This window comes from Aquarana catesbeiana, linkage group LG07, assembly GCF_042186555.1.
Source record: "Aquarana catesbeiana isolate 2022-GZ linkage group LG07, ASM4218655v1, whole genome shotgun sequence".
Classification (NCBI taxonomy): Eukaryota; Metazoa; Chordata; class Amphibia; order Anura; family Ranidae; genus Aquarana; species Aquarana catesbeiana.
In genome coordinates, this window is record NC_133330.1 from 320,372,790 (window position 1) to 320,444,878 (window position 72,089).

The window sequence follows — 72,089 nt, forward strand, 5'->3', positions numbered from 1 at the left end:
AGAGAGAATGCTGAGTTGCAGCCAAAGAACACCATACCTACTGTGAAGCATGGGGGTGGCAACATCATGCTTTGGGGCTGTTTCTCTGCAAAGGGAACAGGACGACTGATCCGTGTACATGAAAGAATGAATGGGGCCATGTATCGTGAGATTTTGAGTGCAAACCTCCTCCCATCAGCAAGGGCATTGAAGATGAAACGTGGCTGGGTCTTTCAGCATGACAATGATCCCAAACACACCGCCCGGGCAACGAAGGAGTGGCTTCGTGAGAAGCATTTCAAGGTCCTGGAGTGGCCTAGCCAGTCTCCAGATCTCAACCCCATAGAAAACCTTTGGAGGGAGTTGAAAGTCCGTGTTGCCCAGCGACAGCCCCAAAACATCACTGCTCTAGAGGAGATCTGCATGGAGGAATGGGCCAACATACCAGCAACAGTGTGTGACAACCTTGTGAAGACTTACAGAAAACATTTGACTTCTGTCATTGCCAACAAAGGATATATAACAAAGTACTGAGATGAACTTTTGATATTAACCAAATACTTATTTTCCACCATAATTTGCAAATAAATTCTTTCAAAAATCAGACTTGCCTGGATTTGTTTCCACATTTTGTCTCTCATAGTTAGAGGTATACCTATGATGACAATTACAGGCCTCTCTCATCTTTTTAAGTGGGAGAACTTGCACAATTGGTGGCTGACTAAATACTTTTTTGCCCCACTGTATATATATATATAAAATATAGCTGTGTCCAGCAGCAAAAACCAACCACCCCATCCCACCCCGTTATCAGACCAACACAGGGCACTGGACAAAACACTCCTCCTTATTACACCAACTCTCAGCGGCTTAGGTGTAACTGGGTGATGACACCATGGAAACTCCCCCCCAACACCTATCTCAACACCCCCCCATCGCAAGCCGGCACCCCCCTCCCACCCGTTACCACACCAGCTCGGGGCCAGGTTGGGAGGCTTAGGTGCACGGTACACCCGGGCGGCAGCTAGAGAGGAGATTACAGTATACAGCCGTGCCGCCCTGGATGAATGTATTTTGGACCATTCCTCCTTACAAAACATCTCCAGTTCAGTTAGGTTTGATGGTTGCCGATAATGGACAGCCCGCTTCAAATCACCCCACAGATGTTCTATGATATTCAGGTCTGGGGACTGGGATGGCCATTCCAGAACATTTTACTTGTTCCTCTGCATAAATGCCCAAGTAGATTTTGAGCAGTGTTTTGGGTCGTTGTCTTGTTGAAATATCCAGCTCTGGCGTAACTTCAACTTTGTGACTGATTCCTCAACATTATTCTCAAGAATCTGCTGATATTGAGTGGAATCCATGCGACCCTCAACTTTAACCACTTCAGCCCCAGAAGGTTTTACCCCCTTCCTGACCAGAGCACTTTTTACAATTCGGCACTGCGTCGCTTTAACTGCTAATTGCGCGGTCATGCAATGCTGTACCCAAACGAAATTTGCGTCCTTTTCTTCCCACAAATAGAGCTTTCTTTTGATGGTATTTGATCACCTCTGCCGTTTTTATTTTTTGCGCTATACACGGAAAAAGACCGAAAATTTTGAAAAAAAATGATATTTTCTACTTTTTGTTCTAAAAAAAATCCAATAAACTCAATTTTAGTCATACATTTAGGCCAAAATGTATTCGGCCACATGTCTTTGGTAAAAAAAATGTCAATAAGTGTATATTTATTGGTTTTCGCAAAAGTTATAGCGCCTACAAACTAGGGTACATTTTCTGGAATTTACACAGCCTTTAATTTATGACTGCCTATATCGTTTCTTGAGGTGCTAAAATGGCAGGGCAGTACAAAACCCCCACAAATGACCCCATTTTGGAAAGTAGACACCCCAGGAAAATTGCTGAGAGGCATGTTGAGCCCATTGAATATTCATTTTTTTTGTCCCAAGTGATTGAATAATGACAAAAAAAAAAAATTACAAAAAGTTGTCACTAAATGATATATTGCTCACACAGGCCATGGGCATATGTGGAATTGCACCCCAAAATACATTTAGCTGCTTCTCCTGAGTATGGGGATACCACATGTGTGGGACTTTTTGGGAGCCTAGCCGCGTACGGGGCCCCGAAAACCAATCACTGCCTTCAGGATTTCTAAGGGCGTACATTTTTGATTTTACTCCTCACTACCTATCACAGTTTTGAAGGCCATAAAATGCCCAGATGGCATAAAACCCCCCCAAATGACCCCATTTTGGAAAGTAGACACCCCAAGCTATTTGCTTTGAGGCATGTTGAGTCCATGGAATGTTTTATATTTTGACACAATTTGCGGGAAAGTGACAAATTTTTTTTTTTTTTTTTTTGCACAAAGTTGTCATTAAATGATATATTGCTCACACAGGCCATGGGCATATGTGGAATTGCACCCCAAAATACACTTAGCTACTTCTCCTGAGTACTGGGATACCACATGTGTGGGACTTTTTGGGAGCCTAGCCGCGTACGAGGCCCCGAAAACCAATCACCGCCTTCAGGATTTCTAAGGGTGTAAATTTTTGATTTCACTCTTCACTGCCTATCACAGTTTCGGAGGCCATGGAATGCCCAGGTGGCACAAACCCCCCCCAAATGACCCCATTTTGGAAAGTAGACACCCCAAGCTATTTGCTGAGAGGCATGGTGAGTATTTTGCAGCTCTCATTTGTTTTTGAAAATAAAGAAAGACGAGAAAAAAAAATTTTTTTTTTCTTTTTTCAATTTTCAAAACTTTGTGACAAAAAGTGAGGTCTGCAAAATACTCACTATACCTCTCATCAAATAGCTTGGGGTGTCTACTTTCCAGAATGGGGTCATTTGGGGGGGGTTTGTGCCACCTGGGCATTCCATGGCCTCCGAAACTGTGATAGGCAGTGAAGAGTGAAATCAAAAATTTACGGCCTTAGAAAGCCTGAAGGCGGTGCTTGGTTTTCGGGGTCCCGTACGCGGCTAGGCTCCCAAAAAGTCTCACACATGTGGTATCCCCGTACTCAGGAGAAGCAACAGAATGTATTTTGGGGTGTAATTTCACATATCCCCATGGCATGTTTGAGCAATATATCATTTAGTGACAACTTTGCGCAAAAAAAAAATAAAAAAAATAAAAAATTGTCTCTTTCCCGCAACTTGTGTCACAATATAAAATATTCCATGGACTCGACATGCCTCTCAGCAAATAGCTTGGGGTGTCTACTTTCCAAAATAGGGTCATTTGGGGGGGTTTTGAACTGTCCTGGCATTTTATGCACAACATTTAGAAGCTTATGTCACACATCACCCACTCTTCTAACTACTTGAAGACAAAGCCCTTTCTGACACTTTTTGATTACATAAAAAAATAATTTTTTTTTGCAAGAAAATTACTTTGAACCCCCAAACATTATATATTTTTTTAAAGCAAATGCCCTACAGATTAAAATGGTGGGTGTTTCATGTTTTTTTTTCACACGGTATTTGCGCAGCGATTTTTCAAACGCATTTTTTGGGGAAAAAACACACTTTTTTAAATTTTAATGCACTAAAACACACTATATTGCCCAAATGTTTGATGAAATAAAAAAGATGATCTTAGGCCGAGTACATGGATACCAAACATGACATGCTTTAAAATTGCGCACAAACATGCAGTGGCGACAAACTAAATACATTTTTAAAAGCCTTTAAAAGCCTTTACAGGTTACCACTTTAGATTTACAGAGGAGGTCTACTGCTAAAATTACTGCCCTCGATCTGACGTTCGCGGTGATACCTCACATGCATGGTGCAATTGCTGTTTACATTTGACGCCAGACCGACGCTTGCGTTCGCCTTAGCGCAAGAGCAGGGGGGACAGGGGTGCTTTTTTTTTTTCTTTATTATTATTTTTTTTTTATCTTATTTTTAAACAGTTCCTTTCATTTTTTTATCTTTTTTTTAAATCATTTTTATTGTTATCTCAGGGAATGTAAATATCCCCTATCATAGCAATAGGTAGTGACAGGTACTCTTTTTTGAAAAAATTGGGGTCTATTAGACCCTAGATTTCTCCTCTGCCCTCAAAGCATCTGACCACACCAAGATCGGTGTGATAAAATGCTTTCCCAATTTCCCAATGGCGCTGTTTACATCCGGCGAAATCTAAGTCATAAAATGCTCGTAGCTTCCGGTTTCTTAGGCCATAGAGATGTTTGGAGCCACTCTGGTCTCTGATCAGCTCTATGGTCAGCTGGCTGAATCACCGGCTGCATTTTCAGGTTCCCTGTTGAGACAGGAGAGCCAGAGAAAAACACGGAAGACGTTGGGGGGGGGGGCATTCCCTCCCACTGCTTGTAAAAGCAGTCTAGAGGCTAATTAGCCGCTAGGATTGCTTTTACATGAAAGCCGACCGCTGGCTGAAAAGAATGATACCAAGATGATACCTAAACCTGCAGGCATCATTCTGGTATAACCACTCAAAGTCGTGAATGGCGTACCTGAAGACAAAAAAATGGTTAACAATAAAGCACAGTAAACGGTAAAGTATAAAAAATTGCATACCTGAAAAGCAAACATGATAAAACATAATAACAATAAAACATTGCAGAATAGAATACAGTAAAAAAGAGCAGAACAATAGAGAGAGAATAGAGAGAGAGAGAACAATAAAACGACAACTATTTTTTTTTATTTTATATTTTTGTATGTGTGTTTTTTTTTTTTTTTTTTTTTTTTACACTTTTTTTTGTAACTAACATTTATAACGGTAACCGGTTCCAGGTTCGGGTCTCTCAAAATGCGATGGCATCTTGGGAGACCCTGTGAAAGTGTGTCCTAGTCTGTGCAATGCTGTACCCTACGCTAATACTCAACTAATGAATGGTAGCGTTCAAAACATTCACCAATGCAAAAACCAGGATTGTCAGGACAGGAGGGACAATAATAGCGGGTGTCACGCCTATATCCGCGCTTGCTGCAGACACGACATCTTTTTTGGGGGGGTTCGTTGGGTAGGGGTACTCTGGAGGACATAAAAATGCCTCTCATGCAGCCGACTGAATTTGGTTGGGGATGTGAATGGGGGAAGTACGGGCGCTGCAGAAGCGGTGGGTTCCCAATTAGGATTGGCGAATGCAGCAGGAAGGGCACTATGGGCACGACGGGCCTGTGTTTGTCTTCTTGGTGGCAGCGGGACACTACTCGTGCTTGCCACCTCACCAGATTGAACTGCACTTATGGGACTCGCCACGTCACCAAGTGTTACTGCAGTGCTGGTTTGACTACGACCGGGGTGTACTAGGCCGCTGGTGCTTGCCAGTTCACCAAAACGCTACAAAAAAACTGTTAGCAATCGCAGGGATCAGGCCTGACTCTGCGAACGCTGCAGTTATGCGTTTAGTGTTTTGTAAGTGTCAGTGATCGATCGATACTGCACTTGGGTGGGCTGGGCTGGGCCGGGTGGAGGGGCAAAACGCAGATGCTAGCAGGTATCTGGGCTGATCCCGCTAACACTGCGTTTTTGGGAACCCTAAACTGCTGGGGACGCTAGTATAGATCTGATCGGATCAGATATTGATCCGTTCAGATACTATACCACTAAGGGAGGTGTACCGTGCGTGCGTGGGTGTTAGCGGTACTGGCGCTAACCTGACGCTGCCTGGGGCTGGTGCTTGCCAGTTCACCAAAACGCTACCAAAAAAACTGTTAGCGATCGCAGGGATCAGGCCTGACTCTGCGAACGCTGCAGTTATGCGTTTAGTGTTTTGTAAGTGACAGTGATCGATCGATACTGCACTTGGGTGGGCTGGGCTGGGCCGGGCGGAGGGGAAAAACGCAGGTGCTAGCAGGTATCTGGGCTGATCCCGCTAACACTGCGTTTTTAGGAACCCTAAACTGCTGGGGATGCTAGTATAGATCTGATCGGATCAGATATTGATCTGTACAGATACTATACCACTAAGGGAGGCGTATGCTGCGTGCGTGGGTGTTAGCGGTACTGGCGCTAATCTGACGCTGCCTGGGGCGACGCATATCACCGTCGGGCGATCAGGGGGCTAAACCTTTATTCGGTAATAAACGGCGGGTGCCCTGACACTATAAAAAATAAACGAACTAACCAGCGTCACCCGTAACACTTATACGGTGATCAGTGGTGAAAGGGTTAACTAGGGGGCAATCAAGGGGTTAAAACATTTATTAGATAGTATATGGGGGTCCCTGACGCTATAAAACGCTGACAGCGAACTTAAATATTTACCTCCCTAACTAGCGTCACCAGCGACACTAATACAGCGATCAGAAAAATGATCGCTTAGTGACACTGGTGACAGGGGGTGATCAAGGGGTTAAAACTTTATTAGGGGGGGTTAGGGGGGTACCCTAGACCTAAAGGGGGGTAATACTCACTGCCCTAACACTTTAACTGTCACAAACTGACACCCTGCAGTAATCAGAAAAAAAAAAAAAAATACTGCTTGGTGTCAGTTTGTGACGGGGGGGGGGAGGTGATTGGGGGGGGATCGGGGGGCGATCGGGGGGGGTCGGGGGTGTAAAGTATGCCTGGCATGTTCTACTGTGTGTGTGTGTGTTGTGCACTTACATGTCTTCTCTCCTCGGCGCTGGGACGGAAACTGCCAAAGCCGAGGAGAGATGACATCACATCCTCTGCCTGTGTGAAACTACACACAGGCAGAGGAGGATTCCCATTGGCTGGGAGCGATCGCGAGGGGGGGGGCCACGATCGGATGGTCTCCCCCTCGCCTCCCAACGCTCCCAGTGAGATGCCGACCGCCGCTGGCACCGGGGGGGGGGTCCGATCGGACCCCCCGCCCGCGGGAGGCAGATCACGTACGGGTACGTGGTTCTGCCTGCCCGTGCCATTCTGCCGACGTATATCGGCGTTAGGCGGTCGGCAAGTGGTTAACCAGATTCCCAGTACCGGCACTGGCCACACAGCCCCACAGCATGATGGAACCTCCACCAAATTTTACTGTGGGTAGCAAGTGTTTTTCTTGGAATGCTGTGTTCTTTTGCGGCCATGCATAACGCCCCTTGTTATGACCAAATAACTCAAACTTTGTTTCATCAGTCCACAGCACCTTATTTCAAAATGAAGCTGGCTTGTTCAAATGTGCGTTTGCATACCTCAAGCGACTCCATTTGTGGTGTGTACGCAGAAAAGGCTTCTTTCGCATCACTCTCCCATACAGCTTCTCCCTGTGCAAAGTGCGCTGAATTGTTAAAGGATGCACAGTGACACCATCTGCAGCAAGTTGATGTTGTAGGTCTTTGGAAGTGGTCCGTTGGCTGTTTTTGACCGTTCTCACCATCCTTCGCCTTTGCCTCTCCAATATTTTATGTGGCCTGCCACTTCTGGCCTTAACACGAACTGTGCCTGTGGTCTTCCATTTCCTCACTATGTTCCTCACAGTGGACACTGACAGCTTATATCTCTGCGATAACTTTTTGTAGCCTTCCCCTAAACCATAATGTAGAACAATCTTTGTTTTCAGGTCATTTGAAAGTTGTTTTGAGGCCCCCGTGTTGCCACTCCTCAGAGGAGAGTCAAAGAGAACAACTTGCAATTGGCCGCCTTAAATACCTTTTCTCATGATTGGATGCACCTGTCTATGAAGTTCAAGGCTTAATGAGCTCACCAATCCAATCGTGTGTTCCAATTAATCAGTGCTAAGTAGTTACAGGTATTCAAATCAACAAAATGACAACAAAATGACAAGGGTGCCCACATTTTTTACACCTGTCTACTTTCGTTTTCATGCATATTGCGCATTTTCTGTTAATCCAATAAACCTCATTTCACTACTGAAATATTACTGTGTCCTTCAGTTATTTGATAGATCAAAATGAAATTGCTGATCCAAACACCCAGATATTTATAAATGATAATCATGGTAATTGTCAGGGGCTCCTAAACGTTTGCATACAACTGTATATCCTCACCCAGCATTCTTCTCTCTCTCCCAGCCGACTGGAAGTTGTAGTCTGCAGCAGTCTGGCTCCAATGCAAATCCTGGCTCTTTGGACCACATATCCCAAGATTCCTTGCTCTCAGCTGTGCTTTCTGCTTGCTCTGCATTCAGGAGATTCTGACACAGTGTCCAGGCTGTGCACTAGAAGGAACCAGGTGCACTGCAGCTGGTGAGAAATATATAGGAATATGGTGGCAATGGCGCTGCCTAAGGTTAGTGTATTTATTTAAAGTGACATGTGCTGTCCAATACTCAATGTGCAAATCCCATAAATAAATAAATAAACCTGCTACGTAAATGTGACGCGTGCTATGGACTGTAATGTCCTCAAATGACAAATCAAGTACTCCTAATGCTGCGTACACACGGGTGGACTTTTTGACTGGACTGGTCTGACGGACTATCCGACGGACTTTCGGCGGACTTCCAATGGACTTTCCCAATGAACGGACTTGCCTACACACAATCACACCAAAGTCCGATGGATTCGTACGTGATGACGTACACCGGACTAAAATAAGGAAGTTGATAACCAATAGCCAATAGCTGCCCTAGCGTTGGTTTTTGTCCGTCGTACTAGCATACAGATGAGCGGATTTCTCGATAGGAACTGGGTCCGACGGCGTTACGACGTAAAGATTTGAAGCATGTTTCAAATCTAAAGTCCGTCAGACTTTCGACAGAAAAAACCCGCTGAAGGTCCGATGAAGCCCACACACGGATTGTCCACCGGATTCGGTCCGTCGGACCGGTCCGGCCGAAAAGTCCGCCCTTGTGTACGCGGCGTTAGAAGGATATATATGGTGCAACCTGTGCTATAAAGTGACTTGGTGCTATTCAAATAATGCCAGTGCTAATATCATTCCATTAAGTGTCCACAAACTGAAAAGTTAGTTGATAATAGGGAATAGTATATAAAAACATATAAAAATACAAATGTAGATGAAAATAAAAATGTAAAATTAAAAATAAAAATATAAATATATGAACTGAGTGACGGTGCCTTCAAAAAAATTCTTCTAAAACTTTTAATTCCTCCTCATTAAAATTTATATCACTCAAATTGAAAATACCCGTTCCTAGTGCTCCCGCCTTCTTTTTCTTTGTGCCCCCTCGTTTCCCTCTTTTACGTTTCCTCTTTGGGCTCTTGGGGTTTTTCTTGCTTAACACTCTCCAACCAGATGGTCTGAACATTGACATTGACTTAAATTGCTTTATCACCAATTTCTAACCTCATACATACAGTCCCTTTAACAACCTATTACCTCTCAAGTAGCAAGCAGAAACTTCTAAACCTACCTATTGGTCCCTTTTAATGTACATTTCCTACCAATGGTAATTTTATAAGCTATGGTCCTGGACCATCCAAATAGTTTAAACGTACTCTAATAATTATATTTAGGTTAATTATGTATAACCAACTTCCAATTATCTCCCTTTCTCCACGTCATAACACCATGTATATTTAAATGCGCTTTCAGACAATTTTTATGACAACCTTCATAGACTGACTCAGTTTTAATTAATATTTTTAAATAATATTTTTTAACACTCTTAGGTTTAAACTTAATTTAATAAAAAAAAACAATAATGCCCCGTACACACGGTCGGACATTGATCGGACATTCCGACAACAAAATCCTAGGATTTTTTCCAACGGATGTTGGCTCAAACTTGTCTTGCATACACACGGTCACACAAAGTTGTCGGAAAATCCGATCGTTCTAAACGCGGTGACGTAAAACACGTACATCGGGACTATAAACGGGGCAGTGGCCAATAGCTTTCCTCTCTTTATTTATTCTGAGCATGCGTGGCACTTTGTCCGTCAGATTTGTGTACACACAATCGGAATTTCCGACAACGGATTTTGTTGTCGGAAAATTTTATAGCCTGCTCTCAAACTCTGTGTCGGAAATTCCGATGGAAAATGTGTGATGGAGCCCACACACGGTCAGAATTTCCGACAACAAGGTCCTATCACACATTTTCCATCGGAAAATCCGACCGTGTGTACGGGGCATATTACTTATTTCATCAAAACTGCCCATGGTCACTTATAAAGCAATATATATTGTTCAATCATTTAGATTCCTCCTTTTTAACAGTGTTTTTTAATAGTGTTTTATTAATAAAACATTTCATGGATTTAGCTTATTATAACTTATGATTTCTCTATGCAATTTGATGTATTAATGTATATAGATATTATGTACTATGTGGGCGAATATCATGTGGTGCTCCCTGGGCAGCATTTTTAACACGCACCCGGGCATGGGTGACACGGCCGAGGAATTTGCATATATAGGTGTTTTTTCCTCAAGTCAATTTGATTAAAGATTTGTTTGAGCTGTCCAAGCTGGCTTTCCTAATTGGAATTACGATTGGGGATTTAAATTGTTATATGAGAACGTAACAAACTAACTAAACATGGCCGCTGAAGGCTCATACCATGATAGAGATTAGAATGTAACAAATGTCTACAAGAAAATGGCAGACAACGTCATGCGGTACAGGTTTGCTAGGATACCACGTCTTATTTAAACCAGGAAGTGTAGCAATATGGTGCCACTCCAGTAGACGTCTTGATGACGATACGCGTAGGGCGGAGCCACAGCGTCACTTCTGGTATACGAGTGTGGAATGCAGAGGAGACAGCACTTCCTATTTTAAACTGCGCTATTGATTTTTACACACTGTAAGGGCATACTTTTAATTTATACGAGTAAGATAGTTAAAAAGTTATTGCACTATGGAGGTTTCAATTTCTTCCCACATACACTGAGTCAAAAACCGAGGAGAAGGGGCTCCAAAGAGGCTTAAGCATTTAAGGTTTTTTCCAGCTAATACAGCAGTGAAGCTGTGAAAGGCGCAACACCCCCTAGTGGGGAGAGTTCTCTGGTAAGAGCGTATATGAGAAGAGCACGGTTTGGAGCACCTATATGTATATTTACTCACCAGGCACAAGCAGAGAAGAAAGTCACTTGATTTATCGTGAAAGACTGTTTTTGATGATTTTTTTGAAGACACAGTCACTCAGTTCATATATTTCTATTTTTATTTTTCATTTTAAATTTTTATTTTCATCTACATTTGTATTTTTATATGTTTTTATAGATTATTCCCTATTATCAACTAACTTTTCAGTTTGTGGACAATTAATGGAATGATATTAGCACTGGCATTATTTGAATAGCACCAAGTCACTTTATAGCACAGGTTGCACCATATATATCCTTCTAAGGAGCACTTGATTTGTCATTTGAGGACATTATTAGTCCATAGCACACGACACGTTTACGTAGCAGGTTTATTTATTTATTTATTGCTTTGGGATTTGCACATTGAGTATTGGACAGCACTTGTCACTTTAAATAAATACACTAACCTTAGGCAGCACCATTGCCACCATATTCCTATATATTTCTCATCTTCAGACCCCACTTAGTAGGTGTCACGGTGGAGGCCGCAGCTAATAGTATCAGATCAGGAGATTATTACCTGACCTCAGCGCGGGACATTCTCTATTTGCACTGCAGCTGGTGTTACAGGATGTGCCACAATGACACAGGCAAAGTGAGCCAGCACCTGGCTACATATATACACTATATTGTCAAAAGTATTGTGACGCTTGCCTTTACACGCACATGAACTTTAATGACCTCCCAGTCTTGGTCCGTAGGGTTCAATATTGAGTTGGCCCACCCTTTGCAGCTATAACAGCTTCAACTCTTCTGGGAAGGCTGTCCACAAGGTTTAGGAGTGTGTCTATGGGAATGTTTAACCATTCTTCCAGAAGCACATTTGTGAGGTCAGGCACTGATGTGGACGAGAAGGTTTGGCTCATAGTCTCCACTCTAATTCATCCAAAAGGTGTTCTATCGGGTTGAGGTCAGGACTCTGTGTAGGCCAGTTAAGTTCCTCCACCCAAAAAGCTCATCATGTCTTTATGGACCTTGCTTTGTGCACTGGTCCAAATCATTTGGTGGAGGGGGGATTATGGTGTGGGGTTGTTTATCAGGGGTTTGGCTTGGCCCCTTAGTTCCAGTGAAGGGAACTCTTATGTTGTCAGCAAGAAATTTTGGACAATTTCATCCTCCCAACTTTGTGGGAACAGTTTGGGGATGGCCCCTTCCTGTTCCAACATGACTGCACACCAGTGCACAAAGCAAGGTCCATAAAGACATGGGGTGGAGGAACTTGACTGGCCTGCACAGAGTTCTGACCTCAACCTGATAGAACACCTTTGGGATGAATTAGAGCAGAGACTGCTAGCCAGGCCTTCTCGTCCACATCAGTGCCTGACCTCACAAATGCGCTTCTGGAAGAATGGTCAAACATTCCCATAGACACACTCCTAAACCTTGTGGACGGCCTTCCCAGAAGAGTTGAAGCTGTTATAGCTGCAAAGGGCGGGCCAACTCAATATTGAACCCTACAGACTAAGACTGGGATGTCATTAAAGTTCATGTGTATGTAAAGGTGGGAATCCCAATACTTTTGACAATATAGTGTATATTTCCTCACAAAGTGTAATCCAACACATTTCAAGGGCATCAGAATCTTACTATTCATCGGGGCTCCAGTGATGGAGAACACCAGAAATGTGGGACTTGCTACAGTTGGAGAGCTATTGGGACAATATTAATACATCTTGCTGGGGAATAAATTACAGAATCCAATTTCAGCAACTTTGGAGCTGCGTACCGACAGAGAATATACCCTCCTCTATAGACTTTCCTATTAATATGAGACTTTAATTTGAGGTGTAGATCCAGCACCTCCTTACCCATCTATTTGTCCTCCTTGCCATTGTCAATGAATAAATGGGAAATCTTCCTGCGGGGGGAACCTGTTTCAGTGACTTCTGTCTAAGAGGGGATTTTCCTTACTTGGAGGAACGTTCTATCTCTTCCTCTTGTGTCTACAGTGCAGGAGATTAAAGAAGATCTCCCAAATGGGACACAGACAACATGAACCACTTCCCGCCCGGCCTATAGCAGAATGACAGCCGCAAAGTGGTTCAGTTATCTTGACTGAGCATCATATGACGCAACCATCGGTGGTGTATTGTGTCACTCTGACACACCGCATTTCCAATCGTGGTAAAGAGCCTCTGACGGAGGCTCTTTACCACGTGATCAGCTGTGACCAATCACAGCTGATCACAGCGTGAACCAGGAAGTGCCGCTAAACGGCTTTCCTCGGTTCGCACTAACAAGGAGAGCCAATCGGTGGCTCTCCTGTCAGAGAGGAGATGTGCACTGATAATCAGCACATTGATTAGCAGCGCGGCACCCATCAGAGGTGCCCACCACAATGCCAATTAGTGCCCACCCAAATCACCATTCAGTGCCCATTAAAGTGCCAATCAGTGCCCTTCAGTAAGCCTATCAGTGCCCTTCACAGATGCCAATCAGTGCCTATCAGTAATGTTTGTCAGTACCTCTTCATCAGTGCTGCCTATCAGTGCCATCTATCAGTGCCACCAATTAGTGCCCATCAGTGCCGCCTATCAGTGCCCAACAGTGCTACATATCAGTGCCACCTATCAGTGCCCATCAGTACTGCATATCAGTGCCCATCAGTACTACATATCAGTGCCACCTATCAGTGCCCATCAGTACTGCAGATCAGTGCCGCCTATCAGTGCTGCCTATCAGTGCCCATCAGTGCTACATATAAGTGCAGCCTATCAGTGCCCATCAGTACTGCATATCAGTGCCCATCAGTACTGCATATCAGTGCCACCTATCAGTACCCATTAGTGCTACATATCAGTGCCGCCTATCAGTACCCATCAGTGCTACATATCAGTGCCGCCTATCAGTGCTGCCTATCAGTGCCCATCAGTACTGCATATCAGTGCCACCTATCAGTACCCATCAGTGCCGCCTATCAGTGCTGCCTATCAGTGCCCATCAGTGCTACATATCAGTGCCGCCTATCAGTGCCCATCAGTACTGCATATCAGTGCCGCCTATCAGTACTCATCAGTGCTACATATCAGTGCCCATCAGTACTGCATATCAATGCCACCTATCAGTGCCCATCAATTCTACATATTAGTGCCGCCTCATCAGTGCCCATCAGTGAAGGAGAAAACACATTTTTATAACAGAAACAAAGAAAAACTTATTTTTTTTTCAAAAATGTCAGTCTTATTTAGTTTGTTTAGCAAAAATAAAAAACCCCAGAGGTGATCAAATACCACCAAAAGAAAACTCTATTTGTGGGAAGAAAATGATAATAATTTGATATGTAAATTAATAATAAATGATACACTATAAACTTGCCCTCACCAATAGTGTGATCAAATAGCAGCGCTAAAAAATAACTAAAAAAATCTAAAAGAAAAAAAGTATATATATTTATATATACGTGATTACTAATTGTGATACCTAAATTAACAGCTGTTTGTTGACAGTACTAAATGTGACAGGGAGCGCCATACGAGTGAGCGGGGAAGTGGCTACGGGAGACTCCGGGGAACGGGTGAGAGTGTCACCATCCAATAGATTACCTGGGTCCGCCGTGACCACCATACGTCCAGTTAGCGTTTGAAGTGTTGTTGGTGATGACCATGATTGCTGTGCTTATTTCGCTTGATTGAAATTTGTGAAATGTGAGTTCAATGGTGGAGGAGAGTGTCATTTTTTATTAAAGTTTGTTGCGTTACTGCACTATTGGATCGCTTTTCCTTTCTTTCATGTGGAGAGAGCGTTTGCATATAAACTCTGGATTACTAAGCGGGGATTGATTGGAGGTTATCATTTTGCCCCCTACTGTGTGGGAAAAGCCTGTGAGCCGAACACGAGAGTGTAAGGCAAAAAGAGCTGGTGAGTTTACTCGCTGAAGGGGAGTGGAAGTCACAATCACAGCGGTGTGGTGGAACATATTATCACTGAAGATTATATATTTGATATTACCACCATTATTCACTACGTATCACTCAATTTTTGGACCTTATATGTTGAACATTTTTTCTTTAGATTATTACACAGATGGGTCACACTATGTCTGTTTATTAGAAACACTTATTCATTTAGTACTGTCAACAAACAGCTGTTAATTTAGGTATCACAATTAGTAATCACGTATATATATAAATATATATACTTTTTTTCTTTTAGATTTTTTTAGTTATTTTTTAGCGCTGCTATTTGATCACACTATTGGTGAGGGCAAGTTTATAGTGTATCATTTATTATTAATTTACATGACTTTGTATTATTAAGTGGCTGCTTAGAGTGAGGGGCTAGTCCCATGAGCACAGTGTTTGGCACATAGAAGGGGGCGGATTACCTGTGTACCATATCAGTAATAAATAATTTGATATGGGTACAGTGTAGCATGACCGCGCAATTGTCATTCAAAGTGTGACAGCGCTGAAAGCTGAAAATTGTCCTGGGCAGGAAGGGGGGAAGCGCCCGGTATTGAAGTGGTTAAAAAAACAAAGCAGGAGATTTGACCATTTTATACTCCATTTAAAGTGGTATTAAACCCAAAAGCAAATATGTAAAAAAAAAAATTGCAGTTTACCAATAAGATGTGGTGGCTGCATTCGTTTTCTTTTTTTTTTTAGGCTTTTTACCTCTGTTTTCACCCAGCGATCAGGTCAGTAACACATCTCCTGTATTAGAGTGCCCCCACTCTGGATGAAGGAGCACAGGCGGCATCTTTGGACAGCAGCATGGTCAGTCTTGGGGAGCGTTAAATGTACTGGCAGATTTAAATGCACTAACAAATTGAAGCTAAACTCCAGCTAATACTTTATAAGCAGTTACAGCAAACAGTTTTTTTTTCCTTTTTGGATAAAGGTTTTACATAAATAAATAAAAGCTGATCATTGTAAGCACCCCTCGGTGATAGTTAAGTTTGTGCTATCCCTGTAAACCGATACATTTTGCAGGAAAGCTTGTTCTGTTAAAAGACAAAAGACTTACTGGCTGGATCAGCAGGTGAAAAGAATGAAAGAAAGCCTAAATGATAAAACGAATGCAGCCACCACATCTAAGAATTGGTAAGCTGCAATATAATAAATGTTTGCTGTTGGAGTTTAAAGTGATACTGAACCTTTGATTTTTTTATTTTTTTTTAATAAAAAATAACAAACATGTTATACTTACCTGCTCTGTACAATGGTTTTGCACAGAGCAGCCCGATCCTCTTCTTCTGGGGTTCCCCGTTGGAGCTCCAGGCCCCTCCTCTTCATCAGGTGCCCCCACGGAAAGCCACTTTCCATGGGGGCACCCGTGCAGGCTCGCTCCCAAGTCCTGTTGCTGCGTCCATTGACACAGACTCGGCCCGCTCTCCACTCCCGTGTCACAGCTTCTGATTGACAGCAGTGGGAGCCAACGGCACCTGTTGCTATAAATCTGCCCAATGAGGATAAAGACAGCAGCTGGAGCCGCTGTGCTCATGCACCTCGCTGGATTGGGCTCAGGTAAGAAAAAGAAGGGGTCTTGGGGAGGAGCGGCAGCACAGAAAGTTTTTCACCTGAATACATAGAATGCATTTATGTGAAAAACCTTAAAGGGGTTGTTTACCCTCTCCGTTTTTCACCTTAATGCATTCTATGCATTAAGGTGAAAAACATTTTTCAATGCAGCAGCGCCCCCGAGCCCCCCTTATACTTACCTGACGGTGTCTCGTCTCCTGATTGGATAGATTGATAGCAGCACAGCCATTGGCTCCCGCTGCTGTCAATCAAATCCAATGACGTGAGGGGACGGGGCCGAGTCATACATTCAGTGGCTATGGACACTGAATGCTGGACTCGGGAGCGCGCCCGCAAGGTAACCCCCTCGGGGAAGCGATTCTCCTAGGGATTTTTCCACCGCAATATCACAGTCCCGATATAAGTCGCTGACTGCCACCATTACTAGTAAAAAATAAATAAAAAATAAATAAATAAAAATATCTTATAGTTTGTGGACGCTATAACTTTTGCGCAAACCAATCAATATAATCAATATAAGCTTATTGGGATTTCTTTTTACCAAAAATATGTAGCAGAATACATATTGGCCTAAATTGATGAATAAATTTGATTTGTTACTTTTTTTTTATTGGGTATATTTTATAACAGAAAGTAAAAAATATTGTTTTTTTTTTTTTTTTTTTTTCAATATTATCAGCTTTTTTTGTTTGTAGCGCAAAAAATTAAAACAGAAGAGGTGATCAAATACCACCAAATGAAAGCTCTATTTGTGGGAAAAACACATAGAATGCATTTAGGTGAAAAACCTTAAAGGGGTTGTAAACCTTCGCCGTTTTTCACCTTAATGCATTCTGTGAAAAACATTTTTCAATGCAGCAGCGCCCCCGAGCCCCCCCCCTTATACTTACCTGAGCCCCGAAATTTGCGCAACGGGAACGAGCACACCAGCTCCGGCCGGTGTCTCGTGTCCTGATTGGATAGATTGATAGCAGAGCAGCCATTGGCTCCTGCTGCTGTCAATCAAATTCAATGACGCGAGGGGGCGGGCCGAGTCATACATTCAGCGGCTATGGACACCGAATGCTGGACTCGGGAGCGCGCCCGCAAGGTAACCCCCTCGGGGAAGCGCTTCCCCGAGGGGGTTATCTAATGCGGGGAGGAGCCGAGATAGACGCCGAGGGACCCCAGAAGAGCAGGTTCGGGGCCACTCTGTGCAAAACAAGCTGCACAGTGGAGGTAAGTATGATATGTTTGTTATTTTAAATTAAAAAAAACAAACACTTACAATCACTTTAAGGTTTTAGGGTCCTTTCACACTGGGGCGGTTTGCAGGCGCTATTGCGCTAATAATAAGCGCCTGCAAACCGACCCAAAAGTGCCGCTGCTTTCATTCCAGTGTGAAAGCCCCAAGGGCTTTCACACTGGAGCGGTGCGTTGGCAGGACGGTAAAAAAAGTCCTGCTAGCAGCATCTTTGGAGCGGTGAAGGAGCGCAGTGTATACCGCTCCTTCACCGCTCCTGCCCATTGAAATCAATGGGACGGCGCGGCTATACTGCTGGCAAAGTGCCTCTGCAGAGGCGCTTTGCAGTGGTTTTTAACCATTTCTCGGCCGCTAGCGGGGGGTAAAACCGCCCCGCTAGCGGCCGCATACCGACGGTAAAGTGCCGCTTACAATAGCGGCGCTTTACCGCCGACGCCCGCCCCAGTGTGAAAGGGCTCTTACAAACACTTTAATACTGCTTTAGAAACTAAAAAAATAATAATAATAATTCAAAAGCCAATATAAAGGAATAGTAGTGGTAGAATAAAAAGCAGATGTGGGTTTATCTCATTTTTTTTTTTTTTGTGTAAGGGCTAGTTCACACCACATGTGTTCCATGTGCTTTCTTTCAACATCCAAGAAAGTAGGTTATATGGTTTCCAATGGCATAGTTCACACCAATGCTTGCAGTTCGTGTGTTCCAGTTCCCGAAAAAAAAAAAGAGAACGTGCTGCATTTTTCCTTCATGGAACTGTACTGGAACGCGGTAAAGCGCAATAAAAATGCACCGAAATGCACTTACACGCATCAAAACACTCCGGACCCCAGTACAGTGGAAAAAAAAAACAGGGGAAAAGAAGAGAAAAAGCATCTGGAACCCAATCTGGAAAACGCATCAGAAAGGCATCAAAAACACGCATGCAGAAACTCATCTGGAACGGATCTGGAGGACGTTTTTGTGGTGTGAACTAGCCCCAATTCTACTTTAAGGGGGCGTGGCAGGGGGTGTGTCCTATGCCTACATACCTTTGCTAATAGGTGTCCCTCGTTCCCATCTCAAAAAGTTGTATGCCTTCCTCCTCTTCTGGGATGTATGACATCATTTGCCTAGGCCAGCAACCAGAAAGTGACTGGAGGAATTAAAAAAGAAAAAAAAAAGTTGATACAACTAAATGCAAAATACGTTCCTATCTTTTTACCAATGCTAGTAAGGATGAAAAGTAGCCACTGTTGATTCAGAGAGTGAAGTTCCCCTCTAAGAACAAGGGACGCATGTGCAATAGAAGTCACAGAAGTGTTCCTATGTCTTTAGTAGTAGATTTACTGCTACAGGGCAGCTGCACTGCGCAGGATCTTGTAAATATATGTGATCCTGCACTTCCGGGTATCGGGCGCGAGGGCGTACCGGCGTGCTTCCGCTGTGATTTTACACAGCGGGTCTGTGGACCCAATCTCCACCGGCACCGGCTATTCGGTACACTGACAGAATGACAGTCTGTCTATGTAAACAAGGCAGATCGCCGTTCTACAGAAGGCATGGATCCTGTGTCTCTGCAAAGCAGAAATTCCGATCCATGCCTTCCATTAGTAAAACCCCCTCCCCCACTACACTGAATCACCAGCTAGGGATACACTTAACCCTTTGATCGCCCCTGATGTTAACCCCTTCCCAGCCAGTGTCATTAGTACAGTGACCGTGCATTTTTTTATTACCGATCACTGTACTGGTGTCACTGTTCCCTGAAAAAGCGATTTTTTTCACCGCAATATCACAGTCCCAATATAAGTTATAAAATATATATAAAAAAATAAAAACTGCAGAGGTGATCAAATACCGCCAAAAGAAAGCTCTGTTTGTGATAAAAAAAGGACATCAGTTATATTTGGGTACACCGTCGCACAACCGCGCAATTGTCAGTTAAAGCAACGCTTTCAAATTTCCTTGCTACACCCCGCACTCCTCCACAGTAAGAATACACTGAGAAGGGGGCAAGCGGACATCTTGTTACACCCACCGGAGTTTTGCATTTCACACTTATTTTTAACAGTAAACAAAGCTTATAAGGTCAAATACAGTATATAGAAATCCGACGGACTGTTTAGATGTTGAATTTTAAAAGCAGCGGCAAACCTGCTGATCTCACAGGTTTGCTAATCTGACAGAACACCTCTGCTTTTATAATTCAACATGTAAACAGTCTGATGGATTTCTATATACTGTATTTGACCCTATAAGCTTTGTTTACTGTTAAAAAAAAGTGTGAAATGCAAAACTCCGGTGGGTGTAACAAGATGTCCGCTTGCCTCCTTCTCGTAGTATCCTTACTGGGGAGAAGTGCGGGGTGTAGAAAGATGGCGGCAACGGAACGTCACTTCCGTTACAAATTCTGACGGGTCGCCAAATCTGATGAAACACCTGCATAGGTAGTTCTTTTGTAAAAATGAACTTTACTTTTAAACAAAAACCGGAAAAGGCGACACTGGCAGCGAAATTGTTAATATACAGATTTCATGCGTCTTTAAAAACATATCGCGCACGCGCAGTAGCATTCACTGAAGCTTCCATGAGTTGTTAAACGTGTCACGCATGCCCAGTAGGAGTCACTGAAGCGTTCCATAAGGGTGTAAAAATATCACGCATGCGCAGCAGGAGTCACTGAGGAAACGCCCTCGTCACGTTTCCAGTTCGGGGCCTTGCGTTCACTTAGGTGTCCTTTCGTATGCCTGTATAAGCCATACATCCTCCTGACCTGATAGGCGCTCTCTTCGTCTCGGAAGTCTGCCATTGCGACATCAGCGGGCCCGCCAGGAACAGACCGGAAGCCGGCGAGTGATTCGTGTGCGCGTCGTAGGATCAGGACTCACAGAGGGCGAATGGATTCGGGGTCCTTTATCACCGAGCCGATGGAGGCCGCCAAGATGTCTTCTAAGAATTTCCGCGTCAGTGACGGAGACTGGATCTGTCCGGACAAGAAGTGAGTGAGGCGGCGGGGTGTGGGGGAGATGGAGGGGAGAGGCCGAGGCCTGAGAGAGAGAGAGAGAGAGAGGGAGAGAGGGAGAGAGAGAGAGAGAGAGAGAGAGAGAGAGAGAGAGAGAGAGAGAGATTAGTGCTGCTGGAGGACTACAACTCCCAGCAATCACACAGGACAGCGGCCTTATTCCAGTCAGGAGTGTCAATGAATATAAAGAGGACCTGTGATCACCAATACACCCAGAGCAGACATGTCCTCGTGGGGGGTGCACATTCTGGGCCCCCCCATGTCTTCCTATGTGGGGGGGTGCACATTCCAGGCCCCCCCCCATGTCCTCACGCGGGGGTGCACATTTCAAGGCCCCCCCCGTGTTTTCCTGTGTGGGGGGGGTGCACATTCCAGGGCCCCCGTGTCTTCCTATGTAGGGGGGGTGCACATTCTGGGCCCCCATGTCCTCATGTGGGGGGGGGTGCATATTCTAGGGCCCCCATGTCCTCATGTGGGGGGGGGGTGCATATTCTAGGGCCCCCGTGTCCTCATGTGGGGGGGGGGGTGCATATTCTAGGGCCCCTGTGTCCTCATGTGGGGGGGGGTGCATATTCTAGGGCCCCCATGTCCTCATGTGGGGGGGGGGTGCATATTCTAGGGCCCCCGTGTCCTCATGTGGGGGGGGGGTGCATATTCTAGGGCCCCCGTGTCCTCATGTGGGGGGGGGTGCATATTCTAGGGCCCCCGTGTCCTCATGTGGGGGGGGTGCATATTCTAGGGCCCCCATGTCCTCATGTGGGGGGGGTGCATATTCTAGGGCCCCCATGTCCTCATGTGGGGGGGGTGCATATTCTAGGGCCCCCATGTCCTCATGTGGGGGGGGTGCATATTCTAGGGCCCCCATGTCCTCATGTGGGGGGGGTGCATATTCTAGGGCCCCCATGTCCTCATGTGGGGGGGGTGCATATTCTAGGGCCCCCATGTCCTCATGTGGGGGGGGTGCATATTCTAGGGCCCCCATGTCCTCATGTGGGGGGGGTGCATATTCTAGGGCCCCCATGTCCTCATGTGGGGGGGGTGCATATTCTAGGGCCCCCATGTCCTCATGTGGGGGGGGGTGCATATTCTAGGGCCCCCATGTCCTCATGTGGGGGGGGGTGCATATTCTAGGGCCCCCATGTCCTCATGTGGGGGGGGTGCATATTCTAGGGCCCCCATGTCCTCATGTGGGGGGGGTGCATATTCTAGGGCCCCCATGTCCTCATGTGGGGGGGGGTGCATATTCTAGGGCCCCCATGTCCTCATGTGGGGGGGGGTGCATATTCTAGGGCCCCCATGTCCTCATGTGGGGGGGGGTGCATATTCTAGGGCCCCCATGTCCTCATGTGGGGGGGGGGTGCATATTCTAGGGCCCCCATGTCCTCATGTGGGGGGGGGTGCATATTCTAGGGCCCCCATGTCCTCATGTGGGGGGGGGTGCATATTCTAGGGCCCCCATGTCCTCATGTGGGGGGGGTGCATATTCTAGGGTCCTCATGTGGGGGGGGTGCATATTCTAGGGCCCCCATGTCCTCATGTGGGGGGGGTGCATATTCTAGGGCCCCCATGTCCTCATGTGGGGGGGGTGCATATTCTAGGGCCCCCATGTCCTCATGTGGGGGGGGTGCATATTCTAGGGCCCCCATGTCCTCATGTGGGGGGGGTGCATATTCTAGGGCCCCCATGTCCTCATGTGGGGGGGGTGCATATTCTAGGGCCCCCATGTCCTCATGTGGGGGTGCACATTCCAGGCCCCACTGTGTCGTCCTGTGTTGGGGGGTGCACATTCCAGGCCCCACCGTGTCCTGTGTTGGGGGGGCTGCACATTCCAGGCCCCCCCCGTGTCGTCCTATGTGGGGGGTGCACAATCCAGGGCCCTTCATGTGGGGGTGCACATTCCAGGGCCCCCCCCGTGTCGTCCTATGTGGGGGGTGCACAATCCAGGGCCCTTCATGTGGGGGTGCACAATCCAGGGCCCTTCATGTGGGGGTGCACAATCCAGGGCCCTTCATGTGGGGGTGCACATTCCAGGGCCCCCCCATGTCGTCATGTGGGGGTGCACATTCCAGGGCCCCCCCATGTCGTTGGGTTGCACATTCCATCCCCCCTATGTCCTCATGTGGGGGGTGCACATTCCAGGCCCCCCCGTGTCGTCCTATGTTGGGGGGTGCACATTCCAGGCCCCCCCTTGTCCACCTGTCTTGCAGCCAGTCTCTGAAAACTGATCTTCAGTGCAGCGGCTTGTAGGAGTTCAAGAAGCGATATGCGATACTCCCCTGAATACCGGTGTTTTCTTTTCAGGGATGCACCAATATAGGTGCCGATAACCGAGTATTTTCACAAGTACTAGTGAACTAGCAATGCCACTGACACCCCCCCCCCCCCCCCATGTTTTGGCACCTGGGGCAGACCGCCTCCCCCCGCTCCCCCTTGGTATGCCTCTGCAAGGATCCGCCTCACATCCTGTCCTCTCTCCTCCACAGAGAAGCTGAGTGCCGATATTGTGACGTGGTGATGGGGGAGCTGTGCCTGGTCAGTAGTCACTCCATAAGACGCAGGGACATTTCCCCCCATTTTTTAGGGGGAAGAAAGTGCATCTTATTGTGTGAAAAATACAGTAGTTATGTGAAACTTGTGCTTGCTTTTTTTGCCCAGATATCCAATTCTGGGTCCAACTTGAGATAGTCTATAGGGGGGGATCATGTAAACATCCCTCGTGACAGTAATCGGTGGTGACAGGTACTCTTTATGGAGGGATCGGGGGTCTAAAAGACCCCAAGCCCCTCCTTTGCACTTCAAAGTATTCAGATCGCCCAAAACTGCGATTCTGAATACTTTTTTCATTTTTTTTATACGGTGCCATTGGCAGCCGAGTAATCCGGAAATGACATCTCTCCTGTGTTTACGGAAATAAGACTGGAAGGAAGCTGTTTCCGGCTTCCTTCCAGTCTTACTTTAGCCGACGGAAGTGCTGGGTTGCGCATCGGTTGTTACCCCTGAAGAATCGGCCGCCCGTTCTAAAAAAAACGGCAGCTGCATGCATCATCCCGGTACAACCCCTTAAAGCTGAGGCCGCATGTGTGCGTGGGGTTAATGTACAAGGTAACTCTAGGGGGAAATTCCAGTTTAAACCGGAGTGTTTTTTTAATTTTGCTTCCTGTTTTAAAAATAGTGCATAACGTTGTCTTAAAATACACAAAGTAATTATATCCCTTTTCGGAGCTGGTGATTGTAATGATTAACTTGCATGTGAAGGTCACACATTGTACACAATTTATCACATAGTTATTATGGATTGTCTGCTATGTACAGAGAGAAGTGAACATTGGCTTTGTTTCAAGACGGCTCAGGCAGAGTTATCTAGCGCAAATAATATACAATATATATATATATATAGCACACGGAGAGCATACATTACCCAGCTGTTTCTTCTTTTAGATGTGCCAATGTGAACTTTGCCAGAAGGACAAGCTGTAACCGATGCGGACGAGGTGAGATTTTGATATACTTGTTTACTCAAGTTTCCGGATATTTTCTGGTCCTGAATATTCACCGTTTTTTATGTTCTACTTAGAAAAAACAACTGATGCGAAAATGATGAAAGCTGGAGGGACAGAGATTGGGAAAACTTTGGCGGAAAAGAGTCGCGGGTTGTTCAGTGCTAATGACTGGCAATGCAAAACGTAAGCTGTTCATAAACTTGTGTGTTGTGTAGTCTTTGTAAAAAAAAAAAAAAGTATCATACATCGAGGCGTGCACTTGTATGCCTTCTCTGAACATTGACCAGGGGGGTAGAAACCTGTGCTAGCTACCTGCCTGTTAAGAGAAGGAAACTTACCCTGTTTTTGCCATCTGTGTCCCAGTGGAGAGATTTACTTTCACTTCCTGTCCCATAGCCAAACAGGAAGCGAGAGGAAATCCCTGCAAATTAAGGGAATTTCTTGGGGACCCCCAGGTCACCAGAACTAGTGTCCCCATTGGATGATTCCCCTCTACTACTTTTTTTGGGATTTTTTTTTTACTTTCTTTGATAATAGTAAACAGGACAAATAGAGAGGGAGAATCTCCCCAACAGGGACACAGACAGCAAAAAAAAAACCTGACCGATGTTCTAATTCTTCTTCCCACTATCCAAAACTAAAAAAGAGTTTTGCCTTTTAGTTACTCTTCAGGTAGAGGTGCACGGAATGGAATTTTGGTACCGGAAATGCAGGATGCAATTGGCCAAAAAAACAAAGCTGACAAGTTTTTTTTTTTTTAAATTAAAATATATATATTACACACACACACACAGTATATAATATAGTGTGTGTTTTTTGTTTGTTTTTTTTTGTTTTTTATATCGTGAATTTAAATGAATATGAATTTTATTGTTGGCCGTTATTGGCACCTTTAGCGCAAGAAAAATCCATCCCTTTTTAAATTCTATGTATCTCTTCTCACTGGCCCCTTGCGCTCCCATTGTGGTGTTAAAAATCTTGCTTACTGCATTTTTGGTCCGTTTAAAAAAAATTAAAAAAAAAAAATAAAAAAAAATGCACCTCCCCGTTGAAATGCATTAAAAATGCAGCAAGAACGCATCAATAACACACCTGTTTTGTTTTAGATGCGGTTTTTTTGAGTCACATGACCTATGAAACGCACAATAAGCACAGTAAAAACGTGGTAAAATCATGGCAAAATAGTTTTCGCCACCTTTTTCTCTTATCGGCAAAATGCACCATTTTAGACCATTATGTTTCGGTGCACCTCTAGTCTTGAGTGTGGAATTTCCCTGCTACTAACCAGTTGGCTTTTTCCTGTTGCTAGGATGGGATGTATGTAAGGGAAACACTGATACTTCCATTTTGCATAGTCCTACAGAGTGTATATAGAATCATTTATGGATCAGTCTATGCTGCAGAAAAGCCTAAACTCCTGCTACAGTCATATAGATACACACAGCAATATTCCATAAAAGTCAGCCTTTTTTTTTTTTTTTTTTTTTTTTTTTTTTTTTTTTTCCTTAAGGTTTTTAGTTGTAGAAGAAAAGAAAGACCAACAAACTCAACTCGCCGGGTGTTGGCAGGAAAAGCGCTGCCAATTTTAGCAGTGCTTTTCGGCCGCTGGCGAGGTGCTTTTAACCCTCGCTAGTGACCAAAGAAAGGGTTAAAAGCGCCCGTGTTGCGGCGCTGCCGAATCGCTTTGCTGGTGCTTCGGCAGGGCTGCCCGTTAATTTCAATGGGCAGGGCGTTTTTGGAGCAGTGTATACACCGCTCCCAACCCGCCCCAAAGATGCTGCTTGCAGGACTTTTCATAACACCCTGCAAGTGCGCACCGCCCCAGTGTGAAAAGTCATAAGGAAATGAATGGGGAGGCGGTTTTCAGGAGTTAGAGGCTATTTCTAGCGCTAAAATACCTGAAAACCGCCTCAGTGTGAAAGCAGCCTTAAAGTGGAGGGCCACCCTGAAAAAAAAAATTACCAAAAATCCTAAAAAAAAATAAAAAAAAAACATTTGAAAAAAAAAAATATTTAAACTTACCTAAACCCTTGTTGCTAGGCAGTCTTCCTAATCTGCCTCTTCCTTTTCCGCAGCGTGTTCTGCTCCTCGGTGAGTGGCCCCGTTGTCTTCTGGGAACTGTGTGTGTTCCCAGAACACCACGGGGCCATTCACAGAGCGCCGCTCGCGCGTGCGCAGTAGGAAACTGGCAGTGAAGCCGCAAGGCTCCACTGCCCGTTTCCCTTACCTAGGATGGCGGTGCTGGGACCCGAGAGCTGAGGGACGGGTTGGCCTCAGGCGGCCGACATCACGGGCAACCAGGACAGGTAAGTACTTATTTACAGTGTTTGTAGCTGCTGAATTTTATTCATTTTTTTTTTTTTTTTTTTTACCGCCGGAATGCCGCTTTAAGGCCCGTACACACGATACGTAAATCGGATGGAAAAATTCGTACAGCGAGCTGTCTGCCGATTTTCGGATTGTTGGTACGGTGCTTTCGACAGCCGATTTTTGCTTTTTCGTCAGACAAAAGCTGGATGTGCAGAGTATAAAATTTTGGTCGGATGTGAACTCTGTCCGATTTTCGTTTCATTAGTACGGTTTTCGTTTGAAAAAAATCGGAAGAGCAACACTACACCTGCTCAGAAACAAAAGAATACATACAAAACTATTCAACACATTACTTCACTTCTGACGTTGTATTCTGTCATACGAAAATTTTCGGATTGGGAGTAACCTCGTCACTTTCGACATGAGACTAGCATGCCACAAAAAAAACAGATTTTCGGTCGACCGAAAATCTAAACATGAAACGTGTACGAGGCTTTTAGAGTTTTCTGAGGGATATTATTACTCGACTACCAGCTGTCATACATCTCTTCATTATTGGTCCATTTTTCAGTTTCTGTGATTTGACTGACAGTTAATTGGTCATGCAACACTGTACCCAAATGAATTTTATATAATTTTTTTTCTTTCAAGACAGAGCTTTCTTTTGGTGATATTAAATAAAAACCTGATTTTTTACATTCCATGTAATGGGGGAAAAAAAAAAACGACGAACAAAATAAAGAAAACTGATTCCCCCCCCCTTTCTGTTAAGATTTTTTTTTTTTTTTTAATTGTATGATTTATAACACTAGACCCCAAAATCGACCTCTTTGTGGAAAGTAGACACCCCAGGGTGATCTCATTTTTTGCTTCAATTTTTCGGAAATTAGGAAACATGCTGGCGATTATTATACAGGCACTAAAGAGACAGGACGCAGATAAGGAGGGAGGTTAAAAAAGTGATACTAAACGCACACTGTTAAATTTACATTATCCCTTCTATATCTGTAAAGATGATGGCACTATAATTATTTTAATAAAAACAATTGAAATTCCTGTTTTTTTTTTTTTTTTTGATGGATATACTGCTATCACATGACCCAGATCTTTACCAGCCTGTCTGCAGGGAAACATTAACATGAGAAGCTTTTAGTCCTCTGCTGCTGGTCATATGTTTAATAAAAAATAAAAGCCTTTGGAATACAGAGTAAAAATTTAATATCAATAAACTGTTTAAAATTGGCATACAAATATAATATTTGCAATAAAATCTTTATTATTTTTTGGCAATAACATGGTGTGGGTGGATTTCTGGCAGTCACAGGCTGTGTCACGCCCTTCCAGCCCGTGTCTTAGAATAAGAGGGAGGTGAAGCCTCCATCAATCTACATGTAATATCCCACCCCCATTGTGTTTAGCTGGTTAGTGGGCATGGAGGAGGAGGGAGGGAGTGGACTGGCATTTACCACTGTGTATACGCCCACATGTGTGACAGGGAGGGCTCAGCATAGAAACTCACTGAAAACTGAGCATGTGCAGAGCTGCCGATATGCAAAATCCTTAGCTGAATTGGGGACATGGACAGAAGCGGGAGATGGTGAACAGCAGGATCAACCAGGTTTTTTACAGAAAAAGCTAAGGCTGGCCATACACGTTCGCATCTTGGCCAGTTCAGCACTATCTGTGTTGATGGGGGGGGGGGGTGATTGTGCAAGTTTCTTTCCTGCAGCCTGTGGTTGCAAAGAAGTAATTTGCACCATGTATGGCCAGCTTAACTTGGCCATTGTATTGGCTGTCTCCTCTTGCTAATATAAACATGCTCATTGTAGTGTCTTAAAAGAAACTTAATTTTTCATTGTATGAATATAATGCTGGTTCAAGCTTTGATTAATTGAAAACACTACCCCCCCCCTTTTTATTTTTTTTTATTTTTTTATTTTTTTTTCCTGCGCTAAGTATGTAACTGTTTCATAGATGTGCAAGTTACTAAAGTGTTGTTTTGTTTCTGTTCTAGATGTGGGAATGTAAATTGGGCCAGACGATCAGAGTGTAACATGTGTAATACACCAAAGTATGCCAAACTGGAAGAAAGAACAGGTATGACCTCAATGTCATTATTTGTAAATGTGTTTTGTTTTTTTTGTGTATTTAATAGATTAAAACCTTTTTGGGTGTTCATTTCATTGGCCAGAATATTAATTTGTTCTGTCCATTGAAATGAATGAAGGTTAAAGCGCTAAACGTTCCTAACGTTGACACGTTTAACAAGCTTCAAGCGTTTTTTCTGCCAAAACGCTGCTGTTCCTGGACACACTGGCAGATTTTTTTTTTTTTTTTTCTTTCCTGCCTCTAAAAGCCCCTGCCACCAAACGCTACTAAAAGTCTGTGTGTGCATGGACACATAGGCTAGCATGCAGGGGAAAAAAAAAACATCTGACATCCCAGGGAGCAGCTGCACAAACGTACAGTGTGCACACAGAATGTTTAAAAAATGCCTGTGCAGCTGTCAAAAAGAAGCAGCGCTAAAAATGCGCTTTTAGTCTTGGTTTTTGAATAGTGCTAAGATGCGTTTTTACAGTAAAAACGCTAAAAGCTTGTTACAGCATTCAGCCACGTTTTTACAGCCAAACAGCCTCTGCTCCTGGACGCACAGGCAGTCAATTTATTTTTTTTACTGCCCCTAAATGTGTTTGCCTCCAAACTCCTCAAAGTTTGTGTGCATGGACAAATAGACTACCATGGAGGGTGGTTCAGTAAGGCAGTTTAAAAAAAAAAAAAAAAAAAAAAAAGTCAGACACCCCTAAAAGCAGCTGCAAAAACGTCCTGTGTGCATGAGCCCTAAATATACTATTGTGAGTGTTTTTGTCCTATAAGATTATTACAAAAAATTGTATCCTACCAGAAATCCAGTGTTTTTCCTGTGCACTTTGCATTGTTATCAGTCCTACTTGGTTCACCCAGGGACTAAAAAACACGTCTCCCCTATGATAAAAAGGGGAGGGGGAGGAGTTCTGTAGTTCCAACACTTTCTGTTCCAGGGTGATAAAGCTGCTCCTCCATAGAATACAGTAAAGTGAGTGTAGCCACTGAAGGATGAACACCTGCCGTGGCTATGATGCTCTGCTTTGTGGCCGTGGCAAAAATTAAACCCCCTGTTACATTTGGTGGCATCACCTCAGCCGAATGCAACAAATTCCCCAGCATTTTCAGGGTTAAAACAGGCAGAGTAGAGGCAACACTGCCTCCCAGTTACTTGTCATCCATCATGGATCGCTTTTCAGAGTGGAGGCCAAGGTATGATGCAGGTGAGAACGAGCCCTTACTGCCAGGATCAGCAGGTGAAGAAATGTTTAACATTTTTGAAGTTCCTCTTTAATGTAGCATCCATTCGTTGTTTCTGATGTATAATTTGATTCTTGTACTACACCTATATCACTATGCAGGATATGGAGGAGGCTTTAATGAACGTGAAAATGTAGAATACATTGAACGAGAAGAGTCTGATGGAGAGTACGATGAGGTAAAAATTGCAGGGATCCTGTAATAGATAGTATTGCTGGCTATGTGTTTTTGTCTTCCACCTGTGTATTTTAAAGTGGTTCTTAACCCATACAACCAACTTTGAGCAATCCCCTCTGCTATAATAAACAATGCCCCCAGTGTGTTTGTTTTTTAGAAAAAAAGCCACTTTGTACCTTATCTCAGAGTGTCGATCGGCGCTCACATGGCCCGTCGCCTCTCGCCTCCTCCTGGCTGACATCAGCGGGGGTTTCCCAGCCTCGCCCGCTGAAGCTGTCGGCTTGAGAGAGGTGGCGGGTCATGTGAGTGCTGATCGGCACTCTGAGATAAGGTACAAAGTGGCTTTTTAAAAAAAAAAAAAAAAAAAAAAAACCAAATGCACTGGGGGCATTGTTTAATATAGCGGAGGGGATTGTTCAAAGGTGGTTGTATTATGAGAGCAGTAGGAGGGGAGACTTGTGGAGTGGATAGAGCTGACACGGAGGGGGGAGGACAAGGGAGAGAGGACAGCAGAGAGCAGATGACGGAGGCACGTAAACTGACTACGGTGTGAGGGCTAAGCAGCCATGATATACCGTGGTCAGTTTATATAGGGGAGGGCAGAAACTCAGGATCAGCCAGGTATTTCATGTGATAGAAGGGGCCTAATTACACAGTACAAGCACTGTGCTGTTGTTCATGCTTTAACCACTTGCCGACCAGCCATACTGTGGCAGGTTGGTTTGGCTGAGCGAATCGCCGTAGGTGTACATCGGGCTCATACACGGCGATCTGTGGAGGTGCGTGGGGGGACCAATCAGCGGGTCCGGCAGACTCTGTCCGCCGGCCGACCCGCGATCGTTCCCTGCAGTGACAGAATGGTGATCTGCCATAGTAAAGAAGGTAGATCTCCGTTCTGTCAGGCGATGACACACATCCTGTCTTTCTGCTATGTAGGAAGACGGATCTGTGTGCTGTTCCAGGCAGCCCATCCCCCATACAGTTAGGGAACACATTTAACCCCTTGATCGCCTCTGATGTTAACTCCTTACCTGCCAGTGCCATTAGTACAATGTCAGTGCATATTTTGATCTGTCTGCCGCAATGTTGCAGTCCCACTAAAAATTATAGATTACTGCCATTACTAGTAAAAAAAAAAAAAAAAAAAAAAAGATGCCATAAATCCCCTATTTTGTAGATGCCATAACTTTTGCGCAAACCAATCAATATGTGCTTATTGGTGTGGTGTGTTTTTTTTTTTTTTTTTTTTTTTTTATTGGGTGTGTTTATAAAGCAGGAAATGTATTTATTTTTTTCAAAATTGTCGGGCATTTTTTGTTTATAGCTCAAAAAATAAAAACCGCAGAGGTGATCAAATACCACCAAAAGAAAGCTGTATTTGTGGGGAAAAAAAAGGACAGTTTTATTTGCATGACCGCGCAATTGTCTGTTTAAAGCGACGCAGTGCCATATAGCAAACAATGGCCTGGTCAGGAAGTGGGTAAATCCTTCTGGGACTGAAGTGGTTAAGGGATCAGGATCCAATTTTTTTTTTTTTTTTTTTTTGTTAAACGCTTTAAAGTATAATTCTGGGATAATACTAGCTAAGCTTAAAACTGCTCCCTCCCTGTACTAACTACCCCGTAGAAGCAAGATGCATATACTTACCTATTCTCAGGGCACTCCGGTCCAGTCATGTGATAAGCCTATGGGTAAAGTCGCTGCACAGACATTTCCAGCCGTTGTGGGATCACTCTCTCTCCCCTGTAGCTGGCGCTGGGGAGATCATTTTTACTGGACGAGAGCAGCCTAAGAATAGGTAAGTATATGCATATTTATTTTACAGGATGGTTAGTATAGTTGTTAGAAGGGTAGGAGCAGTTTTGAGCTTGGTATTACCCCAGAATCTGGATTTTGCTTTATGGACATCAAACTAATAAAAAGCATTGGAACACTAAAAGACAAAAGCTTTGGCAGTAGGTTCAATTACAATGTTCTAAAGTTGGCTGTAATATGATTTCAGTTAGGCTTTGAGTCTTTTCTCTCGGCACTTTAAAGAATCATTCCATCAAAAAATGAATAGGCAGTTGATGTAGACATCACTTGATATTTTTTATACCTTTCTGGAGCTGTTAAATGTGTGTTGGATTTATAAAAATGTATATTATAGAGAAAGCAGCTGGGGAATTGGGAATACACTAAATCGCCAAAGGTTTTTGGACACCTGACCAGGACCTGCACATTCTGTTTTAAAACTACAGGCATTAATTGGAGGACCCCCCCCCCCCCTTCTCCCCCCATCCTTTGCAGCTATAACAGCCTCCACTTCTGGGCAAGACTTTCCACCAGATTTTGGAACTTGTGCTCATTCAGCCAAATGTTGGAAGCAAAGACCTGGCTATAAAACAGATCTTGCCCCCCGCACAGTTACTACTGTGTTTTTTGTTTTATATTCTTCCAAATTTAAAGAATACAACTACTAATAGGACCCTGTATAATTTTGATTGCCCTCATGGTGCCTTCTATATATTGTGGTGGTATTGTGTGTTTTTTTTTTTTTTTTTTTTTTTTTTCCCCATGTTGGTTAATCAACCTAATCAGAAATGGTTTGGAAAATTTTCTCTTTTTATTTCTCTGATTTTAGTTTGGGAGAAAAAAGAAAAAATATCGTGGAAAGCCAGGCAGCTCTAAGGCAGTCGTCATCGTTAAGGCTGAGGAGAAGGCGTCTGGAGGTGAGGAAGAGGAGGGGGATGAAGAGGAGGATGAAGAGGATGCAGATCTGTCAAAATATAAACTGGATGATGTAAGTTGCTATTCATAAACAAATCCATCAATTAATGGCTTCCATTCATAGCCATTCAGTGTGTACTATTGTGTTTATCTCTGTGATTGCATGGTACAGACAGGCCAATCAAAGTGTGTGTGTGTATAGATATAGGGATAGATGGCTGGATAGATAAATATATATTACTGTCGCCAGTCAGTGTCCCTGATCACCTCCACACCGTTATATGATTATGATGACTATGTACTGCACTAGTGACAGTATGTAAAAAAAAAAAAAATATATATATATAATATGATATAATATAATTTTTTTTTTTTTTTTCAATAAATTGTGACAAAAACTAAAACTTCAAAAGACTAGTCATGCCTCTTACGAAATACCTTGGACTGTCTACTTTCCAAAAAGGGACTCATTTGGGGGGTATTTGTACTGTTATGGCATTTACGGGCCTCAAAAAATGATAGGCCGTTGGTACATCAGGATGAATCGATTTGCAAATATATCTACACCATAAATAAATAATATACACTGATTCGGGTTATTTTCACCAGAGAAATGTAGCAGAATACATTTTGGCCGAAATTTTTGAAGAAATCTTTATTTACAAATCTTATAACAAAGAAAAACTTCTTCCCCCCCACTTTTTTTTTTTTTTTTTTTTCCCAGGATTTTTGGTCTTTTTCCTTTGGCATAAAAAACAGTGGTGATTACATACCACCAAAAAAGCTCTATTTTGTGTGGAAAAATATGGGTACAGTGTTGTATGACCCAGTGTGACCGCGCCGAAAATTGGCCTTGGCAGGAAGGGGGTGAAAGTGTCCAGTATTGAAGTGGTTAAAAAGTCCTGAAGCTTTGTTTGTTGACCTAATGTAAGCAGTGCAAGTTTTAGAGCCGGTTCACACAGTGGCGGCTTTAAAGTCGCCCGACTCTGAAGCCGCCCCATACAACGCGGCTTGCAAAACGACTTCTGTATAGAAGTCAATGCAAGCCGCTCCGAAGTCACCCCAAAGTAGTACAGGAACCTTTTTCTAAGTGGGAGCGACTTTAGTTGATCCTATGAGATTGGTTCCATTGTAGAGAATGGAGCATGATTGTCAGGCAGCCAAGTCGCCCCTGTGTGAACCGGCTCCTAAGGCTAAGGAAGGTTTGATTGCTCCAGTTATTTGCATGAATAACTTTTTATATTGTAGTGTTCACAACCCATTATAGTAACTTGTGCTGTTTTAAAGCTAAGAATGTTTCCCTTCCTCTAGGATGAAGATGACGACGATGGTGACCTTTCAAAATATAACCTTGCCAGTGACGAAGAAGATAATAGTAAAAATAAGAAATCCACCCGCAGCAGATCTAAATCTCGATCATCCCATTCCTCCTCCCACTCAAGCTCAAGGTCTAGGTCCAGGTAAACGGGTACAGGTCAAGGGTAAAGCCGGGCAAAATGTCAGTATCTAAACTTTCTTACTTCATATATACTATACTAGAGACTTGAACTGCCATGCAATATGCATTTAGAGTTTTATTGTTTTCTCTTCACAATTTTTATTTTTTATTTTTTTTTTTTTTTTTAACAGTAAGCATTTCATTTGCTTTTACTTTTAGCCATCATGATTATAATGATTATATTTTGAGATCTGAGGAAATAGACATTTTCTTATAATAATAATCAGCAAGGGCATCCTCCTAAATGTAGTCTTGCTCTCAAGAGTGCTTCTGACCTTGGCTGTAGGATGGATGGGGTGTGGTTGATTTTAAAATATAACTAGGGCCAAAATGTTAAGGATAAGTTCCCTTTTACAAAAAAAAAATGCACATTTCTTTGCAGGTAAAAAAAAAAATGCATTTAATATTTATGGGGGTTTAGGGACTTGTAAAGCATTGCCACAGTCCTGTGGACCTGTCTTCCTGTACCTCCAATACGGGTAGGAAGTTCAATGAACTACCTAGAGCGATCAGCATCGGCCTGGTAGTTCTTTGAGAAGTACAAGCCGACAGCCGCAAAGGATGTTGGTACTTGTAGTTTTCACAATTAACTTGGTAAATAAATGTCGCCAGAGCCCTACGCAGCCACTTTTATTTAAGATTGTGACTGCAAACGGGGGATTTGGGGGGTGCGGGTGCATTTGTAACCTGTTACACCCTGAATGATGGTAAACTGTTACAAAAGGTGAAGCAATCTTTTATTGTAAGAATAAACTGTCAGATATTCTTGGTGTGTGTCTGTCTCCCTGTTATAGAGATTCTCTCTCTAAAGCCTAGTACACACAGGCCGAAATGTCAGATGACATTGGCCTGCTCAATTTAAAAAATGGCTGACATTCGACCCGTGTGTATGGCAGCCGGTCCGATCAAAGCCGGCTGTTCAGCTGGCTTCTGTTGGATGTGCATGCTGGAAAACCAGAGGCTGACCAGCGCTCAGCAGGGGAGATCGCTGTTCTAATTGTTGGTACAGTAGCTCTGTCAGTTTTTTTTTTTTTTTTTTTTTTTTCAACCCAGCGGGTGTGTACTAGGCTTTTTTTGTCCCAATCGCTATTGTCAACAGGAATGAAAAGTAAGGATAAATCCAAAATTTTGAGTTGCCACCAGAACAGGAACAGAGGAGGAATCTTTCAGTAGGGACCCTTGTTTCTGTGACAATTGTCCGTTTTTACCTCACATTGGAAAGCTTTTCACTCACTACCATTTGAGTCTTCACAATTAGAAGTGAAGGAAAGTCTTTCTAATAAGACACATGGCAAAAAAATAAGTTATCTCCCCTACACTATCCAAAGTGGGAGTTGTCTAAGGACAGGTTTTGTCTTTAGATAATGCTTTCCTGGAAGTCTTTTGAAATCGACACTACCATGTACACACAGGCTTCCCTTGTCTTATTGAATAATACATTTTACTGAAAGCCACTTAATACCTGGACCTTTCCTTTTGTTTGCGAATATTGCTGCATTCCACTTTGAACATTTTATCTAAGAATTCTCTTATCAAAGTGATTTGGTTATGCAATGCTGAAATAACCATTTTGAATCAGTTTGGCCTTGTGAAGGTGTACAAAAAAAATCTTTCCCCTCTAAAATATAATAAGGTTCCAGCATTCTTTAAAACTGCTTTACCAACCAGTCTGGACATCAAAGTATAGTTTGTGACTGGTGAAGGTTAGTGAGCGAGTCGGGCAACTGTGGGAGGACAACACAAGGTGTTTATTTTATTTTTTTAAACTTTGGCTGAAACATTATAGACTCCTCTTCAGGACTCCATATGTTAACTGTAACCTGCATGGAATTTAAGTAGACTTTTTTTTTTTTTTTTTCTCAGACATCACCTTTTTTTCTTTTTAATCACTTGGGGCATTTAGTGTGACTTACTGCTGCTGACATTACATCTGTCTCTTTCTCTCACGATTGGCTGTGAGAACCGCTGTATGGGTCTGAGAAAGGGAGCCGGAGGCAGTACTAGTCAGAGCTTGGATTATGCCAATGTTTATACAGGGCAAAGATGGCTGTAGATGAATGGTGGGTAATATGGTTGCACCGGTACCAGTATCAATATTCGTGCCGATATCAAGTATTTTTAGTACTTGTGAAAATGCTCCTATACCCAAAACTAATACCTTTTGCGGTGCATTTTGAGCCAGTACAAAATAGGTTCAATTCGTATTGCAAACCTAGGCTTGTCATAGTGATTTCAGCCTGGGTTCACACGAACGGTGCGGGAAACCGCATGGGATTCAGACAGGAATCGCACCACATTCCTGTTCAAATCACATGCGATTCTTTAAAACCAATCGATCCTCAATGCTCACTCAGATTCATATCCAATGATACTGATAATGATTCATGCGATGCTGCTTTCCTTGAGCGAGGCAACTCCAAAGCACTAAAAAGAAACAAAGGCGGGCGCATAGGTCTAGTGCATTACCTCCAACACCCATTTTTGATTTATTAAAAAGCCAAAAACCTGCAATCGTCAGAAGATTAAAAGCATATCTAATCACAGCACCAGCATTGGGGATCTCCAAATCACTGTAGTTGGAAAGTTGACGTGTTTTCAGGAGACAAGTCCATCCCTTCCTCAGACAATGCGATTCTTTTGCAGTGTGATTTAGAGCTTTCATTTTGTATGGGCTCAAATCGCACCCAAAGGTATTGGTACTCTGTATCGGCAAGTACTCGCCAGCCAAAATACGGTGTCGGTGCAACCCTAGTTGGTAAAGTTGTGCTTAAAGTTATCAGATCATGTGTGGATAGATAGGGCTGTAACGACAGGGAGTGGGCACACGTTGCAGCAGGGAGGGGAGGAGAGCAGAGGGGGCCAGTACAGAAAGAACTGATATGTTGGATCCTTCGAAAACTTTAAGGGTAAGGCCAGCCATAGACAAAGCAATTTTCTTTCCTGCAACCGCAGGTTCCAGGAAAGAAATTTGCTTAATTTCCCCCATCAACACAGTCAGTGTTTGATGGAGGAATCCCTCCCTTCAGGGCTATTGTGTTCTCCCGGCGGCGGAAGCCGTCCTCACTAGGAGAACACCGTAATTATTGCTTGTGGCTATAATAGCCGCTAGCAATAATCACATGTAAAATCTGACAGACTGGTTGTACCCAAGTTGACCGATTTTTACTTTGGTACAATCAGCCTGCCCATACATCAATCGAATCTCGGCTGGTTCTTGTTGAAGAGATTCGAACAGTCTGTGGCTGGCTTAAAACAAAAAGGGAATAATCTTTTTCTGGCAAAGATGTAAGTATACATCATAAACTACTACCCCAAGTGAGCAAAAGGAAAGGTTATGCCTGGCAACAGGATCTCTTTAATGCTTGTGTTTTTTTTTTTTTTTTTTTTGTTTGTTTTTTTTTTTTTTATATTTTTTTTTTTTTTTTGTTTGCATGCTTTTGGGAAATGAAAGAAGCTTCAGGGTGATGCAACCCTGTGTCTTGTCTCAAGGAAACTTGAATGCATTTCTGCTGCGCTGGTCATATGTTTGACATTTTTGTGTTTTTTAAATTCTGGAGGCTTTCAATCAAGGAATCGAAAAAGGCTTTTTAGCAATATGCCACACACTGTTTTAATTGTGCAAGCAAATGATTAAGTATATGGTGGAAAGGAGTTTTTTCCACGTTAATGGAAAGCCTTATTACTGCTACTGAAATTACTGCTTAAGAGATGATTAGTCTGTTGGTGTGTACAAGTCATACACAGAGGAGCTGCCTGAGTTAGTGAGGTTCCTGTAGCCAACCTCCACCCATGGCTCTATCTAGGAATTCAGTGAAAGTAAAGCGCATGTATAGCCAAAACATTTTTTCAGTTTCAGATAGAGTAAGGAAGGGTTACAACACCAGTCAAGGTTGTGTGTGGTGTTTTTTTTTTTTTTGGGAGATTTCCTTTACTTCCTGTCATGGAGATAGAACAGGAAGTTAGAGCAACAAAAGGAGAATTCCCCCTCAAACTGGTGTCCCCATTGGTATATTTTCCCTCTATTCCTGTTTTGCGGAAAACTTTTAAATTCTGAATTTCTTATCACTTGCCATTTCTGTAACGATGGCCAATAGGACAAATGGAGAGGTTGAATCTCCCCAGTGGGGTCACAGATGGCAATATAAACCTGACAGGGGCTCTAACCCTTCCATACTCTAACCAAAGCATAAGAGTTTCTGCTATACAAACACTTTAATGATTCTTTTCAGTACTTTATATTTTAGCAGATTTGTTTGTGATTGAAATGTTTAATTCTTTCGATGAACTTTATTTTAAAATGCTCATCCTTATTTATTAAGAGAAGGGTGGTTGTTCCCCCCCCCCCCCCCCCTTATACTTTATCTAGGTGGATGCAGCATGGAACTGATGCTGCATCTGACCCCCCCGCGTCTCTGCACTGAGAACCGAGCCACAGAACATTGCCGATGGCTCGGTTCTCTCAGCTCCCCAAGCAGAGAGCTGCTGCCTGTCAATCAGCAGCTCTCCTCTCTGCTCCTCCACGCTCACTGGAGCGCTGAGCTGTGGAGGGGCAGGGAGCGGCCGTCTCAGGCTCTGAGCGGCTCGCTGAGAGGCTGCGCGGAGTGTCGGTCCAGGCACCTGGCTGGTCCAGACTTTTATTGTCGGGATGACGCAGTGCCTGGACTGATTCCAGAGACCTCAGCAGAGAGCGGACTTCAGACCGCTCTCTGTTGAAAACGGGTCACAGGAGTGCAAAACGAATTGCACTCCTGTGACCCATAGGAGAAGCCCAGCCAAACGAGCTCAGCCTGGACTTCTCCCTTTTTTTTTTTTTTTTTTTTTTTTAAGGCAGTGCAAAAATCAGAGATGACCTGCAAAGTGCATTAAACCAATTAGAATCCTCCTACAAATGAAATTGTCATAGTTTTCTGCACCTTTGATATGTACTGCCTTATGGAATAAGTTTGACACTCTTTATGAGGTATCTATGATTTTGTTAGTATATAAAAATATATATTTTAGTTGGTTAAATCTGAATTCTGTGCTTCCTCTAGAGTTGGTTGCAGCTTTTATATATGTATATAAGGTATTGATCACAAGAGCTAGACAAAACTGCACTGTGTTGTTTCAGGTCTCGCTCAGGGAGTTCTTCCAGTTCAAGATCGGGCTCCAGTTCCAGAGACCGTTCTCAATCTCGGGGTTCCAAATCCAGGTGAATGAGGGATGCCAGGCTCTCTGTCACAGTGACAGAAAAGTGGTTCAGCGACGTGTGATGCAAAACTTCTTCCCTATTGTTTTTTCTTTTGTTTCTTCTATTTGTGTTGTGCTGTTGAACTGTTATAATATTATAATTATACAGAATTTATATAGCGCCAACAGTTTACGCAGCGCTTTACAATATAAAAGGGAGACAATACAGTTATAATACAAAATACAAGAGGATTAAGAGGGCTCTGCTCAGAAGAGCTTACAATCTAATAGGGTGGGGATGGTGGTATAGAAGGTTGTAACTGTGGCAAATGAGCTGATGGAAGTGGTAAGAGATTTGAAGTTGTTTCTTCATGAATAACCTAGTTCAGTGTTTATCAAAGTTTAATATTTGCTATTCCAATCACAACTAATTATTCAAAATTACATTTTTGCCGGCTACTAGCACCACCTCCACTGTGTAGTGACTTTAAAGTGAAACTCAAAAAACGAAAAACTTGTTATGAAAAAAAAAGTTATACTTCTGTGCAGGGTGGGTTTGGTTTAAATCAAGTCGATTTAAAGCAGAGGTCCACCCATCCCAGCAAAAATTAAAAGCCAGGAGCTACACATACTGCAGCTGCTGACTTTTAATAATAGGACACTTGCCTGTCCTGGAGTCCAGTAATATCGGCACCACAGCTGATGTTTCCATTCACTTTAAAGTGGTTGTAAACCCTAAAAAAAAAAAAAAAAAAAACCTGCAAGACAAAGGCGTAATGAGCTAGCATGCACAGCATACTAGCTCATTATGAATTACTTACCTGAGATCGAAGGCCCCGCAGCGGTCCTCGTTCACTGCTCTGACATCGTTCCGGTGAGTTACTTCTGGGTATCCCGGCTCTGGCGCTGTGATTGGCCGGAGCCGCGATGACGTCACTCCCGTGCGTGTAAATATTGCTGAATATACAGCCTCATGCTACATAACTAAGCTCCACTTCATGCTAAATAAACCAAATTAATGTATCTGATTTTTTTTTTTTTTAATATATCCAACCTGCTTCTGTGTAATGGTTTTGCACAGAGCAGCCCGATCCTCTTCTGGAATCCCCCACCAGCTCTCTGGGCTGGTTCTTCTGCCAGAAGAAAAGCACTTAGAAGGTCCCAGTGTGCATGTGTCCTGACTGCGTCAGGTCCAGTGTGTCTGTCAGTGTCTGCGTACTGTACTGGAAAAATAAGAGGATCCTCATAGAATTGTAGTAAAATAAAATGACCACAGACAATAAGGGCCATGAACTGTACCTTAGTGGGGGGGCGGGATGAGGGCCGTGAACTGTACCTTAGACCCCTTTCACACTGGGGGCGAATTGCAGGTGCTATAGCATTAAAAATAGCGCCTGCAAACCGCCCTAAAACAGCTGCTCCATGCATTTTCTACACTGGAGCGGTGCGCTGGCAGGGCGTCAGAAAAAGTCCTGCCAGCAGCTTCTTAGGAGCGGTGAACTCGCTGCTCCTCCACCGCTGCTCCCATTGAAATCAATAGGACAGCGTTGCGATACCGCTGGCAGAACGCCGCTCCGGCGGCGTTTTGCGAGTGGATTTAACCCCTTTCCGACCGCTAGCGGGTTGTTAAAACCGCCCCGCTAGCTGCCGAATACGTCACTAAAACGGTGCTAAAAATAGCGCTGCTTTACCGCTGACGCCCGGGGCGGCTCGGTGTGAAAGGGGTCTTGGTGGGGGAAGACAATAAGGGCTATGAACTATGCCTAATGCCCCGTACACACGATGAGATTATCGGATGGATGATCGTCCGTCTCTTTTTTTTTTTTGTTTTTTTTTTTTTTTTTTTGCTTGCTAATCTCATATCGAATCTCCGTTTACTAAAGTCACAAATTCATATACAACTGAAAAAAAATTTGGAAGTGATGTCATGTGTTAATGCATTTGTATTGCATTTTCGAAACAATAACTGTGCTGATTAAACGAAAATATCGTACGAAAAATTTTTTCGTGCACGTCTGATAGAATAATATCGGATGAACTGTCATGATCGGCTCTCGAAAGCTCTGTACAAACGATCCGATTTATCGTACAATCGTTTTGAAAGCGGTATTTTCCGTATGATTTTCTGATCGTGTGTACTGGGCATTAGTGGGGGAAGAGGGCTGATTAACCTCAGTACAAATTTCCAGACCTGTTTTTAATGGCTTTACACACTTCCAAATTCTTAAATTATTTTTACATTCCAGATTTATTTTTTAAACATGTTACAGAAGCTTTAGTTTTCTATTGCCATATTAAATTCTCTTCATTTTTAATAAAGATCCAGCTCCAGGTCGCACCGGGGTTCTTCTTCCCCGAGAAAAAGATCTTACGCAAGCTCCCGGTCCTCGTCATCTTCTGGGAGGGGCAAGAAAAGGAGCCGCTCCAGATCCTCGTCCACTGAGCGCAAAAAAAAGCGAACAAGATCACGGTCAACCGAAAGGTTTGGGTTACTGTAGAATTAGAAGGGGAATTGATGTGTACTCTGGGGAAAATGCCAAATGATTTCTTGTGTTCTACCTCAGTCCGAGGAATGTATTTTGTAAATTTTAACATTTTTAAATGTTTTACAGCTGAGCTAACTTTTGTAACTAATTTTAGGGAAAAGCTATATTTTTTTCCTTCATATTTACAGCTAGGTGAGAGAATTTGTGCAGCTCACATTTGGCAGATAGGATTGGGAAGATTCATTTAGTACACAATTACTAATGTGCATCCAGTTCTCATGAAAAGTATTTGAAATGTTTAATGCCCACTTGGGGGTGCTGTTGATCAGGACAAAGGCTGCAGAATCAACACAAAGCAACATCTTCTCATTTTCACATAATTCAAAGAAATGATTTCACTAAGTGTCTACGGCTATTAACCAGTCTGTGATTGAACTTTTTTATTGAAGTTGCACATACACAAAATCCATTTCAACTCCAGGTTGTAATGCTATGTGTGTGTATATGTATGTATGTATGTGTGTGTATATGTGTATATGTGTATATATATATATATATATATATATATATATATATATATATATATATATATATATATATATATATATATATATATATATATATAATAATTTTCACACACTGGAACCTCGGATGGCGAGTAACGCGGTTAACGAGCGTTTTGCAATACGAGCACTGTATTTTTAAAAATTGTAACTTGGTTTGTGAATGTTGTCTCGCAAAACTAGCACGATTCAGACCAAAGCGGTGTGCAGTACCGCTTTTGGCCTGAGGTGGGGGTGCCGGAGCCGAGCAGAGACGAACATCCTGTTCGGAAATGCATGGAAAGACCTAAGTACAGCATGGCTGACATTGGCAAATTTCGGGTAGGAAGTCTTTCCGAGGTTTGCCAAGGTCAGCCGAAGTGTCCTCTGGCCTTTCTGGCCGTTTCCGAGGCTCTCCGGCGCCTCCCCTGCCTCTGGCCGCATGCGGTATTGCATACAGCATGCGGAACAAATTATTTTCGTTTCCATTGACTTCAATGGGAAAACTCGCTTTGATATGCGTACTTTGGATTACGAGCATTCTCCTGGAACGGATTATGCTTGCTCGTGATCTGAGGGTGTGTGTGTATGTATGTGTGTGTGTGTGTATATATATATATATATATATATATATATATATATATATATATATATATATATATATATATATATATATATATATATATATATATATATATATATATATATATATATATATATATATATTTTTATATTTATTTTACCAAAAGTGTTGGGACACCCCACCAAATCATTGGATTCAGGTGTTCCAATCGCCTCCATGTCTACAGGTGTATAAAATAAAGCACCTGAGCATGCAGAGTGCTTCTACAAATATATGTGAAAGAATGGGTCGCTCTCAGGAGCTCAGTGAAGCCAAGCAACTCAGCCAGGAAGTGGTAGACCATGTAAAATGACAGAGCGGGGTCAGCGCATGCTGGAGCGCAGCAGTCGCCAACTGTTTGCAGAGTCAGTGGCTACAGACCTCCAAATTACGTATGGCCTTAACATTAGCACAACCACTTCATGGAATGGGTTTCCATGGCCGAGCAGCTGCATCCAAGCCTTACATCAGCAAGTGCAATGCAAAGCGTTGGATGCAGGGGTGTAAAGCACGCTGCCACTGGACTCTAGAGCAGTGGAGGCATGTTCTCTGGAGTGGCAATCCAATGGGCTTGTCAGGGTTTTGCGGTTGCCAGAAGAACTGTACCTACCTGACTGCATTGCACCAAGTGTAAAGTTTGGTGGAGGGGGGATTATGGGGTGGGATTGTTTTTCAGGGGTTGGGCTTGGCACCTTAGTTCCAGTGAAGGGAACTCTTAAGGTGTTGGCATACCAAGACATTTTGAACAATTTTGGTCCCTTCCTGTTCCAACATGATTGCGCACCAGTGCACAAAGCAAGGTCCATAAAGACATGGATGAGCGAGTTTGGGGTGGAGGAACTTGACGGGCATGAACAGAGTCCTGACCTCAACCCTATAGAACACCTTTGGGATGAATTAGAGCGGAGACTGTGAGCCAGGCCTTCTCGTCCAACATCAGTGCCTGACCTCACAAATGCGTTTCTGGAGGAATGATCAAACATTCCCATAGACACACTCCTAAACCTTGTGGACAGCCTTCCCAGAAGAGTTGAAGCTGTTAAAGCTGCAAAGGGTGGGCCAACTCAATATTGAGCCTTATGGACTCAGACGCCATTAAAGTTCATTTGAGTGTAAAGGCAGGCGTGTGTGTGTGTGTGTGTATATGTATATGTGTGTGTATGTGTATATATATATATATATATATATATATATATATATATATATATATAATTATAAATTTTATTAATCTCAATATGGCCTTACAACATAGAGTTGAAATGGGATTTTTGGGGCTTTATAACATGCTATACACATTTTCCTTCCATGGCTCTCGCAGCACGTCCGCCCGGACAGCCAAGCAAATTTAGGATCGGCTTTAATCACCTGCTCGTAATAGTGACTCGGACATGATGACGTGACTTTTTTTTTTTTTTTTTGTTACATTTTATTTATATTATAAAATAAAAGTTATATATTTCTGTCACAAGAAATTGAATTCCTCCTTTGCACTTAAAAGCATTCAAAATCCCAAGTTTGACTGTTTTTAAATGCTGACTTTTTTTTTTTTTAATTTGGCGCCTTTTAAGGCTCCAGTAAACCAGAAGTGATGTCATGTCGCTTCTGGGTTACTAGATCTAAGACCCAATCAAAGCCGATTCCGGGTCTCTGGCCAGCCCCCGGACGTGCTCAATGGTTGCTCAGGCCTCCTGGGGGGGGGGACTAGAGGCCCTGGGTAAAGTGGGGGGAGACCGTCCCCTCCTGCTGCTTGTGATAACAATCAAGCTGCTTAGCCGCGTCAGTCGTTATCACAAGATAGCCGACCGTCTGTTCAAAAAAACGGTTCTGGGGTGATAGCTGCAGGCATCACCCCAGTACAACCACTTGAAGCAGAATGACGTACAGATACGTGATTTTTCGGTAAGTGGTAAAGTGTATTTGTTTAAAAATGGTGCTGTTTACATCCAAGGAAACCAGAAGTGATCTATGCTCATCTCTTCCGGTTCCCTATATCTTGGAGGCAAACAAAGCAGTTCCAGTCTCTGTTTGCCTCTTTGATCAGCCGGTGGAAGTGCTGGCTGGTCGATCTAATCTTCCGGTAGGATGGAACAGTTAAGAAAGCATGGGGGATCGGGGAAATATCCCATCCCACTGCTTGTAAAAGCAATCCATGGCTGGTTAGCCAATATGATTGCTTTTACAAGAGAGCCAACCGTCTGCGCTAAAAAAACAATACCAGGATAATGCCTGCAGTTACATGTACAAATAAGCTTAATGTACACCACACATATGAATGCAATAAGCATCTAATTTTATTAAGACTTAACTATTTAAGTGGATCTTGTACCTCTGCTGATATTTCAGTGCAAACACACTAGCTTGTAGTTAGGACAGATCAGCAATACATAGAATCAGCTTCACAGAAATTGGAGAAGAAAGTTCCTATTGTCAACATCAATCAGAATGGTTTTCTAACTTGTACCAGACACTATTTTTTCAGACAGTTTCTAAGCCGCCCGTCTGTCTCTTCCACCCAAATGAACCTACAAATGTAGATGTTGTCTGATTTAATATAATAAAAACATAGCATAGATGTAATGTAACAGGACAGCATTACTTGTATTGTAACCTGAGTGACGAGTCTTTCAGAAATTAACAAGATGCCTACCTTTCAATTTCTCTCTTCCAGGCGCAGAAACTCACCATCTGGATCGTCTCATTCTGGCTCCCGATCATCCAGTTCCAAAAAGAAATAGATATTTAGGAGTAATGTCCACTCTAATGCATGAGGAGGATAAACAAATGTTGCAAAAGAGTTAAAAATAATTCTCCATGTTTTATTTGATCTGTAGCAGCAGAAGTGCTTTGACCTGTGCTTCCTCTAAACCTCAGATACACTCAGTCCAGCATTTTAAGCCATAAGCGTTCTACTGCGTTTTTCCCCCACTGGACGGGATGGAGTATAACTCTGCAATAAAACGGCATAGATTTTGTTTCTTAAACATAATGTCTTTCATAGGATATTTTTTTTTTTTTTTTTTTTTAAATGTGTTTTTTTATTTGTAGTATATGGCTTTTTTTTTTGTTAGTGTACCTCTGTTTACATCCTTATAGCATGCAAAGAAATGTGAATTTTGGTTTTCCATATTTTTTGTTTTTGTGATCCCTTATGGCTTAAAATGCAAAAGCGGTATTTCACGGGGGGGGGGGGGGGGCTAAATTAGGCTATAATAAGGTCCCGTTTGATCATCAAGACTAAAAAGAAAAAATATAAAAAATGTATTTTGGTGGTGTTTTCAAGGTAAGTATTAGTTATTTGTATGGAACAGTGTCAGCATATCATGGAGTACTTGAGCTTGGCAGTTTTATTGTTCAGTCATTTCTGCAGTCCGACACCTCAATAGACAATTCTGGCCATCTTGTTTAAAACAAAAAACATGGAGGAAAGAAAAAAAGTATTTGCCTGTTTCAGCAAGTTTGCTAGTGGCCTGTATTTTCTATTGTGCTTTAAAATCGTCAGCTGAGATTTCATTAATGGGCAACACTAACTGTTCCAGCTATATATAATAAGCCAAGTATCAACCAATTAGATTCTTGTCTGATGCAGTCTAATCATTTTAAGAGATTATTTCTGAATGGTTGCTATGGGTTGTAACATTGTTGCACACCCATCATAATTTGATCCAGTCAAACATCTTTCCCTTTTCTCCTTATTTTTTCACCATGAAATCTGGCTTATTATTGAGTTGGTATAGCTAAGCTGAAATGGGGTTTGGAGTGGAAGGGGAGTTTATAAAAAAAAACAAAAAAAAAAAACACCACCTGCAAAGAAAAACATTTTATACCCACGCTGTCCGTGCTACCTGAATCTGCTGTCTTTGCTCTGTTCTAGAGCTTCAGCTGCCTAAGGCTGCTTTCACATTGCTCTGTTGCAAAAAACATGGCATGTGTTGTACTATTTTTGCCACATTTTGCGCCTGTGAAAAAAAGGACACGACTCAAATAACGCACCAAAAATGCAACCATGGTGTGTTTTCCAATTATGTCAATGGGGATGTCCGTTTTTAGTTTGCCACACCAAAAATGCAGCATGCAGGACGCAACTGACCCACAACTTGCTGGTATGAAGAGTTCCATAAGATTTGAGGGTCATGCATTTTTCTTCTGGTTTTTTTTTTTTTTTTTTGATAAGGGAAAAACAGAAGAAAAACTGATCAGTGTGAAAGGGCCCTAAAAGAAATCTCAAATCTGATGATTCCAGGTGTGTCTGCTGCTTGTGTCCGAGGCCGCATGCTGTGATTTTTCTCTGCCAACCCTTACATCACCTCCCTGGTCCTTAGACATAAGGAACAGCAAAAGAACCACAGCATGTGGCGGGGGACCTATACACCCTTTGACAGAAAAAAAAAAACCTGACAGGGTTTCTAAGCCTTCCACACTCTTCCCAAAACAAAAACATATACCTGTATACTCCTGGCTGTAAATATACTTTGAGGGGCCTTTTCACATTATTGCACTGCGCAGACATGCAGCAATACATGTTACCTGCGTTTTGTGCAGTGTGTTGCCTATCTTTTTGAATGCCCTTCCAGCTGACCTTCCCAATATGCTCATTGCAGCATGGGAAAACGCACGAACATGCTGTGTGGTGCACTGCCAAATAAGTTGCATGCACTTCTATGGTGCATTGGACAACCCACCCAAATCAATAGGCTACCTTAACACAACTGCCTTTTTAATGCACCGCAATAGTGTGAATGGGCCCTAAAAATCCTAATAAGTATACTGGGGGGGAGTATTGATTAAACTGACTCTGTTGCTATGGTACATAGCACCACCTGCAGAAGAAGGGAGTTTAAATTGTTACTTGTTCCTTCACTGATCTTTGCTTTGTATCCGAGACACCCAGGCAGTGAGAATTGTTCTTTTTTTAAGTGGTGTTTTGTAAGCGTTGCGTTACTAAAACTGGAGAGTGCAAAATCTGATGCAGCTCCTAACTTCAGCTTGTTCAACTAAAGGGGTTGTAAACCCTCAATGTTCTTTTACCTTAATGCATTCTATGCATTAAGGTGAAAAACCTTCTGTAGTGCAGCAGCCCCCCTTTTGCTTACCTGAGCCCGGTCTTTCCAGCAACCAGAACACCAGCTCCAGCCGGTGTCTCGGGTCCTCATTGGATAGATAGCAGCAGGAACCATTGGCTCCCACTGCTGTCAATCAAATCCAATGATGCGGGGGGGGGGGGATGGAGCCGAGTCCTGCTGTCTGTCAATGAACACAGCAGCAGGACATAGGAGCGCACCCACGTGAATCCCCTGAGGGAGGGCGCTCGAGAAGAGGAGGATCTTTTTTTTTTTTTTAAATGAAAACATGCTGTTCTTATCTGCTCTGTGCAGTGGTATTGCTCAGAGTGGCCCCGATCCTCCTCTTCTCAGGCCCCCTGCTGCGATCTTGGTTCCATCTCTTCTTTGTGTGTCCCCACAGCAAGCAGTTTGCTATGGAGACATATGGTGCGTGCTCGCTCCCAACCTGTGTCTCTATGGAGCCATGCTCCATAGACTCAAGCCTCATACACACGGTATGATTGTTGGCCAACCGAGCGTCTGATTTTTGTCAGAAAGGGCGTGTGGCGGGATCTTGTCTTGCACACCAACGTTACACAATTGTCGTGCCACAAACACGAACGTAGTGACGTACTACGAGGAATTTCAGCTCTTGAGCGCCACCTTTTGAGCCCCTTTCTGCTAATTTCGTGTTTGGTGAGCATTGATTCCGAGCATGCGTGTTTGTTCTTTCGACTTTTTATGTGACGGATTTGTGTACTGACAATACGAAAATCGGACGTCAAGCCGCTGTCCGCCGAAAATTTACTAGCCTGTCATCCAACATTTGTTGGCCGAAAGTTGGGCAACAATTGTCAAAAGGAGCGTACTAACAGTAAGATTTTAGGACAACAGTCTGTCAACAGACAATCCCCTGCCGACAATTGAACCGTGTTTGAGGCTTTACACGGCGGGATTTAGGCCCACCCCCAATTTCCTCTTCATTGCATCTGATTGACAGTAGCGTGAGCCAATGGCTCCTGCTCCAATGCTGTGTAAAGAGGAAGTAAGGCGAGAATAGATGGAGCCGTGCACATTGCTGATCTCTTCTCCCCTCTCTTCCCCTTCACACAGGGAAGGTGGGCACAGGGAAACTGAAACCGTTTTTTTTTTAATTTCTATTGTAAGCAATGCATTAAGGTACTAAACCTAAACTTTTTTTTTTTTTTTTTATCACTTTAAGCCTTGACTAAAACTAGAAACTGATTGGTTTCTATGCAGAGCTGGACCTGATTTTGCGCACTCCAGTTTTAGTAAATAAACTCCAGTCTGTAGATCTGCAAGCTTTGGTCAGTGTTGGTATCCTGCTTGTACACAGCAGTAATGGATAGATCCTAAAATCATGTAGACTGCTTTGCATATTCTGTAGCGGGTAAAACAGTTACTGTCTGTGTTTTGCTGCAGTTGTGCTAATAATAGGCCTGTTGGTTTTTATGACAAAAAGCAGGTTCTTTTCTTTCCTCCAATTTTTTTTTTATTTTAATTTTTTTTGTAAATCGGGCCAAAAATTAGCCGCTGATGTGAGCGGGTCAGTCCTTCATGTCACTATCACCTTGCTGACAGCTGTACCGACTTCTGTGTCCTATCTTCTCTTGAATGTAAACTGTCACTCAGAGTAATCGTATTTGTGCCTATCTTTCTAAAAGTTACTCTTTGAACTATGTGCAAAGCCTCTTATCAGACGATATTAAAGGTAATTATTAGTCTGTCCATCTTTTTGTATACCCCAGGTGAGAGTTTTTATTTATTCTTTTGGGGGCCACACACAAACTGAACTCCGATTTATGGTTTTGTCAGATATAGCGAGCTTGTAGTTCATTTTTAGGTTTCTTTTTTTTTTTTTTTCCTGTAGAAATGTGTAAATAAAAGATCACTCTGATTCGTGCACCAAGTGTTTCTTTCATTTGACTTCTGATATTGAGACTGTGTAACCACTGCTTTTATGGGTAATGATGCACTAGAGCAGTGATGGTGAACTTTGGCACCCCAGATGTTTTGGAATTACATTTCCCATGATACTCAACTACACTGCAGAGTGCCTCAGCATCATGGGAAATGTAATTCCAAAACATCTGGGGGTGCCAAGGTTCGCCATCACTGCACTGGAGCCTTCCATGCCATTACATTGAAGTTCACACCTTGAAAATTCTCACTGGACTTACAAGTGCGTATATGGGGTGTCCCTAAAAGGAGTGTGGAAGAGGGAAAGATGAGGCTCTGCTGTCCTCAAGAGATTGGCTACAGGATCAGCTTTTTTTTTTTTCCCATCATTATTAAGGCCTGTTTCACATAGGCATCAGCTTGTATAAGAGCAGTGACAACAGCAAGCTTTGACCCAGCATTTGCAGAGCTTTCAACAAGCTTTGTTGAAGCCTTTAACAACTTCACCCCCTTCCTACCCAGACCTTTTTTCAGCGCTGTCACACTTTGACAATTGCGCGGTCGTGAATACACTGTACCCAAATTAAATTTTAATTTTTTTTTTTTTTTTTTTTTTCCTTTCTTTTGGTGGTATTTAAATGTATTTATTGAAACTGCTGTTTTTTTATTTTTGTTAAGCATAAAGACCGAAAATTTGAAAAATAAAAAATTTGCAGTTTCTGTCAGTAGATTTTGTAAATAAGTAATTTTTCTCCTTCACTGATGGGGCTGCACTGATTAGGTGACACTGAAAGGTAGCAGTGACTGGCATCACTGATGGGCACTGATTGGTGGTTGTACTGTAATCAGGGCACCACTGATCTGTGCCCTGATTATATGTCCAAGTGTTCCTTGCGAGAAGATACTGCTGATCGGCTCTTGCTGTCGGTGTGAGGCAATGAGAGCCGATCACTGGCACTTCTGTATTTTACATGTGACCTGCTGTGATTGGACACAGCCAATCACATGGTTAAAGAGTCGAGTGATCGACTCTTTACAGAGATCGGGTCTCGCCCTGTCCTAGCAATACGGTGAGGGCTGCTGATCTGGGTGCACATCATATGATGACCCACCCAGAACGAGAGCCGCACTGTCCCTTCATCATTTGACGGTGGGCGGGCGTTGGTAAAAGTACCATTCAGTTCCAGTTTGTAAATGCTGAACACTGATCCTAATGAGAGTGTTGATTGGCACTTTAACCCTTTCATGACTAAGCCTATTTCTGAAATTTGGTGTTTACAAGTTAAAATCCGTATTTTTTGCTAGAAAATTACTTAGAACCCACAAACATTATATATATGTTTTTTAGCAGAGAATCTAGAGAATAAAATGGAGATTGTTGCAATATTTTATATCACACTGTATTTATGCAGTGGTGTTTTTTAAACGCAAATTTTTGGGAAAAGGGACACATGAATTTAATAAAAAACAAACAGTAAGTAAATAGATGCCATACATGTCACGCTTTATAATTGCACGCACTCGTGGATTGGCGACAAACTACGGTACCTAAAAATCTCCATAGGCGACGCTTAAATTTTTTTTTTTTATGGTTACCAGGTTAGAGTTACAGAGGAGGTCTAGTGCTAGAATTATTGCTCTCGCTCTGACGATCGCGGCAATACCTCATGTGTGATTTGAACACCGTTTACATATGCGGGTGCGACTTCTGTATGCGTTTTCTTTGCTGCGTGAGCTCGTGGGGACGGGGGCTCTTTAAAAAAATTTTTTTTTTCTTTTATTAATTTTTTATATTTATAAATTGTGTTAAAAAAAAATGTTTTGATAACTTATATTGCTGTCACAAGGAATGTAAACATCCCTTGTGACAGTAATAGGTGGTGACAGGTACTCTTTATGGAGGGATCGGGGCTCTCGAAGACCCCCGATCCCTCCTTTGCACTTCAAAGTATTCAGATCGCCGAAAACGGCGATTTTGAATACTGTGTATCTTTTTTAAATCGGCGCCATAGGCAGCCGAGTAAACAGGAAGTGACGTTATGACGTCGCTTCCGCGTTTACATTTAGAAGGCTGGAACGAAGCCACCCACAGCTTCGTTCCAGCCCGCCCCCAGCTGCCGGAGGCAGCCAATTGGCCACCGGGCCTCCCGATCGAACGGGAGGCCCAGTAACAGCGGTGGGAGGGGGGGGATGTCCCCTCCGGCATAGCAGCCAAGAGGCTTTTAGCCGCATCGGTTGTTATACCCGGAAAGCCGATTGCCTGCTGTAAAAAACAGTACCAGGATGATGCCTGCAGCTGCGGGCATCATCCCGGTATAACCCCGGAAAGCCGTGTACGCAAATCCGCGTACGCTCGGCGGGAAGGGATTAAAGTAGCTCCTAACAGGTGTCGTCAGACGTTCAACAAGATTCAAGAAGTACCGAAGCCTGCTTTCAGCTTGTTGTGATGCAGACAGCACTCCCATTAGGATTGTTGTTCAACATTTACAAACTGGAGCTGAATGATACTTTAAAACCTTTAACAATCCTTGCTGAAATCCTGCAAGTGCTTTGTCAAAGCTTGCTGGTAACACTGCCCTATTACAACCTGAAGCCCCTGTGAACCAGGCCTAATGGTGAATATTTTTGTGTTCACTATTTAAAGTGTAGCTCTAATTTTTTTAATTTATTTTTTTTTTATTTATTTTTTTTTATTGATTTTTTTCAATTTATTTTTTTCAATTTATTTTTTCGGTTTGGATGAAGTGGGGCAGGTCTAGAATCTTACTTGCATATGGGAGCCTCTCAGTTGTTGGCTTCACAAAACATTCAATAAGGGAGCTAAAGGGACCTGTGCCTACCTCTTATGGCAAATGGATGTCACTTATTTAGGATTACTGAATGGCCTACCCAACATCTCGTTTATGGTCTGCCCACCTATCTTATAAGACTCAGCTACAAATATCTTTTCATTAACCCCCCCCCAACCTATTTCTACTGCCTGCCTATACAGCCCAAACTTTACTGCATGTCCTAAGGAATGATTTGGCTGCCAAATGGCCATGGGTAAAAATGGTAGACCCTCACTGCACGTCCTAAGGGATGGTGTGCATGCCAAATCCTCATATACTATGTTGGGAGCGTTCGATAATGTTAACAGCAGCGGTAGAGCCTTCCTGCATATCCCAAGGGGTGCTGGGGATGTCCATGTGCTGTGTGAAAAAAATTTGAGAAGGGTAACTGCAGTAGATCCTCACGACGTGTTCTAAAAGCAATGTTTCTTAACGCCAGTCCTCAAGGCGCCCCAACAGGTCATGTTGTCAGGATTTTTCTCAGATGAACGGGTGTGGTAATTACTAAGGCAGTGAAACTGAGCCTAATCACCTGTGCAAAATAATGGAGAGCCTGAAAACATGACCTGTTGGGGTGCCTTGACTGGAGTTGAGAAACACTGTTGTAAGGGATGGTAGACATAACAAATGGCCATTATGCTGTGTGAGAAGTAGAATGGTGGTAGATACTCAATGCATGGCTTAAGGGATGTAGAAATGCAAAATGCGTATGTGCTGTATGAAAAGAGATTGAGAAAAGATAATGGCTGTAGAGTCATTTGGCTTATCATTCAGTACCTGATTGAAGCCACAACTCCCTCCTGGCCTCATTTTGTTCAGTAGAAATCCTTTTGGTAGTTGTAATGCAAAATGCCCATGCATTATTTAGTAGATAGGGCTAACCAACTTTGTTGATATGTTGTTACAAAAGCACTACCCAGTTTACCTGCATACACTCTCTACATAAAGGGCCTACAGCTTTATTGGGCAGGCTTAGGATGGTTTGTAAAATGAAAGTGATGCTGCAACCCTTTTGCCTTGCAAACTTGTGAAATTGGCAATACCTGTGCTCAGACCACAGCAGCATGCACTGTCAAACAATCTTCCAGAAGAAGGTGGGCAACAAGGGATGTCATCTGCATAAAATACTTATTTACTTTAAATCCATCCAGGTATAGTGAACAATGCACAAATGTGCGTTGATGCGTTTCAGTTTGGGTGGGCTTAGTCGTTGGTTATGACTAAAGCCCACCTGGGCTGAAACGTGTCAACATTTGTACATTGTTCTCCCTACCTATATGGACTTGAACCACTGACTGCAGCGGAGAGTGTGTGTACACACACTATCTCACAAAAATGAGTACACCCCTCACATTTTTGTAAATATTTTATATCTTTTTATGTGACAACACTGAAGAAATTATACTTTGCTATAATGTAAAGTAGTGAGTGTACAGCTTGCTAACACTCTAACAGTGTAAATTTACTGTCCCCTCCAAATAACTCAACACACAGCCATTAATGTCTAAACCTCTGGCAACAAAAGTGAGTACACCCCTAAGTGAAAATGCCAAAATTGGGCCCAAAGTGTCAATATTTTGTGTGGCCACCATTATTTTCCAGCACTGCCTTAATCCTCTTGGGCATGAACTTCACTAGAGCTTCACAGGTTGCCACTGGAGTCCTCTTCCACTCCTTCATGACGACATCACAGAGCTGGGGGATGTTAGAGACCTTGCGTTCCTCCACCTTCCGTTGGAGGATGCCCCACAGATGCTCAATAGGGTTTAGGTCTGGAGACATGCTTGACCAATCCATCACCTTTACCCTCAGCTTCTTTAGCAAGGCAGTAGTCGTCTTGGAGGTGTGTTTGAGGTCGTTATGTTGGAATACTGCCCCTGCGGCCCAGTCTCCGGGGATTATGCTCTGCTTCAGTATGTCACAGTACATGCTGGCATTCATGGTTCCCTCAATGAACTGTAGCTCCCCAGTGCTGGCAGCACTCATGCAGCCTCAGACCATGACACTCCCACCACCATGCTTGACTGTAGACAAGACACACTTGTCTTTGTACTCCTCACCTGGTTGCTGCCACACACGCTTGACACCATCTGAACCAAATAAGTTTATCTTGGTCTCATCAGACCACAGGACATAGTTCCAGTGATCCATGTCCTTAGTCTGCTTGTCTTCAGCAAACTGTTTGTGGGCTTTCTTGTGCATCATCTTTAGAAGAGGCTTCCTTCAGGGACGACAGCTATGCAGACCAATTTGATGCAGCGTGTGGCGTATGGTCTGAGCATCGATAGGCTGACCCCCCCACCCCTTCAACCTCTGCAGCACTCATACGTCTATTTTCCAAAGACAACCTCTGGATATGACGCTGAGCACGTGCACTCAATTTCTTTGGTCAACCATGGCGAGTCCTGTTCTGAGTGGAACCTGTCCTGTTAAACCACTGTATGGTCTTGGCCACTGTGCTGCAGCTCAGTTTCAAGGTCTTGCCAATCTTCTTATAGCCTAGACCAGTGATGGCGAACCTCGGCACCCCAGATGTTTTGGAACTACATTTCCCAAGATGCTCATGCACTCTGCAGTGTAGATGAGCATCATGGGAAATGTAGTTCCAAAACATCTGGGGTGCCAAGGTTCGCCATCACTGGCCTAGGCCATCTTTATGTAGGGCAACAATTATTTTTTTTAGATCCTCAGAGAGTTCTTTGCCATGAGGTGCCATGTTGAACTTCCAGTGACCAGTATGAGAGAGTAATGCCCCGTACACATGGTCGGATTTTCCGATGGAAAATGTCCGATCGGAGCGTGTTGTCGGAAATTCCGACCGTGTGTAGGCTCCATCGGACATTTTCCATCGGATTTTCCGACACACAAAGTTTGAGAGCAGGATATAAAATTTTCTGACAACAAAATCCGTTGTCGGAAATTCTGATCGTGTGTACACAAATCCGACGGACAAAGTGCCATGCATGCTCAGAATAAATTAAGAGGTGAAAGCTATTGGCCACTGCCCCATTTATAGTCCCGACGTACGTGTTTTACGTCACCGCGTTCAGAATGATCAGATTTTCCGACAACTTTGTGTGACCGTGTGTATGCAAGACAAGTTTGAGCCAACATCCGTCGGAAAAAATCCTAGGATTTTGTTGTCGGAATGTCCGAACAAAGTCCGACCGTGTGTATGGGGCATAAGAGCGATAACACCAAATTTAACGCCTGTTCCCAATTCACACCTGAGACCTTGTAACACTAATGAGCCACATGATACCAGGGAGGGAAAATGGCTAATTGGGTCCAATTTGGACATTTTCACTTAGGGGTGTACTCACTTTTGTTGCCAGCAGTTTAGACATTAATGGCTGTGTGTTGAGTTATTTTGAGGGGACAGCAAATTTACACTGTTATACAAGCTGTACACTCACTACTTTACATTGTAGCAAAGTGTAATTTCTTCAGTGTTGTCAAAAGATAGAATAAAATATTTACAAAAATTTGAGGGGTGTACTTACTTTTGTGAGATACTGTATATGTATATATAAATAGTGTGTGTGTGACCTGGCTCTTCTAGGTAGGTGGCGCACATGTGCGCTGCCGACTCGCTCCCGCTGTGATCACACACAGCGGCAGCCCAGCGGTGGGTATCGTGAACTCCATGTCCTCCAGCACCCCCTGATCCTCCAGCGGAGAGGCAGAACAGCTGTCAGCCTATGTAAACAAGGCAGATTGCTGTTTTGACAGGAGGGAAGGCGTTGGTCCTGTGTTCCTGCAAAGCAGAATAATGGATCCATCTCTTCCCCTAGTAAAAGCACCTCCCACAGTACACACAAACACTGGTCAGACACACGGTTAACCACCCTTTGATCGCCCCTGATGTTAACACCTTCCCAGCCAGTGACAGTACAATGACAGTGCATTTTTTTTTTTTTTTAAAGCACTGATCACGGTATTAATGTCACCAGTTCCCAAAAAGTGTCCGTGTCCAAATGTCTGCCGCAATATCGCAGTCCTGCTAAAAGTTACTGATCCCCACCATTACTAGTAAAAAAAATTAATAAAAATATCCCATAGTTTTTAGACACTAACTTTTGTGTAAACCAATCAATATACGCTTATTGGGATTTTTTTTACCAAAAACATGTAGCAGAATACATATTGGCCTAAACTTATGAAGAAATTCAATTTTTTTTATCTATTTTTTTTTTTTTTTTTTGGATGTTTTATAGCAGAAAGTAAAAAAATAATTTTTCACAATTGTCTGTCTTATTTTGTTTATAGTGCAAACAATAAAAAAAAAAAAAACGCAGAGGTGATCAAATACCACCAAAATTGTATTGGTGGGGAAAAAAGACATACAATTTTATTTGTGTACAGCATTGCATGACTGTACAATTTGTCAGTTTAAGTAACGCAGTGCTGTATTGCAAAAAATTGCCTGGTCATGAAGGGGGGGGGGGGTAAATCTTCCGGAGGTCAAGTGGTTAAAATAAAGAAGATTTTATGCACATGACATGCCTTGTTTGCCGACTTTCTTCTGGAAGTTAGGATGGTCTAACCTGGCAGGATTGTGACTCCAGATCTGGAAACGACGGCTGCCTTACTCCCACAAATGGTGTTCAGTGTGTGAAAGCTTTAGTTGGAGATGATGCGGATAAATGCTCACCACTTTTGGGAAATAAGCAATGGCCGCTTTTACGGTTGGTTGACTAAGATAACACCCATCATGGCAGGTTCCAATGTACATTTTGAGACCTTGTATATGAAAAAAAAAAGCCCTTTTTATCAAACAAGATAAGACCAGAATACCAGAAGCATTACTGTTTATCTTATTTTCTGGGTGAGCACTCCCTAATGCAAACTGTTTTCTAAGAACAGGGTGGGGGCCAAATCATCGGTCCACTCCCCTAGTTATGTAAATAGCAACCATGTGCAGGCCTTGCTGTGGCAACATTTGTAATAGTCATCTGAATGTTGATGTAAGTTGTTGGTAATGGCTAGTAATATGTCCTTTATTAAAGTGTATCTCCAACCCTTCCTCTCCCTATCTTCATTATAGCTCGGCATTCATTTTTTCCAGCAGGCTTTTAAAAGTGGTTGTAAACTCATAAAAAAAAACTGCAAGACAGGCATAATGAGCTAGTATGCATCGCATATACAAAGGCATAATGAGCTAGTATGCACTGCATACTAGCTCATTATGAAATACTTCCCTTAGATCGAATCTGTTGCAGCGGTCCCCGCTCACCGCTGTGACCGGCGACATGTCTCCCGGAGTTATTTACGGGTTCTCGGGTTTTGGCGCTTTGATTGGCCAGAGCTGCGATGATGTCACTCCTGCGCATGCGCACGTGAGCCGTCGGTCATGGCACTGCTCCTGAAGAAACGGCGCGAGCGGGCTGTTTTTTTCAGTGCACATGTGCCGATGACGTCGGCACATGCGGATACTGTGAATATCTCCTACATGGTGCAAGTTTAGGAGATGTTCATGGTACCTACAGGTAAGGCTACTTTCACACTGGGGCGGGCGTCGGCGGTAAAGCGCCTCTATTTTTAGAGGCGCTTTACCGTCGTTTTAGCGGCGCTAGCGGGGCGCTTTTAACCCCCGCTAGCGGCCGAAACAGGGTTAAACCCACCCACAAAGTGCGGCTGCAACGTTGCTTTGGCGGCGCTGCCTCATTGATTTCAATGGGCAGGGGCGCTTTAGAAGCGGTGTATACACCCCGCTCCTACAGTGCTGCAAAGATGCTGCTTGCAGGACTTTTTTTTTTACCGTCCTGCAAGCGCACCACTCCAGTGTGAAAGCACTTGGACTTTCACACAGGAGAGGCTCTATGCAGGCGCTATTTTTAGCGCTGTAAAGCGCCTCAGTGTGAAAGTAGCCTTAGTCTTATTATAGGCTTACCTGTAGATAAAAGTGGTGTAACTAGGTTTTTTTTTTAATCAGAAAAGTTTTTATTTGTCATGAAAAAAATAAAGAATTACAGAGGTACATTGTGCACAAATACATTGTAAAATCTGCAGGTTATACATTAGCAAGAGTATTATGCCAGTTTGTTGGGCCTTGCACGGAACAAAGTTGTGATAGTTCTAACAATGTATTTGAATCAGGTATGTTCTGTCAAAGCTTATTACATTAAATGCAGATTTATTGAGGATTAACAAAAAATAAAGACAGGAAATAAAAGGAGTATGGTGTACCCTGTGAGAACCATAAAGAGTAACAGTATTTTTTCCAAAACATATAAGTAGAGTTTTATTCAATACTTTAACCCATGTCTCGGCTCTTTTTTCCTTTTGGTTACCTTCTTACCCATGGTGTGCCTGTAAAGCCATTCTGTCTTATTGTGCTAATTTGGCTTGATCGTGTTGTAGTATCTTAGCATACGTGGTCGGGGGGGGGGGGGGGGGGGGGCCCAGCCCCCGGGCTACCCTGTCACCCAATTTGTTTTTAAGTACAGGTGTCAGGTGACTGTGTCCACCTGTCCCATATTTGCTCATATTTTAGGGGGCAACCTCTGTGTATGTAGATCAGTTTTTTATAGGGTAGTGTATTGTTGACCTCAGCTAGCCAGTGTGGGAACTCCGGAGGATTAGGTCTCATCCAGGCCCTAGCGATGACTTTTCGAGCTGAAAAGAGTGTTTCGTGCACAAAGACCTTTTGGAATTTATTTATTTCGGGATCTGATAAAATACCCAATAGGCAGAGTTTGGGCTGCAGTGTTACAGGGGAGCCCATTGTGTCGTGGAGGAATCTCACCACTTGTACCCAGTATGCCTGGATTTGGGGGCACTGCCACAATAAATGAAAAAAGGTTCCGGTAGCTTGGTTACAAATTATGCACATTGTGGATTGACCCTCCCTGTATTTGGACAATCTTAATGGCGTGAGGTATGCTCTGTGGATCATGAAAAGTTGGGTCAAGCGGTCTGACAGTCTGGGGGACACTAGTTTGCATGCGTCTAGAGCATCACTCCATTCGTCGTCTGCCAGTGTGCCTACCTCTCCTTCCCACCTTGTTTTCAGGGCGTAGGCTGATGAAGTAGCCTGTGGTATCGTTAGCATTGAGTAGAACTGGGAGATTAGTTTTTTTGGGTCAGGGCATTTCACTGCTTCCATTAATGGGTTGCCTACCATGTGACATTCCCCCGAAGGGAACTGCGCGTAAAAAGCATGACGCAATTGCATGTACCTGAAAAGCATTTGGTTTGGGAGCATGTATTCTGTTTTTAGCCTATCAAACGTTTTTAGCCTGTCGTGGTGTACAATATGTAGTAGATAAATGATTCCTCTGGAGCTCCATAGTTCGCTGTCTGGTAGCATATCAAACTCAGGGAGGTTCGAATTGTGCCACAGAGGAGTGAACTCGTTAATCGTTGGTAGTTGGAGTCTATGCATGGACAGATTCCATATTTTGGTATAGTGATAAGGTAGTGTTTTACGGTTGGTGTTCCTGTCTGCCCCTGTGGCTTTCCCCGCTATCACAGTTAGTGGGTCCTGTGACACCTGGGACCACCCCGGGCACACTAAGTGTAGGTATCTTTTCCTGTCTGTCTTATCCACATGGAATAGCTGGGATAGCTGCGCTGCGATGTAATAAATATTAAAGTCCGGCACAGCCATTCCCGCCAGGTCCGTGGGGTTTTTAAGTTTCTGCCATGCTATTTTATGTCTTTTATTGCCCCATACGAATGGCTTTATGATGGCTTCCATCAGCTTGAAATGCCTAAGCACCAGATATATTGGCGAGTGCCAGATCATGTAGAGAATTTTAGGTAGGAGGACCATTTTGGTCAAATTTATTCGTCCCATTACTCCCAGTGGAAGGCGGGCCCACACCTGTGTTTTGTGCTTAAGCATTGCAAACAGTGGGGTTATGTTGAGTGTCTCGTAGTCTGCTGGGTCTTTTGTGGTTTTTATACCCAAGTATTTTATAGTGTCTACTCTCTGCAGGGGTAGTTCGGCCCTGTCCCTGGGTTGCGGGAAGCTGTCAAGAGGTAATATCTGGGATTTGTCCCAGTTGATCCGGAGGCCGGAGAACCTGCCGAATCGTTCTATAAGGTCCAGTGCTAGGGGTAAGGAACTCTCAGAGTCATCCAGGTATAGCAGGGTGTCGTCTGCGTAGGTGCTGATTTTTTCGGTCACATCTCCCCTGCTAAGTCCTTTAATTTCGGGGTGTGCCCGGATGGCCTCGGCCAAGGGCTCTGCCGCCAGTGCATACAGTAGAGGCGACAGAGGGCACCCCTGCCTCGTGCCCCTAGATAACAGGAATTGGTCAGATGGTAGTCCGTTCGCCAATACCCTTGCTGATGGAGATTGGTACAAGAGTTGTACCCATTTTATAAAATTAGGGCCAAATCCGAATCTGCCCAGGCACCTCCACAGGTATTCCCATTCTACTGAATCGAACGCCTTGGCTGTATCCAAGGCGACGATTATTCTGGACCCTATATTGTCATGTGTGGCTTGTAGGTTTATGGTGTAACTAGGTTTACAACCACTTTAACTGCTTGCAGACCAGCCGCCGCAGTTTTACTGCGGCAGAATGGCATGGTTGGGCGAAATGATGTTACCTTACGTCACTTCGCCTTTTGGCCACTAGGGGCTTGCCCACAGTGTGTGCCCAGAGCCGATGTGAGTGCCCGGTGGACGCGATGACTGCCAGGCACCCGTGATTGCTCGTGACAGAGCAAGAACCAGGATCTGTGTGTGTAAACGCACAAATCACGGGTCTTTGCGGGGAGAGGAGACAGATTGTGTGCTCCTAAGTATGAACACCAATCTCTCTCTTCCCCTCGTCAGTCCCATCCTACAGTTAGAACACACCTAGGGAACGCGGTTAACCTCTTAATCGCCCCCTAGTGTTAACTCTTTCCCTGCCAGTGACATTTATACAATATTCAGTGCATTTATAGCATTATAGCACTGATCGCTGTATAATTGTCAATGATCCCAAAAATGTGTCAAATTTGTCTGCTGCAATATCGCAATCCCGATAAAAATCGCAGATCAACGCCATTACTAGTAAAAAAAGAAATAATAATAAAAATGCCGTAAATCTATCCCCTATTTTGTAGACGCTATACATTTTGTTAAAACCAATCAATATACGCTTATTGCGATTTTTTTTTTTTTCTCCAAAAATATTTGAAGAATACAGATTGGCCTAAACTGAGAAAAAAAAAAACATTTTTGAAAAAACAATGTGGGATATTTTTTGTAGCAAAAAGTAAAAGATGTGTTTTTTTTCTAAATTGTCGCTCTTCTTTTGTTTATAAAAAATTAATTAAAGAATAAAAACTGCAGAGGTGATCAAATACCACCAAAAGAAAGCTCTATTTGTGGGAAAAAAAGGATGTCAATTTTGTTTGGGTACAACGTTGCACGACCGCGCAATTGCAGTGCCGTAGCGCAAAACATGGCCTGGTCATTGAGCAGCCAAATCTTCTGGGGCTGAAGTGGTTAAAAGTCCTGCATAGGTAGCTGAGGGCAGGTCAGATTCTATTGATGAAGGCGGGCCCCAGAACTACATCTTCCAAGAGCCTCTTTTCCTAGGCACAGAGGCAGGATCTTGGCAGTCAAAAAGGCAACAGCATTGTTTTGCTGGGATAGAAATGAATGTAAGCGTGTGGAGAGGGGGTGGAGTAACTACGCCGATTGGGATTTTCAATGCAGCAGAAACATTAGCTTAAACAAGCAAACGGGAGTTTGCTACATTTCTAGCAGATCAACCAGTATTGTTCTGTACTTGCAGCAAAGTAACCACCACTTTACCTCCCCTCCGGAAGATTTACCTCCCCTTATGACCAGGCCATTTTTTGCGATACGGCACTGCGTTGCTTTAAATGGTAATTGTGCGACACTGTACACAAAATGTGTCATTTTTTCCCCACTACAAATAGAGCTTTCTTTTGGTGGTTTTTGATCACCCCTGCGTTTTTTTTTTTTTTTTTTTTTTTTTATTATTTGTGCTATAAAAGAAACAAAGGCCGACAATTTTGAAAAAAAAATAAAATACCGTATTTTTTTTTTTTTACTTTCTGCTATAAGACATATTAATCATCAATTCAATCAAAAGCAATTGGTTTTTTTTTTTTTTTTAAAAACTGATAACTTTTCTTGCCAAACTTGACTTTTTTTTTTTTTTTTTTGATTCAGTACGTTTTTATTCTTTTCATAGCAGTACAAGTTATACATTTATCCATACATTCACCCGCCCCCCCCCCAAAAAAAAACCCTGCACAAAACAAAAACTAAAAGCAAAAAAAAAGGGGCAAAACCCAACAACAACAAAAATAGAATTCCTCCCCCTACTGTATCTCTCTCCCCCCCCTCGACCCCAAAAGCCCCCCCCCCCGTCCTCCCATCTTCTCCCAATATTGTCCCTCTCCCATATTGACATTTTTTAACACAAAATATATTTGGATGCAATCATTTGTATACCAGTTGTTTGCTAGTAAATTAAGCCTGGGCTCACATTATCTTCGCATGTGGCTCACAGCAGGGGGTCCGGTGCGTCCCCGTTCACTGTTTTAGGTCCGATTTCAGCCCAAATTTTTAGCTGAATTCGGACCTGAAACGGACCAAAAGACGCACAGGAGCCGCAGCGGAGATATGTGAACAAGCTCCATAGAGAGCCGGTTAAAATGCTATTGCGGTTTGAATGCAGAGAACCCGCACCCGATTCACAATAGTGTGAACCCAGCCTAAAGAAAACCTGCCCTGATATCTAGGTGCTGCCATCACTGATCAACTACTAAAAAAAAAAAAAAAAAACCTTTCTGGCTGTCTCTGGTTTTAGCAGCCCGAGTCTCCGACATGGGATAAGTATGCGTCAAATTTAACAGTATCTCTAACCAAATTATGTGGGTTTTTTTTGGATGCTGTTGGGAATATTTAGAACCCCTGCCCCCCCCCCCAAAAAAAAAAAAAAAACTCCTGTTGTGTCCTGTAAGGACGATGTCCTCTGACTTCCTGTCCTGGAGACACAAGAATTGGAAGGAAATACAAAGTGAAGAGAAATCCCCCTTAGTTGTCACTGGAATATAAGATCCCCTTAGAAGATTGCCTCTCTTCCTGTTTTGGTGAAAGGTATATTCATTTCAGATTTCAGAAGAAAAAAATCCAGATTCTAAAGCCTCGTACACACCATCGGATTTTCTGCAGACAAAACCTCGGACCTTTGTCCGAAGGCCTGTGCCTGGATTTTGTCTTGCATACAAAAACGGCAAGGAATTGTCGGCCAACAAACACGAACGTTATGATGTACTAGACGTACTACGAGCCGAAAAAGAGGACTGGCAGGAACACCAGGGATTTCACATAAAAGGAAGCAATACAAAGAGAACAGGAGACTTTATCATACAAGTACATGGTACAGCAGGCATATATCAGGAATAAGAAGTGCTGGGGTAACAAATGCTTTAAAGCAGGATTCCGGCCAGCTAAAAAAAATTTTTAAAGGCAGCAGCTGCAAACACTGTAGCTGCTGACTTTATATAAGTACTTACCTGTCCTGGGTGCCCGTGATGTCGGCCGCCAGAGACCGACCCATCCCTCGGCTCTCGGGTCCCGTCACCGCCATCCTAGGTAAGGGAAACAGGCAGTGGAGCCTTGCAGCTTCACTGCCAGTTTCCTACTGCGCACACGCGAGTGGCGCTCTGTGAATGGCCCCGTGGTGTTCTGGGAACACACACAGTTCCCAGAAGGCAACAGGGCCGCTCAGCTAGGAGCAGAACACGCCGCGGAATAGGAAGAGGCAGATTAGGAAGACTGCCTAGCAACAAGGGTTCAGGTAAGTTTAAAATTTTTTTTTCAAATGTTTTTTCTTTTATTTTTTTAGGATTTTTGGTGAAATTTTTTTTTTTCAGGGTGGCCCTCCACTAAGGACAGTTAACCCAAGAACAGTGAGTTGCATAAGCATTTCTCGCACTATGTATGAATGCACTGCCCTTGCCATCTGCATAGGGGTGCCAATGTAATGTAAATGGCACCCCAAATGCATATCACAAACACTGTGCTCACGGGCACCAGATTACAGATTACTACCCAGATTACTACACCAGATTACCAGATTACTACCATGCGATTTGGTGCCGCACATTTTTAAAAGTAGTTCATGCTCTACTCTTCTCCGTGTTGCAGCGCGATTTGCAACCCATTCAAGTGAATGGGCTGCAAAATTGCACAACACATGTTCCTGTGGAGTTCTGGTTTGAACTGGCCCTTATATTTTACCCAAAATTGGGCGCTATATTGTGTGCGCTAAAATTCATGTAAGTGTGGGTTTTTTTTCAGAAAATTGGTGTTTGAGTGACAGCTGTGCCAATATATGACATAATACATTTTAACAGCCACTATTCTATTCTCCAGGGACTCTGTTTTCTGAAAATATAGAACGGGTGGGGGGTTCTAAGTCATTTTCTAGCAAAAAATGCTGCTTTTTACATGTACTGTATGTGAAAATGTCAAAATTGCCCTGAACAGCTAGTGGATAAAGATAATTGAAAGTAGCACTTCTTCCTACAGTAGTTACAGAACAGCGAGGGAACATCATCACCCTAGGACAGGAAATGTGTTGATGTTTGGTTCACCAGGTGAAAATAAAGGGGAGAAAATCCTTTGAAAAAGAAAATCAATGCGGCCACCACTTCAAAGTTCTGATAAAAGGCAATGTAATACATTTTTGTTCTTGGGTTTAGAATCACTTTAAAGCACTGGAGCTTGAGGATTCACATGCCAAGCACCTACTATATTCAGAAAGAGAGTGTTATTTAACCACTTGCCCTCAGGAAGCTTTTACCCCCTTATTGACCCTGGCCATTTTTTGCTTTTGAGCACTGCGCTACTTTAACTGGTAATTTGCTCAGTCATGCAACGCTGTACCCAAACAAAATTTATATAAGTTTTTTCACACAAATGGAGTTTCCTTTTGGTGGTATTTGATCACCACTGGATTTTTTTTTTTTTTTGAAATATAAGAAAAAAGACCAAACATTTTGAAAAAAAAATGTATATTTTTTACTTTCTGCTATAAAACAAATCCAAAAAAAAAAAATATATATATATATATATATATATATATATATATATTTTCAGAAATTTTGGCCAAATTATATTCTGATACACGTTTTTGATAATTAATAAAATAATGTTTTTGTATATTAAGTGGTTTGTTTGAAAGTTAGAGTTTTATATATATATATATGAACTTTTTTTTTTTATACTACTGACGGTGATCAGCAACTTATTATGGGACTGCGATAGCGTGGCGGACAATTTGACACTAACTGATGCTGGGAGGGACTGACCAGCTGCCACTGACATCACCAGTGACACTAATACAGTAATCAGTGCAAATATACACTGTACTAATGACACTGCCTGCGAAGGGGTTAACATTGAGGGTAATCAAGCGGTTAAATGTGTGCCTAACAATGTGTAATGTGTACTGATTTTTGCTAAAGATCTTTGTTTCTTATCCCTGATTGTTCCCTCTGTACAGAGCCCTATACTGAATGTCAACACAGGGCTCTGGGCTGTGATTGGATACAGCTAATCAGCAGGTCCCGGCCATGAATCATTGGCTGGGACTTGCTGACAGACTCCGGCTCTATACAATCACAGCGGGTTTTGGCGCACATCTATGCCCCCTAAACCCAGAAGCAGGCAGCGATGTACGGGTAGGTATGTATGTAGCTTTGCCTGTATGGGCCACCCATCCGCAGTACATTGCGGGCAGACGGTCTGCAAGTGGTTAAAGCCTCTTTGAACGCTGGTGTTATTTAAAGTAGAATTGCAGCCTAAACATAACTAGTCTTACAAATGTCCAATCCCTCCTCCTAACACCTATGCTGACTGACCTGTGTAAAACAAGATGTACACTATCTCACAAAAGTGAGTACGCCCCTCACATTTTTGTAAATATTTTATTCTATCTTTTCAAGTGACAACACTGAAGAAATGACACTTTGCTACTTTGCTACAATGTAAAGTAGTGAGTGTACAGCTTGTATAACAGTGAAAAAGTTGCTGTCCCCTCAAAATAACTCAATGAACCGCTGGCAACAAAAGTGAGCACACCCCTAAGTGAAAATGTCCAAATTGGGCCCAATTAGCTATTTTTCTTCCCAGGTGTCATGTGACTCGTTAGTGTTACAAGGTCTCAGGTGTGAATGGGGAGCAGGTTAAATTTGCTGTTATCGCTCTCACTCTCTCATACTGGTCACTGGAAGCTTAACATGGCACCTCATGGCAAAGAACTCTCTGAGGATCTGAAAAAAGAATTGTTGCTCTACATAAAGATGGCCTAGGCTATAAGAAGATTGCCAAGACCCTGAAATGGAGCTGCAGCACGGTGGCCAAGACCATACAGCGGTTTAACAGGACAGGTTCCACTCAGAACAGGACTCGCCATGGTCGATCAAAGGAGTTGAGTGCACGTGCTCAGCGTCATATCCAGAGGTTGTGGCAGCATCTCTCCACAGGATCACGTGTGTGTGTATGTATATATATATATATATGTGTATATATATATATATATATATATATATATATATATATATATATATATATATATATATATATACATATATATATATGTATATATACACACACACACACACACACACACGATCCTGCACTTCTGCATGCAGGCAGGCTGCTTCTGCTGTGATTATTACCTCCATGCTCGTGCACAGATGTGAACGTAAGCAGTGTTCAAACCACACATGTGAGGTATAGCGGTGATCGTTAAGAGCGAGAGCAATAATTCTGGACCTCCTCTATAGCTCTAAACAGGTAACCGTTAAAAATTTTGCAATGTCGCCTATGGAGATTTTTAAGTACTGTAGTTTGTCACTATTCCACGAGTGTGCGCAATTTTAACACATGACATGTTAGGTATCTATTTACTCGGCGCAACGTCATCTTTCACATTATACAAAAAACCTGGGCTAACTTTGTTCTTTTTTTGTTTTGTTTTTTTTATTCATTAAAGTGTATTTTTTCCCAAACAAAATTGCGTCTAAAAAGGTCGCTGCGCAAATACAATGTGACATAAAATATTGCAACGACTGCCATTTTATTCTCTAGGGTCTCTGCTAAAAAGAAATATATGTTTGGATGGTTCTAAGTAATTTTCTAGCAAAAAAAAATACCAATTTTAACTTGTAAGCAACAAATGTCAGAAAAAGGCCTGGTCTTCAAGTGGTTAAAGTAGAAACTATATTCTGTGTTTTTCCAAATTATCATCCCGGGTACCCGGCAGCACTAACAAAGTCTGTCATACACAATGTCAGGTGTCTACAAACAAAAAACAAGAAAGGGTATAAAGGGAGCACTGAAGAATTATTTTCCTTCTGAATGCGCTCTCTTGGTTTGGGATCATTGCATACCTCCCAACCGTCCCTGAATGGGCGGGATTGTCCCGCAAAGGGAGGGCTTTCCCGCTGTCCCGCCCATGCACACAGAATCCCGCATGGCGCAGGATTTCATTGTGTGAAAATTTTCTTTGATTGGACCTCCTTTCTGCTTGTCTTAATGGTGATTGGCTGCAGCTCATGGCAATCATCCTCCTGTACTGGCCACTCACACTGCGCGTGGGGGCGGGGTCAGTTGCCCATATGTGCTGAAGATAAGGAGGTGCTCTCCAATGGAGGAGGACAGGTCAGAGTGCGCCTGATAGAAAAGTTGCTGCACTTAAGCTGTGGCAGTGTCCTGACAGATGACAGACGGATTTCTGGTGAAGTGTGTGCCCAGAATCTGATCAGATTATTGGAAGACAGAAGCTGGGCTCAGGCTGCAGACACCGAGCACCACTTGTTCTGTCTACTTCATCTGTACAGGACTCTGCAGGAGATAAGGAGAGCCGAGAACGGGGGAGAGTTCTGTGTCTCAATCTGAATTGCACTGTTTATGGTTTCTCTCCTGAGCTCTCTGTCCACCCCCATTCATCCTCAATCCTGAGGTCTTCCTTACCACCCCCAACCCCCCCCCCCCCCCCGGTCCCATCCTGCGATCTCCCCGTCCCATCCTGCGATCTCCCCGTCCCATCCTGCGATCTCCCCGTCCCATCCTGCGATCTCCCCGTCCCATCCTGCGATCTCCTCGTCCCATCCTGCGATCTCCCCGTCCCATCCTGCGATCTCCCCGTCCCATCCTGCGATCTCCCCTGTCCCATCCTGCGATCTCCCCGTCCCACCCTGCGATCTCCCCGTCCCATCCTGCGATCTCCCCGTCCCATCCTGCGATCTCCCCGTCCCATCCTGCGATCTCCCCTGTCCCATCCTGCGATCTCCCCGTCCCATCCTGCGATCTCCCCGTCCCATCCTGCGATCTCCCCTGTCCCATCCTGCGATCTCCCCGTCCCATCCTGCGATCTCCCCGTCCCATCCTGCGATCTCCCCGTCCCATCCTGCGATCTCCCCGTCCCATCCTGCGATCTCCCCGTCCCATCCTGCGATCTCCCAGTCCCATTCTGCAATCTCCCAGTCCAATCCTGCACTCCCCCTGTCCACCCCCGTCCCATCCTGCGATCTCCCCGTCCCATCCTGCGATCTCCCCATCCCATCCTGCGATCTCCCAGTCCAATCCTGCGCTCTACCTGTCCACCCCCCGTCTCATCCTGCGATCTCCCCGTCCCATCCTGCGATCTCCCCGTCCCATCCTGCGATCTCCCCGTCCCATCCTGCGATCTCCCCGTCCCATCCTGCGATCTCCTCGTCCCATCCTGCGATCTCCCCGTCCCATCCTGCGATCTCCCCGTCCCATCCTGCGATCTCCCCGTCCAATCCTGCGATCTCCCCGTCCCATCCTGCGATCTCCCCGTCCCATCCTGCGATCTCCCCGTCCAATCCTGCGATCTCCCCGTCCCATCCTGCGATCTCCCCGTCCCATCCTGCGATTTCCCCGTCCCATCCTGCGATCTCCCCGTCCAATCCTGCGATCTCCCCGTCCCATCCTGCGATCTCCCCGTCCCATCCTGCGATCTCCCCGTCCCATCCTGCGATCTCCCCGTCCCATCCTGCGATCTCCCCTGTCCCATCCTGCGATCTCCCCTGTCCCATCCTGCGATCTCCCCTGTCCCATCCTGCGATCTCCCCGTCCCACCCTGCGATCTCCCCGTCCCATCCTGCGATCTCCCCGTCCCATCCTGAGGTCTCTTTGGACATGTGGCCCCATCCAGTGCACTGCGTGTCTTCAGAGGTCAGGATGTATGCATAAACATAAGAGTGTTTCTCAGTCCAACTGTATTCAACTAGATTACATTCTTCTATTAAACTGTAAGCAAAATGCTTAAACACATGGTAAACGTCCGCGATCAGCGGCCATATACCGGGATCCGTGATGCGCCGGGTCCTCTGGACCCGGCGGTCACGGATGTGTTTGGGTGCACACCCCAGGGGGGGCGCGAGAGGGGAATTCTGGGAGGACGTCCCTGGACGCCCTCCCAGAGTTAAGAAACCGCCCTGTAGCCGTCATTTGGCTATGGGCCGGTTGTTAAGTGGTTAAAAAAAAAAAAATGTTTGCGGCTGGAAAACTGCTGTAAAAATCCCATTTCCTGCTTCTTTGCTGTCATTTTCAATCAAGGGATTTGGTGCTGATGATTCTCAGACATTCAGTAATTGTTTCTTTTCGATGTGTCATTGGAAACCATGTGATCTCCTATCCATGCGTTTCTGATGCAGAGGAAAAACAAAACGCACTGGACATTGATCGGTGCTAAAAATGTGCACTGTCACTGTACTAATGACCCTGGCAGGGAAGGGGTTAACACCAGGGGAGATCGAAGGGTTATATGTGTTTCTAGGGAGTGATTACTAACTGTGGGGGAGGGGCTTGTACTGTGGGGAAGACAGAGATCCGTGTTCCTGCTCAGCAGAGACACAGAGATCACAACTTTCCCTTATCACAGAACGGCGATCGGCCTTGTTTACATCAGAAGACCGCCGTTCTGTCTCTCTCTGGAACGATCGTGTAGGACCCTCTGATTGGCTCCTGCCGTATCCAATCACAACCGGAGCGGATCGCCGGCAGCAGCTCACGTGCACGCCCCTGACCCGGAAGCGCAGAATCGTGTACAGATCCCGCCCAGGGGAGCCACCGTATATATACAGTATACAGTCGGCAAGCGGAGAACCATTATTTATTACATTTATTTTATATTTTTTTTTCTTGTAATTTTATTGCTCTCACCAAGGAGGAGAATATTGATGTACAGATGATGACAATCTCACTGACAGATGACACGCCTGATGATGAGACAACAGAAGAGAGACTTCCCAGTACAGACAATGGGGGGGAGGGGACCAATGAAAAGTGTCTGACACTAAATTTGTCTCATCCAATCAGAGAGGATGGGTTGCTATGGGCAACGGCACCAGGTTGGATAAAACTTGTGTTTGAGATATTTTTTTTGAATCCCCCCCATGTGTCTGGTGCCTGCACTGGGGCTCTGAGATCACAGGAAGGGAGGGACAAGCAGGAGGGGGCTGTATGTACTAATTATGTATAGGAGGAGGAGAGACAACTATCACACCATGGATTATCATCACACAATTTATAGAAGAGAAAGTAAACACGGAGTGGCTACAAGAAAATGGCCGCCTCTTTAAAAACACGGAGTGGCTACAAGAAAATGGCCACCTCTTTATAAACACGGAGAGGCTACAAGAAAATGGCTGCTGCTGTTTCAGGAGTGTGCTGCTTGTTGTTACTATGGTAACCCGGGGACGTGTTTACTTCTGGAAGGAGAGACGTGTACTTCATGCAGGTCGGCCCCGCCCATTCCTCTCTAATCATAGTGACAGCGGACAGTTTGTAGAGAATGTGGGGGATGTCCGGGGTGTGCCCACCAGTACTGTCATTGTTATTGGTTAGTTATCTATACCCAGACCCTGATATAAGGGGGGGACTGTGGGGACCCTGATATAAGGGGGGTCTGTAGGGACCCTGATATAAGAGGAGGGGGACTGTGGGGACCCTGATATCAGGGGGGGGGGCTGTGGGGACCCTGATATAGGAGGGGGGGGGCTGTGGGGACCCTGATATAAGGGAGGGGGGCTGTGGGGACCCTGATATAAAGGGGGGGGGCTGTGGTGACCCTAATATAAGGGGGTGCTGTGGAGACCCTGATATAAGAGGAGAGGGACTGTGGGGACCCTGATATAAGAGGAGAGGGACTGTGGGGACCCTGATATAAGAGGAGGGGGACTGTTGGGACCCTGATATAGGAGGAGGAAGACTGTGGGGACCCTAAAATAAGGGGGGGGGGGGGCTGTGGGGA

At 43.7% G+C, this 72,089-nt stretch overlaps 1 protein-coding gene across 1 annotated transcript; it reads left to right on the top strand.

Moving 5' to 3' along the window:
• The first annotated feature begins 20,338 nt into the window (after nucleotides 1-20,338).
• Nucleotides 20,339-49,990, top strand: ZRANB2 (zinc finger RANBP2-type containing 2). Its single transcript, XM_073593748.1, has 10 exons — nucleotides 20,339-20,646; nucleotides 24,109-24,161; nucleotides 24,245-24,353; nucleotides 28,495-28,577; nucleotides 29,924-30,000; nucleotides 32,623-32,781; nucleotides 34,020-34,168; nucleotides 39,317-39,397; nucleotides 41,696-41,857; nucleotides 45,694-49,990. Exons 1-10 carry the CDS (start codon nucleotides 20,546-20,548, stop codon nucleotides 45,758-45,760), a joined length of 1,041 nt encoding a protein of 346 aa, XP_073449849.1. The 5' UTR covers nucleotides 20,339-20,545; the 3' UTR covers nucleotides 45,761-49,990.
• Nucleotides 49,991-72,089: the final 22,099 nt, after the last annotated feature.

Bases quoted from the DNA above. Each gene is read 5' to 3' on its own strand.
- ZRANB2 (XM_073593748.1), top strand. From the start codon at position 20,546: ATGGATTCGGGGTCCTTTATCACCGAGCCGATGGAGGCCGCCAAGATG. The intron at 20,647-24,108 runs GTGAGTGAGGCG...TTCTTCTTTTAG, and splicing joins TGGATCTGTCCGGACAAGAA to ATGTGCCAATGTGAACTTTG. The intron at 24,354-28,494 runs GTAAGCTGTTCA...TTTCTGTTCTAG, and splicing joins AATGACTGGCAATGCAAAAC to ATGTGGGAATGTAAATTGGG.